Here is a 72,089-nt window from a genome sequence, read left to right as displayed (position 1 = left end):
CCCCAACTCACACACACCCGAGAGCGCACATGTGGGCCCATGTATGGAACTGGTCTGTCCAAAAGAAAACAAACAAACAACAAAAAAAAATTAGACTCTTTTTGAAACAGAACAGCTAAAGGCAGAATTATTTTCAATGACTGAGAGAGGAGAGAGAAGCAGAGACAATAAAATGCCCCAAGACTAACATATTAATTAGGTTTGTTCCTCTCACGCTTACCGATTCAATTCCACAAACGTGAGTGTCAATTACCTAAGTACAAATCACTGATTGATAACTTCAACAGCAGTTTTTGATGTGTGGGGTCCGTTGAGGATACAACAGAGAGCAAATAGGCAAGACTGCTGACCTTGAAGTGCACATGAGTTCCCATCTGTGACGTAATGGCCGTGTGGCCCATGTCAGAGAGGCAGGTTCATTCTGCATTCAAGAGACTCCTCCGAATACCTCCCTAGGAAAGCCTTGTATCTCTAACAAGCTGGATCTTTAGAATCCATTCAGCCCCCAAAGTGAAAGCTAGAGGGGTCCTTTAGGATAGGAAGGAGTAAAAAGGGGACTAGAGTCCTTCATCAGATCTGCTGCAGGGGGCTAGCTGGTCACCTCCAAGCTCCCATCTCTGTGAGCTCCATAAATATTCAGCCGTGAGACTGGGAAGCTACGCTCGGGGGCAGGGGTGTCCCTCAAACAATGTGTGCTCTTGGTGTTTAATGTTTTTAGCATCTGGTTACACTCACTATGAAAGAGACTGGGAACTGTAAGTAAACTTGACCAAGGCTTTCTGGCCAGACAATTGATATTTTCTTTATAATGTTTTCTGATATTTTAGTTTGAAATGACTGTGCACTCTCAGGAAGTCAAAAACCAGCACAGAAGTTCTGAGTCTCCTTCCCTGAACTTCATCTAGTGATGTTAATCTTATGCAACTGTAGGACGATATGAAAACCAGAAAATGGACATTAGTACAATCTGCAGACCTTGTTCAGATTTCAGCAGGACTGTATTTTCATGTGTGAGCCTGGGTGCCAGTATGTGTATCTGTGAGTATAATTGTGTGTGACTATGTATGTGTGTGAGTATATGTGTAATAGTGTATATGTGTATGTGAGTGTAGCACGAATCTTAAGTGGTCTTATTAATAAGAACAAACCCAGAGCCAGGTATTGGGGTGAATGCTGGAAGATGAGAGAAGCAGAACAAGCCACAGCTACCTCACCTTGCCAATTCCTCAGCTGATCCTGTTTCCTCAGACTGGAAGCCTCTGAGTCCTCATCCAAATGGATCTCAGCTGAACTGTTTGTTGCTCAAAAGCCTAAAAGCTTAACTAGCTTTAGTTCCTCATCCTTACGCCTTAAATACCTTTCTACTCCCTGCCATCACTTCCTGGGATTAAAGGCTCTTGTTACCATGTCTGGCTGTTCCCAGTGTGGCCTTGAACTCACAGAGATCCAGGCAGATCTCTGCCTCTGGAATGCTAGGATTAAAGGCATGTGTGCCACCATTTTCTGCCTCTATATCTAGTGGCTGTTCTGTTCTCTGACCCCAGATAAGTTTATTAGGGTGCACAATATTTGGGGGAACACGATATCACCACATGTGAGTGATCACGTATGTGTGTGAACACACATGTTTGTTAGTATGACGCCTACACAGTGCTATCATTGGCAGGTTTCTTTCACCATTACTACCACCACCACCACCTCCTCCTCCTCCTCCTCCTCCAAGATACAAGATGATTCTATAACCACAAAGATCCTGATTCCTGTTCTCCCCAATCATTAATGGAGAATAACTTCTTCATCTCTATACTTTTCTCGTTTTGAGAAACTGCATAGATAGAGACACACAATGTGTGAACTTTGGTGACTGGCTTTTTGGTTCCACATAGTTCTCCTGAGATCTGTTGAAGAAATTGTTTCAAGTGCTTTAAAAACATATATAATATACTAAGTGCCAAAGTCAATCCCTTTGCTTCTAGTCAATATGATAGTGTGGACCACAGTTAATGATTCTTAGCCAAGCAGGGTAATTGAAATTAACAAGTAACCAAAGGCTTTTATTTTGCTTTAACAAAGGCACTCTCTCCAGGATCATTAAAGAGCAGTTAAATATGTGATTTCAAGTTCATATTGTCCTTTAAAATGTCAAGCTCAAAATTTTTTTTTTACCAGCAATCATTGCAGAACTATTGATAGTCAACAAAATATAAACAGTTTCTGAGTCAACTGAAAAGCTTTTCTAAACAAATAAACAAACACAAAACAAAACAACAACAACAAAACCCCAAGTTTATGATGGAGAGGTCACTTGCTCAGTCAAGTGCTTGGCTTGTAAGTTTGAGAACCCAGAACTGTCATTAAAAAAAAAAAAAAAAAAAAGCAAAACATAAAAACAGTCAGGCATGGTGCCCACACTTGTAATCCTGTAACTGACAAGTCAGTCTTTTCAGTGATTCCAAGCCAGTGAGAGACCCCTGTGAATAGGATCTGTGGAATGAAAGCCAAGTCCTTTGGCCTCCACATGCTCTCCATGAGTGCAAGCACACACGCACACATGCACACATGCACGCCCACAGAGAGAAAGAAAGAGAGACAGAGACTCACACACATACACACATTTGTATTTATCATCTATCTATCTATCTATCTATCTATCTATCTATCTATCTATCTATCTATCTATCTATCAATCATCTATCTGAGATTTGGCTTAGCAGCAATCTTCCTTTCATGAAGTCACTGTCCAACAACATTGGAGCAGCCTCAGTTTGTAAGATCACATAAATCAGTGGCTCTTAGATTATACAACATGGTATCAGTGCTGTTTCTTAAGACGTGGCATATGTCTATCACTTTTTCAACTAAGAGAGAATCTCAGCCTTTCACTAACGACATGAGAGCTACACCCCAGATCGATTGTTACTTAAATCTGTGTAAACCACAGTTGATAAATGATATTTGGAACACAGTCTGGAGAACAAATGGAACCTCTTCATGAGACACTAGCTCCAGGCAGAGCTTTCAAATGTAAATTGCTTGTTTTTTAAAAAATTAATCTAGCTCTCCTAAAAATGTTCTTCTCAACCAAGATTCATAACCACACAGCCTCAGCTTTCATCTGACACCAGGATTAAGAAATACTATTTCATAAAGTGCATATATTTATTATCCTTAAGTAAAGTTTATATTCTCCTTGAGTTCCATCCATACTCATTATACATAAATTGGGAAGTGCACATAAGAAAAAGGAAGAAAAATTTCTGATAGCTTTAGTCTGCAAGGATAGTTTATTCCCCAGTCTGTCTTTCTCTGTTCTGTGAAATTCATTATGGAACCCTACAATAATAAACAATTTACAAAGCACATTTTCCCTGAGAAAAATAGGCACCAAGGAAACTGTTTATGCTATTTTATATTCTTAATGTATCTTTTATCCGACCCCACTTTGTAGGGAACCTCCTTAATGTGCTATTTTCCTCATTGATGTAACTCAGAGAATTAATTCTGTGTTCCTTTACAGTGATGTTCTTTTCTCTGCTTCCTTGTCTTCATCTCTTCCCAGGTGACTGCTGTGTGGTGTGTCGTGCTCTCTCTGTCTTTTTGTCTCTGTCTTTGTGGCTCAATGTGTGTGTGTGTGTGTGTGTGTGTGTGTGTGTGTGTGTGTGTGTGTGTGTGTGGTGTAGTGTATGTGTGCATGTGTGAATGTGAGTTTATACTGGGGCTAGAAGAGCGTGTTGGACCCTGTGGTGGTTTGAATAAGATTAACTTCCATAGGCTCCTGTATTTGTAGGTTTTGTATATTTGCATGCTTAGCCCCCAGTTGGTGAGCTGTCAGAGGAAGATTAAGAGGTGTGGCCTTATTGGAGGGGGTGTGCCACTAAGGATGGGCTTTGAGGTTTCAATAGCCCACACCTGGCCTAGTTTCTTCTTCTTCTTCTTCTTCTTCTTCTTCTTCTTCTTCTTCTTCTTCTTCTTCTTCTTCTTCTTCTTCTTCTTCTTCTTCTTCTTCTTCTTCTCCTCCTCCTTCTCCTCCTCCTCCTCCTCTTCCTCCTCTCTCTCTCTCTCTCTCTCTCTCTCTCTCTCTCTCTCTCTCTCTCTCTCGCTCTCTCTCGCTCTCTCTCGCTCTCTCTCTCTCTTTCTCTCTCCCCCTCTCTCTCTCTCTCCTCCACACACCCTGCCCATTTCTCTCTCTTCACACACCCTGCCCATTTGCCTGCTGCTTGTGATCATGACATAAAGCTCTCAGCTACTTGTCTAGCACTATGTCTACCTTCTCTCTGTACACTCCCCATGTGATACAACAAAAAATGGAACAACCTGCTAAACCTTCAAATAAGTTTCCAATTCAATGTTATCTTTCATAAGAGTTTCCTTGATTATAGTACCCCCTTTACAGCAATAGGACACTAATTAAGACAGACCCTTAGAGCTAGAGTTATAGGTAGTTTTGAGCTGTCCAATCTGAGTGCCAGAATGGGAACCAAAGGTCTCTTCTGGAAGAGCAGCAAGCATTCTTAATTACTGAGTCATCTCTCAAGCCCTGTGAGTACAGAGGTAGTAAGGTGAGGTTTGGCCACCTTGGAAGAGAAAGCAGGTGATTAGGGAAAGGGTGGTGGGAAGAAGATGTTTGAATATAAAATGTCCTTCATATCTTTGTGTTTGAACACTTGGTCACCAGATGATGGCACTGTTTGTGAAGGTTATGCAACCCTTAGAACGTGGGACCTTGTTGGAAGAAGTGACTCATCGGGCTTTGAGAGTTATAGCCTGACTCCACTTGCTGTTCTCTTTGCTTCCTGAGTGTGGATGCAATGAGATCAGTCAGCTTCCTGTCCTTCCGCCGTGACTTTCCTGCCTGTTGCCGTGGCTTCTCCACCATGATAGACTCCGTCTCTTTGGAACTGTAAACCACCATAAACTCTTCCTTTTTTTTTTCTTTTTTTTAGCTATTTTTTTGTCAGTGTAGTATATATCACAGGGGAAAAGCTAATATAGAAGGTTATAGATGATAAAGTCTGATGGGGGAAATAAATTTAAACAAGAAAAAGAGAAATATGTGAGTTCAGAAAGAAGAAGAGGGAAATGAGATTTAGTGTGAGCCATGGACTCTATCAGATTGTCTTCTGTGACAACAGCTCAAGGCTGTGGAGCTACAACTTGCCAGACCAAAGAAGACAGAATGTAGCTCAGGATTGTGGTGAAGAACTGAAGAAGAAAGCTGGGGTGTGATTTTGGCTAAGAGCAGGTTTGGTGTAAATAAATCATCAGAGGATCTGAGAGTATCCAGAATCGGGAGATCTGAAATACAGGGAGTTACTAATAACAGGAACAATGGGCAAAAGTAATGAACGTGACAACGTTTCATAGTCAGTCTGTTGGTTTGGGATGGAAGTCATCCTTCTCCACAGCAGGGCCTGAGTTTTATCTCCCATTGCTTACCTTGGTAAGACATCCTAGTTTAGAGCTAAGAGACCAGGGGCTAAACCAGTGCAGCACAGAGTCCATGATGAAGAGCTTGGCTGTCAGATGGACTTGGACTAACTCCAGATATTCCGATACTAGCTGAGTGACCTCCCGGAGACATCTCCTCCCCTGTGAAAGCAGTGCAATAACTCTGTCATCCTCGCCTCACTTCTCTGAGGAGATAGATTTGGGCTCCCATGATAAAAAGCTCCAAGAAAGGAGACAGAGCCAATGCCAGGAAGAGTTTTCTTTAAAAAGGCAAAATTTGCACGGTCCATGTCTGAACACTGTAGCAGGACATGCTGTCATATATATGACCTGATTCTAGGAGCCTCAGAAAATAGTACAGACACTTGAAAAGCTGTGTGAACATATGGTGACAATGTGAGCAGTGGGTGGATTGTGCTTATGACAGGAGAAATCCCGGGAAGAAATAGATGTTAAAAACAAATAGATAACTCTTCAAGAAACCTTCTGTCAGTCCTGCCTGGGGTGACATTTTACTCCAAACACTGAAGTCTAATGGAGTCACATAACGGTTCAAATGTTAGAGATACCTTCCTGTCAGTGAAGGGAGGGAAAGGTGATTAAAAATTAGGCATGGTGGCAGAGGCTGGTGAGATGGCTCAGCAGTTAAGATTCTGTACTGCTTCAGTTCCCAGTAGCCCATGGTGGGAGGTCAGAAGTAACTGTAACTCCAGCTCCAATAGATCCAACACCTTTGGCCTCCATGGACATGTGCACTCAAATGCACATACCTCCATATATATATATATATATATATATATATATATATATATATATATATATATATACATATATATAAAATTTAAAATAATAAAAATAACTCTTTAAAAATCAGTAATGCAGGTCAGTGGTGGAGGGCTTACCTAGCATGTGTAAAGACCCTGGCTTCTGTCCCTTGCTCTGAAAACTGAATCTGATTACAGAATGGGACATCTTATTAGGTACAGACAGGATATTGAAGGAGATACAATACACACTTGTGACTTAAAATTGGTGCTAAATTAAACTTGTTGACTTTTTAAATATGAAATGACACTTAGACCAAGTTTTATGTCTCTCACTAGAAAAATCTCCCTTTAATTTTTCTATTCCCCCTTTTAAAAAGTGTGTGTGTGTGTGTGTGTGTGTGTGTGTGTGTGTGTGTGTGTGCACCATGATATGCATAGAAAAGAACTTGGGGGAGGTGGTTCCCACCTTCTACCACACAGGTCCTGGGAAATAAACTCAAGTTGTCAGATCTGGCAGATAGCACCTTTACCCATGCAGATACCTCACTGGTTCCCTAAATTTTCTATTCTCCAAATGAGTTCTGATCTTGGATTTTTAAAAAACATATTCTTCCCAGGTTCCTTAATGGTGTATCTACTGAAGTTCCTTGTTTTTGAGCTGCATGGCTGAGGCTGCAGACTTACCATAAATGTGACATTTAACTAAGAAGTGGGAATCCTAGATGAGGGTGCGGATTTTCATTATGTATAAACCAGAAACTCAGTCATTAAAATTAAAGGCCTTCTCCTGCAGTAGGGATGTCTATTTGTTTGAAGTTTTAATACAGTCGTATAACATCTCAAATAACTTGCTTACTTTAAACAACAAATATTTGAAAAGGGAAATAGGATTGAAAGTCTAAATCAAGGAACAGCTTGTTAAGAAAGCAATATTCGGGGCATAAATTACTTGTTAAAAAGCAGCTATTTCATTACAGAAGCTTGCTATTTAAGGAACTTGGATGAATCCCCCCCACAAAACAAATAAAACAGCAGTTAATGAGCACATTTCCTTATTACAATTTTGCGCATCAGTCTTTCATGAAGGGTAAGCTACTAACCACAGCATATGAGCTACATTATAAAAGCCCTCAAACTTCTTAACATGTCTCACTTGCCCTCTGTGGAGCAGAGTTTTGGAAAGCAATCCTGAGTAGAACTGAAGCGTGGTATGTGTGTAGTTTTAAAAATATGAAAGTGTGAACTTGGCCAAGAGTCTTGTTTTTCTTATTGTTATAGATGGGGACATGGGGTCAGCTTAGATGTTCAATACTGGTATCCTTTTGCTTCTTAAAAAAAAACACATGTTGCTTGACTAGTCATTAGTGCCTTATCAGAAGAGACTTGAGACATTTTTGAAGAGCTTTGGGTTTACAGAAAAGCTGTATTACCTCATCCTATTTCCTCCAGGGTTGACATCTTATGTAATAAAAATCCATTTGGCATGGACTTGTTAGATGGCTGATTTACTGAAGCCTATACTTTAACTGAAGTTTTTTAGGTCTTTCCAGTGCTTTCTATACCAAGGTCACTACACTGTGTTAAGTCATCCTGTCTTCTCTGGTTAGTAACTGGTTCTCAGGTTCTATGCTTCCAATACCTTGATCATTTTGGGCATGATTCACCTAATGTTTTGTAGAAAATCCTGAGCTTGGATTACTCTGACATTTTTTTTCCTTCTGATTTTAGTGGCAATGGGGCTCTGGGGTGAGGGGACAGACACCACAGAGTAAAGTAGCATCCTCCTTGCTTCCTGTCAAGGGTATGTGCCATTAAAATGATTTGTCCCTGATGACCAAACTTTGAAAACATTTGCTGTGAAGCACTGAGTAACTCAGAGACTTGCTTAATGATTTAGTTGGTACTGACACAGGTCGTCAGAACATTCCTTGTTAGAAAACGTTCACAACCAGCTTCGCTCCTGACAAACTAAATGTTTATGACCTAGTTGCCCACAGCTGAGGTGGTTGTGAGTTTGGAAAGGATATACATTAGTGGAGGAAGGTAACAGAAAACTGGGGGCGGGGTGTAACTTATTTATGTGTTTATTTATTTATTTTGTTATTTATTATTTATTTTTGGCTATACGTGCTGTCCTCTTGTAGAGGAGAGAAGGTCGGTTCTTAGAACCCAGTGTGAGTAGTTCACAACCATGTGTAACAGCAGCTCTATGTGACCTGACACCCTCTTCTGGCCTCCATGGGTACTACATGCATGTACATATGGGCACACATAGACAGACATAATTAAAATAAATCTTCAAAAATGTGTATGTAAGCCAGGCGGTGGTGGCGCACGCCTTTAATCCCAGCACTCGGGAGGCAGAGGCAGGAGGATCTCTGTGAGTTCAAGGCTAGCCTGGGCTACCAAGTGAGTTCCAGAAAAGGCCCAAAGCTACACAGAGAAACCCTGTCTCGTAAAACCAAAAAAAAAAAAAAAAAAAAAAAAGTGTATGTAATATGTGTGTGTGTATTTATGTGAGTGTGTGCACATGAGTGTGTAGGAGCATATGCACATGTCTGTGCCTGCGCATGCATGTGGAGGCTGGTGGTCAGTGTCTTCCTCCATTTTTTTGTTTTGTTTTGTTTTGTTTTTTGTTTTTGATGAACAGTGTCTCATTGAATCTATCTGGAGCTCATCAACGGTCTAGGCTGGCTAGCTAACAAACTCAAAGGATCCTGGTGTCTCTGCCTCCTCAGCACTGGGATTACAGGCATGTTTGCCACACCTAGCTTTTAATGTGGGTGACAGAGATCTGGCCTCGGGTCCTCATGCTTGCTCAGGAAGCACTTTACCCACTGGACGATCTCTCCAGCTCACAATGAGAGTTTCCCTAACCAATCAATTTCCTGTGTTGGTCATTTTCATTTAATTGTTGGCCATATGATTGAGGAAACAAGATATGCAAAGAAACAGATTTCTATGACAAGACCTGTTGAGTTGCTACGGTTTGGCTGCATGTTTCTGGGCCAGTTGTCTTTCTGCATCACAGGATCCAACCTGTAACACTGGGAGCAGAGACTAAATGATTGAACTATGCAGCTCATTCAGATGATCTATCCAGAACATTCTGTTGTTCCATTTCTGCATTTAAGCAATAGATGTTTGGGACCAGACCCTGTATTGGGCACTAGGAGTAAAGCCACATAAAAGCACAAAGCCTTGCAGCAAGTGTTAATGAATATTTTAATCATAGCAACCCGAGAGAGTGGGACAGTAGACAGGGAAACGGGTCCTGAGCAGCAGCTCACAACACTAGCTCTCACTAATGCACCGGATCCCTCCAGCCTCTCTTTATTTGCAACACGATTCGCATTACAGTACCATTTAAATCCATCTGCCCATTTTCATGGAGATTTATTTTTATTAAAGTGTGTGTGTGTGTGTGTGTGTGTGTGTGTGTGTGAGAGAGAGAGAGAGAGAGAGAGAGAGAGAGAGAGAGAGAGAGAGAGAGAGAGAGAGAGAGAGAGAGATTCATGTAGGTGTCCATGGGGGCCAGAAGGGGATGTCAGATCCCTTGGAGCTGGAGTTACAGGGTGCTGGGAACAGAACCTGGGTACTACAGAAAAGCAGTAAGCACCCTTAACTGCTGAGTCCTCTCTCCAAGGCCTCCATTTGCTGATTTTAATCTTTGCATGGGTGAGGCAAGACAACCTAACTCAGAAACTATGTGGAACTCATTGTAATGTACTTTCTTCTTTTCCCCAAATAGAGGAACCAGAGTGGTGTATTTCCTATTCTTACAGACCTGATCAGTCTTTTGCCATTTTCCCACCTGCAGCACTTGTATATCACTTGAAAGAATTTATAAAAGTTGGGAGAGGGGTGATGAGCTATAAGAGCCTAGAGCAATCTATTAACATTATATGCCAAAACCAGAAATGCCGTTTCCATAAGACTGAATAAGAAAACTGAATGGATGTCATAAGCTAATAAACTGTGTGTTTGCAGCCAAGACTTTAATGGTCATCATTTGTAAAGACTACAGTAGACAGTTTGCTTTTAGTGAGTTACTTCTGCCAAATATGAATCATGTGCCTCTAGTTCTTTTTAAAATTTTTATTACTCAGAATGTGGTGTTTGCTTGTTTTTAGGAGTGGATATTGGACCCAGGGCTTTTAGCATGGTAGACAAGTACTCTACCACTGAGTTATGTTCCCAACCCTTGTAAAATTTTATTGAGTCAAGAATTTACTATTTCCCAACCTAACCTACAACTTGCTCTGCAGCCTAGGTGAACTTTAAGCTTGCAATCTTCCTGTCTCCATCTCCTGGGATTACAGACAATCGCCACGCCCAGCTATGCGGGGAAGTTCACAGTATGTGATTCTGGACAGTGGCTTCATATGGTATTCTTGCACAGCCCTTGTTCTGTATGATCAGGAGGGGGATCTATGACAGCCACACTTGTGGATTTGAGTGAATGAGGTTGTTAAATGCATATCAAGCCAAAGCTAAAGAGCAAGCACCAAGCCGCTGATAAAGAGCAGAACAGCCTCAAACCAGACACCCCCAAACACCAGGCAGAGACCACTGGAGTAGCCTGACTGAGAAAGCAAACAAAGGGGTGACGTCATCAAACCAGGGGCCTGCAAACATCCTACAGAAATCCACTGGGGAAGTTGAGGCAGCTGGCTGGAGTTCCCAGAGGAGACTCAGGTGCAGCCAAGTGTCCCCTCAGGTGAGGCTTCCAAGTGAAAGAGCAAATAGCAGCAGAAAGAATGGGCAGCTGGGCACATCCCGCAGAAATGACCAGGGAGGCCTTGAAAGCTGCACGGAGGTTCTCTCTGATCAGAGGTCTACGCAGAGCAGGGGCTTCCTTCACAGGGAGCTCCTGCTCTCTCTCTTCCGCAGTGGGCACTTTTACATCTTGGAATAAACAGTAGCAACCTCCACTGAAAGAGCTGACCTTCTAGCTGTTCTCAAGGGCACAGTGTTTTTATTCTTGGGCTGTTTTGTTCCTCCCTCACCCCTTCACAGAGCCAGGAGGACCAACCTGTTCCCACACAAGGGGTCTTTGAGGACACCTAAAAGAAACATGCCAGAGCCCTCCTCATGCCCTGAGTCTAGTCTCAACAGCCCCAAGCATCACAGGATAACATAATGTAAGTTGGAGAAGTCCACATTCTCTCGGTAGAAATTCATTGCAGTGTTGGAGTTTTTTTTGTTTTGTTTGTTTGTTTGTTTTTTGTTTTTTCTTTCTTTCTTTTAACGGTCAAGGCAAGGTTGGTAGCTTTATTTTCCATGGCTGGGGATTGAACCCAGAGCCTCACACATACTACAGAACTGCTCTCTGCCACGGAGCACATCGCCAGCTATCAAAACTTTCCTTGTTAAGTCTCTGGGAAGTGAAAGTGTATCATAGGAATTTACTCTTTCCTTTTAAGTAAAATAATCCCAATATTTTTTGCTCTGAGGATTGAAGTAAATGGTATGCATGTGAAAACACTTTATAAATAGTGAAAAATGGCACAAACATTTAGGTGTTCTAAGTATCTCTTGTTTAAAGCTGCATAGTTAATGAATAGCAGCCACTTGCCAGTGAAGCACATAACCTTCTCTGGCACTCCAAATCTATGGTCTGTGGGTCATCTTGGTTTTCTGGTTGCCTTTTTAAAAATCTTTATCCATTAAAGGCACTAGAAATTCCTGCAATGACTAAAACAGAACAGGGGTTTGTAAAGAAATCATTGATTGTCTTCCTTCTAGAATTCCATCTCCAGAAGAATACCACCTTATACCATGAACAGCCATGAGCTTTTCCAGGCTGTGTAAACAGGTGACTATTCCCTCCTGCTTGCCTGTTCTCCCTCTCTTCTCTCCATCCCTCCTTCCTCCTTCTTTCCCTCCCTTCTCCCTATCCCTCTCTCTTTCTCCTGTCCTCCCTCCTTCCTTTCTCCCTCCTTCCCCTCATTCTGATTTTTCTTCTTTTATTTTACAGCTTTCCTTTTTCCTTCTTCCTATTCACATTCTTCATTCTATTTTCTTCCTTAATTTTCAACATAAATCAAGGACAGCACACCACAGACTACTTACTCTAACTTTTCAGTTAGTCATATAATAGGCGTCTTTAGAAACAGAAACATAGTGGTGTGGTTCATTGAAGTCCATTCTTTTCCATAGGTGCGTTAGTTAATTTTCATCACTGTGACCAAATATCAGAGAGAACCACGATGTAAGGAAGGAAAGACTTATTCTGTCCCACGGTTTCAGAGTGTTTGATCCATGGTGGCAGGAAGGTGTGGTGGGACAGAATCATACAAATCATGACAGTGAGCAGAAATGGGGCGTGGCTGTTGTGAGACTCTCTCCTTCACCTTCTTTTATTTCATCTGGGTTCCTAGCCAATGAGATGTGCACCTCACATTCATAGCATCTTTCCCTACTAGCAGATTAGTTAATTCATTTCACTGAAAACACTCTCATAGACACATGCAAAGGTATGGTTTACTGACTTCCTACATCTGTTAACTTGATCAATTTGACAATCAAGATTAAGCACCATGGGCCTGTGTGATGGCTCAGCAGGTAAGGGTGCTTGATGCCAAGGCTGGCAACCTGAGTTTGAACCTCAGAACCCACAGGGTAGAAGGAGAGTACTGATTCATACAGATTGTCCTACGACCTCCACATGTTTACCGTGGCATGCACACACACACACACACACACACACACACACACACACACACACACACGCATGCACACAAGCATGCACGCATGTGCTACCACCACCACGAAAATTTATTTATTTATTTATTTATTTGGTTTTTTCGAGACAGGGTTTCTCTGCGTAGTTTTGCGCCTTTCCTGGAGCTCACTTGGTAGCCCAGGCTGGCCTCGAACTCACAGCGATCCGCCTGCCTCTGCCTCCCGAGTGCTGGGATTAAAGGCGTGTGCCACCACCGCCCGGCATACGAAAATTTATTTTAAAAAAATTAAAAAATATTAAGCATCAAATGGGTATACTTTGCCTAAAGAGCAAACACATTGCCATTATTTAACATTTAACCTGTTGATTAACATATGGGTTTGCATTTCTCCCTCCCTCTCTCCCTCCCTCCTTCCCTCCCTCTTTCTTTCCTCTCTACCTCCCTCTCTTTCTTCCTCCTTCCCTCCTTTTCCCTTTATTCCTTTCCTCCTTCCCTCTTTCCTTGTGGGGAGGTAATCACAATAATTTACTACAATAGATTCTCTTGTAAAACCAAAATGAGGTTTTAATGATTATTTTGAAAGCAAGAAAAAAAAAAAACCTTTAGGATTTTGTAGTAGGACTCAGATCTAGCACCTTCATGTTAGACTGCACCTAAATTAGAGACAGTGGATGGCTGTATATTAATATGCATATGGTGGCTATTATTTGAGCAGCGGGATATCTACTCTTCAGTATAATGAGATCCTTCAAGACAGGATTTTACTGTTATTATCATTATTAGTTGCCTCTTCAAATTGAACCTTATATTTTAAATTTCAGTGTAACTGTGAGGTGGACAGTGATAAAATTAATTTAGTAATAACTGTAATTATTAATGGTAGCTATTATTCATTGTTAATTATAATCACTTGCAATTTTATTATTCGGATAAATCTACTGTCTATCAGATTTTAGTGCTATCCATGTTATGTAAAGGTTTAAAATCAGCTCTATTAACTTCCAGGTAACTAAGACTCCTGCCTGCTGAATTGTCACTGAACTTGGACACATGGTCAATTTCATTATGGGAATTTGCTCCAAGTCACATCCAGAAATAAGAGTTACATATTTGCTAATATAGGTCTATTTTTCTATCATGTTTGAACTTGGTGCTTGTTACTTTTCCACTGTTTGCATTCTGTGAGTTTGCATGTATACATGTTTGTGTATGTGTGTGTACATATATGTGAGTATGATTGCATGTGTTGGAGGATTGCTCATGTGAAGATCAGGGATCAATCTCCAGTGATGTCTATTACTTTCCATGCTTTGTTTTGAAACCTGGATATGACCAGTTTGGCTCTGATGGCTGACCAGTGAGCCTTAGGGATCCTCTGTCTCTACCTCTCCAGGTCTGGGATTGCATGTGCATGCTGTCAGGCTGTTTACATAGGTATGTGGGCTTGAACTCAGCTCCACCTGCTTGTACATCAAACACTTTATAGACTGAGTCATCTCCTCAGCCTCATCCCATGTATTTCCTAGAGTATGGTTTTTCTGATCTATTGATAAGATGAACTGAGTTCTTCTAACTCAGCTCTTGGCAAGATAAAAGGTCAAAGGTCGCTCACTAGTAGACATGTCCAGAGAGGCAGGAGGCTGGCATTTCCCTTTGACTCTTTAGCTCTGACTCTCACAGGAATTGAAAATGACTGGATTGGATGGGCTGAGTGCGCCATGTTGAGGGGAAGCCCTGCACTTCAAACGTGGCATGGACAGAATTTGTATTAGCATGTGTTCCTACTCATTATGATAGATGGGACCCACATGATGGAATTTTACAATTGTCAGCATTGATCTTTCCTGTTGGCTGCTACTACTGCATCTATGTGATTTGCTCTCTTTGCTTCATGCTACTTGTGACATTCTCTTTGTCTGGTAAAACTCAATTCAAACCTCACCTCACTGAAGCTGATTCATATACTTACGTACTAGCACTGAGTGGCTACTGTGTCCACCAATGGGTACCAGACTTTGAAGCCAAACAGATACCATCCTTTCGCTAGTGTTTAAACATTTGGATGAATGTCACATCTATCTCAAGATGCCAAGTACAAATCTATTTTTATTGTAATTATTTTTAACAAAGTTAAAAAGCTGGCTTCAGGGTTTCCTACAATTGAGACTCACCAGGACAGTCTTTCCCAGGGGTACATGGTGGCATTGACTGTGGAGTCCAGACATCTGGCATGGCAGTGCTGCTCTAGGTAACCCTAGTCTACCCTCACTGGTCCATTAACACAAAAGACTCTCCACAGAGCACCTGTCAAGCAATTTTAGGGTATATTTCTAAATTAAAACATACATTTTAATTATTTTATGGTGATTCTATATGGTCTCCTGAGGGTTTTCTGGGCAATAGGATCATTTTCAGGTTAAACAAAAAATATCTTTATTTAAAATAAGATAAGACTGGAAAGATAGAGAGGATGTTTCAAGTGATTTAGGTTCACAAAAGAATCCCAGGCTAAAATGAAATCAGAAGTCAAAATCAGGGGCTGGAGAGGTGGGTCAGCCATTAAGAACACTGGCTACTCTTCCACAGTCTTCATCCCAGCATCCGCACTGGGCCTCACAATCATTATAACTCCAATTCCAGGTGATCTGAAGCCCCATTCTGACCTGGGCAGTCACTCCACACACATGGTGCACATACATACATACATGCAGGCAAAACATCCATACACATAATATATATGTCAAGCATCAGTGGGAAGCTTTTAAAGATCTGCTGAGCCCAGGCTTAGCATGGCTTTATAACATGCATGATTCCTCCCTTAGCATCTATTGACCCCAGGGTACCAACACTAGAAGCTAGTTTGAAGTATCTGCTGACTTTACAATATCTCCATTTTAATTATCCTTGAAAAGAACTATTGTATTTGAGCATACTGTCTTTACTCAGTGAAATCATTACTTTGTTGTATTAGTAATTTTTTTTTCTGTGAAAGGACACCATGACCAAGTCAACTCTTACAAAACAATTTAATTGTTGGCTGGCTTACAGTTTCAGAGGGTTCGTCATTATCAGCATGGCAGGGGCATGGCTGGAGCATGAACGCACTGGAGCAGTAGCTAAGAGCTACATCCTGATCCCTAGGCAGGAGGCTGGGGGTCTGGGCCTGGTGTGGACTTTGAGATTTCCTCCCGTGACACATTTTCTCTAACAAGGCCACACCTACTCCCACCAGGTCACACTTCCTAGTCCTTCTAATCCATTCAAACAGCTCTACTCTCCAGTGACTAAGCATTCAAATATATGACTCTATGGAGGCCATTCTTATTCAAACCACCACACAGACCTTAAGCAGAAGGTGGACTTGGACATCTTGAGGTAGGAGGCACAGGGATGCCAGGCAGGACTAGGGAAGAGTCTGGACAGATGAACGATTGTCCTCAATGTGTAGGACATCTATAAGTTCATGCACACAAGTCCTGGTTACACATTCTTAACCTCCTCATCACAAACCAACAAAGTCTGAGTAAGGAGTGACCAAGCAAACACTCCAACTGTCTGAGGTCTCCCCCAAGTCTCCCAGGAGCCTGTCCCTCTGCATCTCAGCTCATCCCATCTGATGTATGTGCTCTGAGTTTGTAAACTTTAAAAATGGTCCATTCTCCATATCTACTGGTTCTAACCTTCCGATTTTTCTAGCAGCTATCACTCAGTCTTTTGGAGTACAATCTTTAACCATGATTAAGTTTGCATACACTAACTTGCCAAAGGAATACCATTCCCATGGCCTTCCCATCTTCCCAGGGGCTCCTTTACTCCTCCATATAGTTACTGCCTCTCAAATGTCACTTCCTTGGTTGAAACAGAAAACCAGTCCTCATTCTACCTATGCTATCCTGCTTTAGTTTCCTCAAAGTACTTACCAGAACTTATCTGGGCTTGGGCAGCTCTGGTTTGCTTCTCCTCTCTCTCCTCAGATACCTAGAATGCATCCATAGACAGTTGCAGCATGGCATTATGGTTTAGCACATGCTTGGTTTCTCATGAGTTGAGTTCATATTTTCTGCTCATACAGACTAGCATTGTCCACAGAGTAACGTGAGGAACGCTGGTTTTCTTTTCTTTTTTCTTTTCTTTTCTTTTCTTTTTTTTCAAACCTGGGCCATCGCTTTTATTTCTGCAATAGAGGTATAACTGGGATGCTAGCTTCAGGTATGATAACCATGTGTAAGGCCTTGGAGGGGTAGATCACAGCAGAGTTCCAGAAAGACCCAGGCTCCATAATCCTCCTGCCTCGGTCTCTTGAGTACTTGGGTTATAGATACGTCCCATAACATCCAGTCTGCTTCCTTTCTCAAAAAACAAAAATGGGAGTAGCCAGAACAGCCCGTCTGGAAACACCTAGCTCATCTTCTTCCTCTTGGAGCGGTCTGAGGTCTGGACCTGAGGCAGGGGGACAGACAGAGTGCCCAGTCTGTGATCCTCTTCCCTGCCATCTGCCAGGGTCACCTTTCTTTTGGAGATCTTCAGCCTCATGGCCTTTGCTATCTCAATCATCCTTTTCTCACTGAGTTTCAGGTCCCTCTGCAACACTGTCAGGTTTATCTGGAAGTCATTTGTGTGCAAGGCAAGCACGATTGCATACGAAGTGATCTTGGCCTTCATAGAACTTGAAATTAAGTTCCGTAAACTGCCATTGTTGTAAGTCAGGCAGGTGAAGTGCTTCAGCAGCTTGGTGTTGATGATATGGGGGATCCCAGGTCCCAGGGCACTTTTCCCCTTTACCATTGTCTGAGCTCGAAATCTGATGAGGGCTTCTAGGAACCAGATGCTCGGGGCCTGCGGGTCTCAACCCTCCTCCTCTGATGGCAGAGACTTCAGCATTTCTGTGACGAAGGGCCAGTGGCTGTTCTCTTCAACCATCTTCAGTATGTTCTGATGTAACCTTTCTGAACACTCCGGATGGGCTCTCAAGAGCATCATACTTAGCCGGGGACAGAATGTCTTGGAATCTGTACACATCTTCAGGCTTGGTTGCATCAGCATAGCAGGGAGGGAGGTAGAGGAAATCATCCTGCAAGTCATCCTGCATGGCGTCACTGACCAGAGCTTTCACACCCTTTGTATCAATGATGTTCTCTGTGGCTTTAGTTACTGTGAGATTCAAAGATTCACTGCCAACTTGGTTCATTCTCCTGGAGTTCAGGGACTGCTTCTGCTCGGTGCTTCCAAAGACTCCAATGCAAGAGTCCAACTTTTCCCGGAAAGGCTTGGTCTGATTCTTAGAGGAGGCTCATACTCAATAGCGTCTTCAGCAAAGAGTGGCTGCATGGTGAACAACTCAGCATCATATACTTCCGTCTGGCCAGAGTTCTGATTAAGAATTCCCACAAAGTGTCTGCAAAGAGTGCTACATTTGAGGGTACCAGTCCCCAAATTGTTCCCAACATAGGAGAGCCTGTCTGTTTCAGCTGCCAGTATCTGCTGATTCTTCAGCCTGGGGTTTACCAAGTCGGTGCTGTCGTGCAAGGTGAAGCGCATGTTGCCTGGATTCTGGAGCTTCCCATCGGAGAACTGGACCAGCACAGCTTTCTGCCTGTTGTCAGGCTCCCCACAGTACAGCCACCTTGCACTCTGTTGCACCTCTGTCTCCATGTCTTCAGTCTGTCCGTCCAGCATGGCAGACGCTGGGGTAGCCTTGAACTCGCCAGCTCACACGCAGATGCACACACCAGAACACTGGTTTTCATAATTAGAATGAGTCTTGAGAGATGCCCTAGAGAGTATGTGCTTCATGAGAACTGACAATCTTGTCATAGTGACATTCCTAGAGCCTTAAAGTGTTCCCTGACACACTGTGGACATTCATTCCATGTTTGCTGAGTGAATGAATCTAGGAAAACCTCGTGTTTTTATTATTATTATTATTATTATTATTATTATTATTATTATTATTATTTAAGATCTTAAGAAATCAGTGAAAGAGACTTATTAATTAATTAATTATTAAACTAATTACGTTTTCATGCTGCTGTTTCCATGGGAGACATTTTGAGAAACCTTCAGTAAGATATCTTCTTGTCTGACTCCCATACAAGAAGGCTAAAGAGTGTTTATGCACGTCATCGTGTGTACCTATGCACCCAGAGAAGTCTGGTATGTCCATCTCGTTTTGTAAGATAGACTCACTCAGCTTAGTCCTCAGCTACTGGGTAGGGTGACTGGCAATGGGTTACGGGGATATGCTTGTCTCTACCTGCCTGCTGAGGGGTGGGGTTACAGATAGATGCCAGTATACTCAGCTTCCTATGTTATTGCTGGAGATCTGAACTCAGGTCCTCATACTTCACCTACTGAAACATCTCCCTAGCTCCGAAGCAGGTTAAGTTTTTGTTTTTTTTTTTCCTCTTAGCTGAAGCAGTTATGATGAAGAAGGAAGTGGCCTCTAGAGTCTGGGTAGTGGGTTTTTTAACACTGAGAAAGCTTCCTGCTTAGAAGATGTTGACAAGCACGGGACGGTGTATGAAGAGGCACTGGGGGATTCTTCCCGGACAGTGAATGGCACTTACAAAACAGCAATGTGATGAGCTCAGTCCAAATAATTCACAAACATATGGAATCAATTTCCCTTAAAACACACATGGTTTCAACAATTAAACACCAAAGCAATTTTCAGGGAAGAGGATACACAACGGGGATTTGATGGGGTCCATTTGAAAACTGTCTGAGGCCTTCCCTGAGCCCCACATGGAGTCACTCCCATGAAACACTCGGAGTGTGAGTTCACCAGCTGTGGGAAACACAAAGCCCCCTTCCCAACTGCAAGCTGTCAGAAACATTCACAGTAACATTCACGCAGCTCTGGGTGGGAGAAATGGCTTTGATCTCAAGGATAATAGGAGGAGTAGAATTACACATTTTTTGACTTAACACTTTCCCTGTTTGTTAGATTGGTAACATCCAAAGAGAAATAAAGTGTTTCTATGTGTATGTGCATGTGTGTTAGGATAATGCTCTCCAAGAACTCGAATCTCTCCAAATGCGTTCTCATTCACTGTTATAATGTATGCCCGTGGGGAATATGTACTTCCTCTATGTCCATGATTAGGGAGGTAAGGCAAAAAACAGACAGAGAAGGGTCCTGCCTGCAGCACACAGCTGGCCATGAATAGCCGGAAGCCATTTTCCCAGCCCTCTGATTCCTGCTTCCAGATCCATCCTGCCTCTAGATTAATAAAGCCGTGTAGCACATTACCATATATTAAGTTGAAACGTGTTCTCCTGGGGGAATACTGTTTTTTTTTTTTTTTTCCGAAGAAGCTGTAGCACTTGGCAACTGGTGAAGAAGATACAATTAATGTTTCCCCTTATGAGTCAAATGATTATCCAAACTGCCTCTGTCATCTCCAGAGCCTGATACAAGACTCGGAGTTATATATCACCTAACTTGATTCTATCATCAAAAGTGTTCACACCCAGGTGATAACCCTAAGCCCATCCTCTCCTGTGCCACCATCTTGCTTAACCTTAACCCATGTGGTGGTTTCCTAAGCACATATATGAGGAAATGTGACCCTCCCTCTTCATTTTAAGAGTATAGTAAATATATGCCTTTTATACCAACAGGGGGTAGTTGATAGGCTCTGGAATTTTGTATAACTGCTTGTGTTTCTCAAAAAATTCCCCCTCACAGAATGGCTCCTTTAACGATTATTTAGTATGATAAGTTAAACTTCATGGAAGGCCCACACCAGTGGATCTCCAACTTGGTTGAGCATTAGCTCTGGGGAGGGGGGGTATTTAATTAGTGTTTATTTGCCCTTTTAACCTTTTTAGTTAGTATACAAAAAAAACTGGGTGTCATTAGGGCTTCTCATTCATATGTGCCATTGTGCCATGTTTATAACTGGTGTGAGGGTAGCCTTTAAAGACCCAGCACACTGTAACAGTTGACATACCTGCTCTGAGCAGGACTCTGCAATGGCTATTGGTTAGTGATTGCATATCAAATGTTCATTTACAGACTAGTCTCATTATCTCTGGAAATTAACTAACCCTAGAAGCACAATCTACAAGATTCAAAGCATCATAAAACAGAAAATATTTTTAGAATAGCCCAATTCCACTCATCAGAGTGCTAAATGAAGATCACAATAATAAAACTAATAATGAAAAGCTTTTTGCTAGAGTTTTCAATTAATGCATGATTTCTGAGTTAGAAATTACTTTTTCATCTTCCTAGAGAAGTATGCGATGATAACAAATAATGATATCATATTATGGCAACCAAGGCTGACAGACAGAACTGACTGTGTTTCCTTACAACACAGTTAGGGTTTGAAACCAGACCTGACTGCTCACTCCACTCTGTCCATGCTGACTCCAAGCCATGCCGGCCTTCTGTTTTAGCTCTGGTGGAAGTGCACAGTACACAGCAGCCATAGATTGCTTACAGCGCCTAGCAGTTTGTCTCCCACTGTGTAACAGGTGAAGCTGGCATTTGTTTGATGAGCTATAAACTAGAGCTATGTGCTCTTTGCTCCTCTGCTTTGCCTGGCATTAATTAATGAGGTCTCTCAGAAGTAGCTGCTGTGGGATTCATCTGAGGCTTCTTACCATCCAAAGGAATAATGCATCCCACGGGAAGTTGGCCTCTTCTTTTCATCATCTGAAACATGCAGATGACCAATGTCTCCTGTGTGTTTGTGTCTGTGTATGCATGTTTCTGTGTGAGCACCTGTGTGCGCATGCATGTCAAAGCCAGAAGTCAGTGTGTGTTCCTCAATTGCTCATCATCTTATGTTTTGAGCCTGACCCTGGAGCTTTGTGGATTCACCTAGACTGGCTACCCAGCAAGTCCTAGGGGATATCTTTGACTTAGTTTTCACTTGTGATGAGATGACCGGGGTATGTTGCTTTAAATGGCTTTTGTATTTTTCTTTAGATTCTAGGGGAAGAAAAGCAGGTCTGCATGCTTGCATACCCAGCACTTTGCCATCTGAGCCACCTCCCCAGCCTGACCAATGCTTCTTCAAGCACTAGCCTAAGAACTGGGTTGTACACTTGATTCCTTACCAACAGGGGACCTCAGAAACAGGAAGGAACGTTCAGAGATCAGCAGGTTATAGTTTCAAAATAATGACCAGAGAAGTAACCAGGACAACAGTACACTACTAGTGTGAAAAACTCACCCACCTGATGTCAAAAGTAAGACCCAGTTACTGTTCCCACACTAGTGATCTTCACCCTATGCACAAAAAGGATGCTGTGCACACTAACTTTTCCAAGTGGAGACTTGGGATATTATTTATTTTGTGATCCTCACTAGCCCACAACACTCGGCATTGTGTAGCTAATTGCACAAGTGCTAAGCAACGCCGAGTGTTTTCTTCTAAACCGGTATTCCCTGCAGAAAAGACCCATTTTGATTAGTCTTTGGTGCTTACTGTTTCCTTTCTGCCGATAAAAGGTCTTTATCATGTGTGGGTGTCCTGCTGGGGAGATTAGCCCTCATGTTGAACTAAACCAGAGCAATTTTAGAGATGAACACTAGGATTTGCCTGTTTCTCTTTGTCCCCTGCGATAAGAGAATAGCATGTTTTAAGGACACCTTGGGGAATCCCTCTTTCTTCACAGCAGAATGAAAAGCTCTCTTTAAAATAGCCACCTACAGAGTTTTAAGAAGTTGCTGAGTTGCCTTTCTTACAAATATATTGCTAATTAGAAAGAGCAAAATGGTGATTAAACACAGTCCAAAGAGGTCTGCCGTGTTTGGAAAAGCTTACAGGATGGTGGACATTTCCTTCATTGACTCTAGGGAGGGCCACTTCCAGCACATATCCACTCCGTCTTTCTTGTCAAGATACCTTGACTCCCTGAACCCACATAGTAAGGTATTTGGCTCTTCAGTAATGCATAGAGCAATTCTAACAACCACCTCTGTTCTTCTTACACACAAACCAGAAAGAGCTGTTAAATGTATGTGGACATAAGTGACAGAAAGATGAGTTTTTGGCTCTGGGGTCTTCCTTATAGTCATTGCCTGGCTCTCAGGATGGCAGCATTTAGACACCTTTATCCCTTTCAGCCTTTTGCAAACAAAACATTTCTATCTATCATTGAGTAGGAAACATTGCTTGTAAGTCAATCCAGGGGACACTAGGGTTTTCCACACCATGGATATAGGCTGCCACTAGAAGGTGTGGCCCAGATTTAAAGGTCAATCTTCCTGTTTCAAAAGGTCTGAATTTAGGGTGGGTCTTCCTGCTTCAAATAATCCAATCAAGAAAAATTCCTACAATCGTATCTAGTCACTTGGATTTCAGTTAATTCCAGACATCGTCAAGTTGACAACCAAGAATAGCCATCACAAGTACCATGACCTCAACATGGTGCTTTTATTTATTGAGGAGGTGGGAGACTTCATATCTAAGCCATCTAGAATTCTCATCGGAAGAACCCACATGCCAGGAAGATGTAATGAGGCAGCTAATTGTTTCTTAGTCAAGACAAAACAAAGCAGACAGACTTCCTAGTCTCAAGATTGCTGTACCATTACTAAATAACCAAACACATTTCCTGTTTGTTGAAAAATTTGGAGACATACCGTTGCATTTTGAAAATATTTTACTTACATCTATTTAGTTTCTGTACATGTGTCAGTATGTGGGCACACAGGTGACTAAGGAGCAGTTTGCAGGTGTCAATTCTTTCCTTCTACTGTGTGGGTACCAGGGACTGAACACAGGTCATCAGGCTTCTTGGTCCTTGAGCCCACTGAGCCATTCCACTGGCCCTCCGCCATTATATATATATATATATGTGTGTGTGTGTGTGTGTGTGTGTGTGTGTGTGTGTGTGTACATACATATATATATTAAAGGTGTTTTTGTATACATATATATACATATATATATATATATATATATATATGGTGTTTTTTCTTTTAACATACCAACCACAGTTCCCCCTCCCACCCCTCCTTCTGCCCACCCCTCACCTTCCTCCATCCCCCCCCCCCCACACACCATCCACTTCTCAGAGAAGGTATGGCCTCCCATGGGAAGTCAACAAAGTCTGGCATATCAAGTTGAGGCAGGACCAAGCCCCTCCCCCCCTGCATCAAGGCTGAGCAAGGTATCCCTTCACAGGGAATGGGCTCCAAAAAAACAAGTGCTTGCACAAGGGATAAATCCTGGTCCCATTGCCAGTGACCCTTACAAACTGCACAAGCCACACAACTGTCACTCACATTCAAAGGACCTTGTTTGGTTCCATGCAGGTTCCTCAGCTGTCATCCAGAGTCTGTGAGCTCCAACTAGCTCTGGTCAGCTGTCTCTGTGGGTTTCCCCATCATGATCTTGACCCCTTTGCTCATATAATTCCTCCTCCCTCTGTTCAACTGGACTCCTGGAGCTTTGCCCAGTGCTTAGCTGTGGATCTCTGCATCTGCTTCCATCAGTTACTGGATGAAGGTTCTATGATGACAATTAGGGTAGTCACCAATCTGATTACAGGAGAAGGCCAGTTCAGGCACCCTCTCCACTATTGCTAGGAGTCTTAGCTGGGGTCATCTTTGTGGATTGCTGGGAATCTCCCTAGCACCAGGTTTCTCCCTATGCCCATAATGGTTCCCTCTATCAAGATATCTCTTTCCTTCCTCTCCCACTCTGTCCCTCCCCCAGCTCAACCATCTTATTCTCTCAAGTTCTCTTTCCCCCTCCCCTTATCTCTCCCACTACGTTCCCAATTTACTCCAATCTTATCTATTTCCCCTTCCTAGGGGGATCCTTTTAACATCCTGTTTTTAGAACACATTCTGCCACTAGTGTGTGTATATTGGCATGTAGTACAGTTACAGGTTGATGCTAATTTCCATTTAAATTTCAGGAGCCTTTTGGAATGTGTATTAAATGCATTTCTTTGCCTCATAAATGCATTTTATTTGGAACATCTCTTATTATATTATTAGACATAAACTTGATTGAATAGAAAAGATCCTTAATTTGGTTACATTGTTAAACCATAAATATTATCAGTTTAAAACTCATAAGCATTTTTCTAGTGATTACAACCAATAAAAAATTTCATGCAAGCCATTTATACTTTTAGTAGACTAGGAAGAAATTATAAGGCAATGTGAAACATCCTTTTGTGTCCTGGAGAAGAAATAGAAATATACCACGTGTCAAGGAGCACCTGCTCCTGCAGGAACCCCAAGTCTCTAAAGCTCTTTCTCAACTGGCCTCCACTGACCTCTCACTTACCCCATCTGAGCAGAATGTTCATCTAACCTGATCGATACACAGGAATATTGATATTGAGACTGGAACAAGAGTATCTCACTGTGCTAGTTTCACCTCTTTTGTTATGATAGAACACTCTGGACAAAAGGACCTGAGAGGAGGAAAGGATTCACGTGGCTTATTCATCCAGGGTATAGTACATCACTTAGGGAATCATTACAGGAACAGAAGACAGGAAGTTGAAAACAAGCCAACCTGCTATTCCATGAAACAATGCCTCTAACCAGAAAAGTGACTCACAGTCAAGAAGTACAGTAAAAACCATGCAGGAATTCTTCTTGATGGCTCACTCACAGGTTCATGAATAGCCAGACATCTCATACAGCCCAGGATCACCTGCCCAGGGAATGGTGCTGCTCACAGTGGGCTAGGTCCTGCTATCTCAATTAACAACTGAGGCAATACCCTATATATATGCTCACAAGCCAACCTGACCTGGGTAATCTCCCACTTGAGTCTCCCTTTTCAGGTGACTCTAAGCTGTTTCAAGTTGAAAGTTAAGGCTAAGTCGGATGCTTGCTCTCTTACAAAATTATACCCTGTATCTCCTTCTCCTCCTACTTCCTTTCTTCCTTCTTTCTCTCTCTGTCTCTGTCTCTCCACCTCTCTGCCTCTCTGTCTGTCTGTCTCTCTCCCTTTAAAATAATTAGTTCTTTGAGAATTATATTCAATGCATTTTAATCATATTCACACACATCCCCCACCTCTTCTCAGATCCAGTCTCCTTCCCTACCTACCCAACTTTGTATCCTCTTTTTTCTTTTTTAATTTTATTTTTAGTAATTAATTAATTCTCCCCAGCCCAATCACAGTTTCTCCTCACTCCTTCTTCTCTTCCGAGTCCCTCCCCACAAACTTCCCCTCTTCTCCCCCAAATCTATTACTCCTCCTTTCTCTTCAAAAAAAGGACATGCCTTTCATGTATATCAGTAAGCCATGGTATGTCAAGTTGCAGTAAGACTAGGCACCTCCTCTCCTATTCAGGCTGGGTGAGGCAATGCAGTAGGAGGAAAAGGTCCCAAAAGCAGATAACAGAGTCAGAGACACCCCCTGCTCCCAGTCTTAGGAGTCCCACAAGAAGATCAAGCTACATGACTGTAACGTGTTCAGTGGACATAGGTCAATCACATGCAAGCTCTCTGGTTGGCAGTTCAGTCTCTGTGAGTCCCTATGAGCCCAGGTTAGTTGATTCTGTGGTTTTCTTGTGGTGTCCTTGGCCCCTCTGGCTCTCACAATTCTTCCTCCTCCTCTTCCACAGGATTCTCTGGGGTCCACTTAACGTTTGGCTGTGGGTTTCTGCATCTGTTTCCATCTGTTGCTGGGTGAAGCCTCTCTGATGGCAATTGGACTAGGCAACAGTTATGAGTACAGCAGATTAACATTAGGAATCATTCCATTGACTGATTTTTTTGCCAGTCATGTTTGGTTCTATCCTAGGTTTCTAGGCTGTCCAGTCTTTGGGTCCTGGCCCACCAGTCAGTGTCAGGGATGGGCTCCCTCTCATGGTATGGGTCTCAAGCTGGACCAATCATTGGTTGGCCATTCCCACAATTTCTGCATCACCTTTGCCCTAGCATATTTTCAGGCAGGGCAAATTGTAGGTCAAAGGTTAGGTGGGTGGGTTGGGGTCCCAATCCCTCTACTCGAAGTCTTATCTGGTTACAGGAGATGGCCAGTTTAGGCTCCGTATCCCCAATTGCTAAGAATCTTAGCTAGGCTCACCCTCATAGGTTCCTGAGGGTGTCCATTGCACTAGATTTCTAGCTTGTCTCTGAGATGCCCCCCAATTCCAGTTATTTCTCCCAGTACTCTCTCCCTCCGTCCTGCCCCCAACCTGATCCCTCCTGCTCCCATGCTCACCCTCTCCAGACCCCTCCCTTGCCCACCTGTGATAGCAATTCTATTTCCCCTTCATAGTGAGTGAGATTCAGGTGCTTTCCCCTCCCCCAGCCCTCCTTGTTACTTTGCATTCATTGCCTTTGACTGAGAAAAGAAGCTTCTCTGATGAGGGTCGAGGAGTGCACTATTCTGTGGGTAGAGCAATAAGTCATTAGGAGTCAGTTTAATACTATATTCATTTAACAGTCTGTTCAACTGTCATTGAGTAGATCATCCATGTCAGACACTGAACTTGGCTCCAGGGATACTGCTGGGAATCTAGATCTTAGCTCTGAAACACTTAACATTTCACCTGAAAATTGATAACAAGGAAAGTAAATATCATAGGATGACATGTGAAAACCAGTCTCTTTTTCCTCTTCTGAGAGGTGGGGTGGAAAACCACATGTGGATAAAATATGCACCACTCAACACTCCAACGCAGGAATAACTTAAAGCACCAGTGGGGACTGATGCACGGGGGACAGAGATTATTACATTTCTTTGTTCAGAGGAAGCACAATTAGCATGATCAGTTTGGAAATTATTCATGCCAAATTCACTTTCTAAATAATGTTGTGCAAATTTTTGGCAAGTTGTTTCATGTTCATGTTTAATGAAAGCAAAAGAAAATCTTTTGCTTATATTTCAATGCCTGTTTAGCTTCATTTGGGCCATTCCTTCTGAAGTAAATGCAAATGAAGGAGGCATATGGCTATTGCATGATCTTTCTTTAATCAAGAGCACTACAAAGCACTGGGCGATGGGCGACAAAGATCATATTAACCTAATCCTGTGTTTTTCACTAAAGGACTTGGTGTTTCTATGAACCAGAATATATGCCTCACTGCTATAGGACCTGCAGTCAAACGCAGACTTTACAGAGCCAATGATGTGTTTCCTGTTGGCTGAGACGAAGATGAAGTGCTCTCTCCCACCTCATGCTGGCCTCATTGATACATGGCTGCCTTTCAAGAATTCCTGGGTTTGGAAGAGGCAGTTGGGAGCTGGCTCCCACGTATGAAATGGAAACACAAGCTCATACAACATACAAGTATAATTGTGTCTGCACTGTTTTATTGGCATATATCCTTTGACTGTAGAACTGGGTCACATAAGGACATGTTCACGCAACTCTACAATGTCTTTTGAGCATGTTCCACTTCTTATTGAGCTGCTCTTTTCCTATGATCTTTCTCCTCCTAGTACTATTTTATTCCACCACACAGTTTCACTTCTACACATGATTTTATATACATATGTATACATACATATGTCTGTATATGTATACACACCTATATATTTACATATAAATCTAGGATCCACAACTGAGAAAAAACATTATATTTGACTTTCTGAGTTTGACTTAATTCACTTAATATGATAATGTCCAGCTGCATCCATTTTTCCGTAAATAATGTAATTTTGTTCTAAAACTGAATAAAATTTTGTTTTAAATAAATACCATATATATCCACACACATATATACACATACACATAAGCATATGCACACACACACACACACACACACACACACACACACAGATCCAGATGGATTTCTGCCTCTGGAATGCTAGGATTAAAGGTGTGTGCTACCACTGCCTATCCTATATGTTTAATATTGTGGCTGTTTCTGTTCTGTGACCCCAGATAAGTTTATTAGCATGCACAATATTTCGGGGAACACAATACCACCACAGATCTCTGCTAGTTGGAGCCAGCCTGGTCTACAGATCCAGTTCCAAGACAGCCAGGGCTACACTGAGAAATTCTGTCGAAGAAGAAGGAGGAGGAGGAGGAGGAGGAGGAGGAGGAGGAGGAGGAGGAGGAGGAGGAGAAGAAGAAGAAGAAAAAGAAAGAAAGAAAGAAAGAAAGAAAGAAAGAAAGAAAGAAAGAAAGAAAGAAAGAAAGAGAAAAGGAAAAGAAATTCTCTCAAAGAATCATAATGGAATTGGAGAGATGTCTCTATGGTTAAGAATACTTGTTCTTGCTAAGAACCACGTTCAGTTCCACAGCACCCACATAATGTCTCACACTGTCCATAGCTTCAATTCTAGGAAATCTGATGCCCTTTTCTGACTTCCAGAAATATCATGTACATACATGGCACAGAGATGTGAAAAAAACATGTATATAATAAATAAATCTAAAAACATTTTTAAAAGAATCATGGTAGCTACAGGTAGAGATAACAACAGCTGATTCTTGCTAAGCCAAGACTTTCTCAATCTAATATCTAGAGTAGTAAAATTATTTTTTCTTGGTTTTTTTCGAGACAGGGTTTCTCTGTGCAGTTTTGGTGCCTGTCCTGATCTCGCTCTGTAGACCAGGCTGGCCTTGAACTCACAGAGAGCAGTCTGGCTCTGCCTCCTGAGTGCTGGGATTAAAGGCATGCACCACCACTGCCCGGTGGTAGTGAAATCCTTAATAAATATTCAGATCAATGATGAGTGTTTCAGATTCCAAATATTAAAATTGAAGTATTTTATTGAGCTGTATCCGGCTCTAACTTTACTTCCATTTGGAAACAGAGATGCACTGCTTTGCCAGGTTGGTCTTGAACTCACTCTGTAGCCCAGGTAGGTGTAGAGCTTGCTATCCCCCTGCCTTAGTCATCTAAGTAGTTGGGAGAATAGGCCTATGCCACCAGCCTTAGTGCCCAAGCTTCAGTTCTAACCACTTCTTAGCTCTGTGACTTAGGCAAAGGCATTTAGGAATGCAGAATCTCTCAGTTCCTTCAAAAATTCAACAACAAATGACATCAATAATGACTAAGGATTCCAATGTTCTCACTACAACTTTGTATAACTTATGGACTGATTGCTTCCTACTATACTCTCAGAGACCTCTATGGGCCTAATCCCCAAAATATGCAACAACAAACTCTCAATCAGCAATGGAAAGACCCCCAAGGGGGTGGTGGCGGCTCATGCCTTTAATTCCAGCACTCAGTATGCAGAGGCAGGTGGATCTCTGAGTTTGAGTCCAACTGTCCTAAGAGTGAGTTCCAGAACAGCCAGGACTACACATAGAAAAACAAGATCCCCCAAGGATCTAGTCAAGTCATGCACTATGACTTAAAACATACAGGGCACTTTTTCTCTGTGATGCATGTTTGCAGATGTGTGGATGCATTCTTTTTGGGGGAGTGTGCATGTGTGTACACGCATGTGTAGAGGTCAGAAATCGACTACAAGGCTGTTCTCTGATCTGTTTCTACCTTAGATATTGAGGTGGGTTCTCTTACGGGAACACAGAGCTTGCCAATTTGACTAGTTAGCCAGCAGCTTGCTCTGGGGATCTCTTGCTTTCCACATGCTGGGATTACAGGTGGACCGCCACACTTACCTGACATTTATGTGGGTACTGAAGATCTGATCCCCGGTCTTCATGCTTGCACAGACAATGAATCATCCCCCAGCCTCTACTTCCTTTTTCCTTGCAATGGCGTGTGTTTCTGTCTTGAAGCAAAATGTGAAACAATGCAGGAAAAGGAGACAAGGCATCACCAGTGGCCTTGAGATGAATGGGATCGTAATTGTTAGTGTAACAGAATCACCGGTGGAGGAAACAGATTCTGCACCAATCTCAGACTGGCAAAGACCAGTGCATTTTCTCAGCCACAAATGATAAATGTAAAAAAGGAGGAATGGAGGTCTGACCTGAAAAGATAATCAACCTAGAAATCCAGTAACCGAAAAACCCTGGAGAGGGATTAAGTCTACCGCCAAATCTCTTCTTAATTTTGTTAATCAGACATTTGTCAGCACGGGGCACTTTTTGCCAGTGTTGAGGAAATCAAAGCACAAGAAGGGGGCCTGAGACATATCTTATTACATCCTTCATCACTGGGGAACATTTCTCAAGTTGACTTCCTAAAAGGCATTTGGGCTTCTAGCTCATGTATGAAGATAATTATTTCTGTCATAATGAATAATTTAACCCAAATCCCACCCTCAGACCACTCGTAGCTTTCAATAAAAGAAGACACACTGCCAGGTAACATACCAGCTTCTGAGTCTTATGAACATGGCAGAAACATAATGAAAACAGACGTCTTCTCAGCCCTTCCATGCAAACCTCTTGGCTGGTATTCTTTCCCTTTGCCAGTGTAAAACCATGGGACATCAGCAGTGGGCGTTTCTTTAAATAACTTCTAGATGAGGAAAATGGAGCTGGAGCTCATTCCATCCTGCAGTCAGGGCACACAACTACTGAATACAATGGCATTTTAGACCTACACTTGCTTGTCTCTTGATGGAAGTACTTACCTTCCTCTCTCATAGCCCTCCAGGACTGTGACACTGCCATGTATTAAAAGTCAATAAAGCAAGAATTGCAGTGCCTTGATGCTGTCACACTCTGACTTGGGAATTCAAGCATCTCAGAGCTCTGTTCATGTGTAGACAGGATCTGATAACTTAATTTTTCCCTTTAATTTTGAAACAATCTCACACTTCCAGGAAAGTTGCAATTCTTTTACAGAGAACTTTTCTGAACCGCCTAAGTGAATTTCCCATCTGAAGCCAGCGTAGCACTTGTCTTACTTCCAATTCCTGCTGCTGTGACAAAAGCACCTTGAAGGAGACAAGGTTTATTTGGCTTACAGTTCCAGGATGCAGTCCATCACAGCAGGGAACCGGAGGTGGCAGGAGCTTGAAGTAGCTAGTCATTTTACATTACACAGATAAGAGCGGAGATCAGTGAACTAATGCGTGCCTACTTGTGCTCAGTCCCATAAGTATAGAGTGCAGGACCCAAACACAGGGAGTGGGGCTGCCCACAGTGGGCAGGTCTTCTCACCTCAATTAATACCATCAAGACAGTTTCCCAACAGGAGTCCTCACGGGTCAACTTAATGTAGACAATTCCGCCTGAGAATGATTTCTCTGGTTATCCTAGATTGTGTCACATTGACAGTTTAAACTGACCATCACCATGCTTTCCTGTCAGCAACTTTTCTGTTTCTGTGAGAAAGTACCGTGATCAAAGGCGACTCAGGAAAGAAAGGCTTTGTTTTGGCTTATGGTTCCGGAACAAGAAAGTCAGTCTATCATGGCTGGGAAGCCATGGCAACAGCATGGCTTATCCACACACAGGAAGCTGACAAAAAAAAAAAAAAAAAAACAGGTAGTGAGGTGAGACGCTAAACTCTTAATGCCCACCCCCAGTGACATCTTCCAGCATGGCTCCACCTCCTAAACTTTCCATAACCTCCCCAAATGGCTCCATCACCCAGGGACCAAATGTTCAAACAAATGAGTCAATGTGCAATATTTGTGCTGATTTAATTGAGAATGGCCCCTACAGGCTCATATATTTGAATGTTTAGTCCCCAGTTAGTGGAACTCATTGGTAAGCATTAGGGTTTGTGGCCTTGTTGGAGGAGGTATGTCACTGGAGGTGGATTTTGAAATTTCCACAGCCCACACCATTCCCAGTCAGCTTTCTCTGCCTCCTACTTGTGGATAAGAATTGTAAGTTCTCAGCTACTGCCCCAGAACCATGACTGCTTGCCCGCTTGCTACTATAATATTTGCCATGACCATTGTGGACTAACCTCCAGAAACTGTAAATCCCAATTAACTCTTTCTTCTATATGTTGCCTTGGTGCCCTATCACAGCAATAAAAATGTAGCTAAGACAACATCTATTTTCCAAAATGTCTTACTGTGTATGTACTACAAAGAGGGACAAAATCCACAGCACAACCTTCAAAATTGGGGGATATACAGGGATACAGGGGTCTAGTCTTATTTCACTAGATTATTTTCATTCAGGCTTTTTTTTTTTTTTTTTTTACAAAAGTAACTCACTACCAATTCTGAGTTGCCTTTACCTGTCTTGTATTATGAATGCTCATATAAATATTTTCATCAGTCTAGAGTAAGTTCCCAGGACTTTCCTTGAGGTATATGACCTTCCTTCATTTCCTTGCAGATAATAGCCAATTATATCATAGAATTGACCTCAGTTAGTGTTTTCCTGGGCATTAGTACATTGTTACAGAAGCATTGCCACACACAGGTGAGATGGTGGGTCGTGGTGGTTCTACTGTCCCTTTACTGATGCTATTAATTTTTGACATATAATTAAGGTGGTTTCTCCATAAATTCTCCAGGCTAATGACATTTTCTACATAACTGTTAGGTATTCGTCAATAACCTTTTAATTTACTCATTTATTTATATCACATGGATTGTTATTTTATTCAATGGTATATAATTATTTCCAATCATCAGATATTTTGATATTTTACTTTTATCAGATTTAGTCATGTAAGAGCCCCTTTAGCTGGCTACTGCATCTTTTTTGAATGACCTCATCTTACTATACATCCTTCCTTGCTTTTGGGTGCAAAAAAGACATTCCAGGAAATATTGTGAATCAGACATTGTGCCAAAGCATTTTGGAGATTATTAGCAGATTGTATAAGAAATTATTTAGAAATATTTAGGAATGCTATTTGATCACTAGGTGGACCTCATTGCAAAAACAACCTCACATTTACATCCATATCTATTACTATTGCTATCTCTGACAAAATAAAAAACTGGGCTGGAAAGATGGCTAAGTCAACAGAATGCTTGTCCTTGGAAAGATGTGGCTCCAACTTTGATACTAAGAACCCTTGGTGAATAAAGCAGTTACAGTGGCATGTGCTGGGGAGATAGAGACAGGTGAATCCCTGGGGCTCGTTGGCCAGTCTTCCTAGACTATGATGAGTTCCAGACCAGAGAAAGACATGGACTCAAAGCCAAGGTGGAATGCTCCTGAGTAATGGTACCCAAGGTTGTACTCTGCCTACCATATACACATGCACAAAGGTGACCATACATCCACATAAAAACCTGCACTCACATGAACATACATAATACACAAATCAAGCATACAAATATATTAAAAACCCTCTATTTGCAGTAATACCTCCAAATTTATTCTACACTGTAGCACTTAGTCTAGTTTTTTGTTTGTTTTGTTTCTTTCTCTTCTCCAATATTTGTAGATTGTCTCTCCAGTAGGAACAAAGCTGATTTCTGTGATAATGAATATACTTATGAAATTGATCACTCTACCTGTGTCATATAGAGCTCCCTTGTTACTGACCTGCCAAGATAGCCCTCCATTCTGCTAGGCATCCATACAATGCCTTGGTCATCTTTCTTAGGTGTATTCTTCCTTCATTCCAGTTCTGATATTTGCAAACACTCTGTCTTCTGCTTGGGTGCAGAAGATATATTGTATATAGTACGTATGTGTATATAATATATAGATGAAATATATAATATACTGCATGGAATACATGATGTGAAATCCATCATCACCTTGCTTGGCTTCAAAATTATGGAACACACACATCTCTCTCTGTCCCTGCTCAGACACTTTGATTGCCTAGTGGAAGGTACTTCAACTGAATTTGCCTGAAAACCTTTTTGTCTTGCCCCATTACCAGTGGCTATAAATTTTTGATGAAACCATGAGAATCGATGAAGATTTTATAAACCATGTAGAGTTTTCTCTGAGCTAAGATACTTGACTGCACCAGGATTTCTGTCTTAGACGAGGAGTGCCAACCATACTGTCTAGGTGTGACCTGAGAATTACTGTGACTGCATAGTACCACTCTACTCCCCCATTCACCATCTTGGAGCCAAAACTTTCAGACACACTCTCACATCCCCTTTCCTACTCTTGTCTCTGCACCTGTCCACTCTCATGTCTCACTCCCAGACTCTGCCACATTCATCATTTTGCTACTCCCTTCATCATAATCCTGACAGGACTTAACATTGGCTTCTTGGAGAATGGTGGGACATATACAAGTGTAGGATGTTGGCAGTGACATCCATAATATCCTTTTTGCATATTATTTCCTATAACAGAACAATATAATATGTGTAATGGATCAAGTAAATTAGCACATTTACCATTCTTGTGAAGGCCAAAATGAGTGCTCATGTTAAATAGATATGGTTATGTGAGAGGGTTGCCATGACAAGCCATAAACTAGATGACTTAAGCACCAGAAATTCATCGTCTCTGAAAGCTGTTAAGTCCTAGATCAAGATGTCAATAGGGTTGGTTCTTTCTGAGGCTGAGGAAAGGAACTGTGGCATGGCTCTCTGGATAAATAGAGGAACATCTTCTCCCTCTGTCTCCTCACACAGATTTCTCTCTATGGCTAGGTCTGTACTCAATTTCACCTTTTAAAGAATTTATTTTTATTAATTTTAATTATGTGTATGTTTAAATCTGTGTGGGGGTATGTGCATGTGAGCACATATGCCACAGAAGGCAACTTGGATCCCCCTACAACTGGAATTACAGGAAGTTGTGAGCTATCTCACATAGCTGTTGGGAACCAAACTCATTTTCTTTGTATGAACAGTACACGCCTTTAAACATTGAGCCATCTCTCCAGTGTCTCAATCTCACCTTTTAATAAGGACACCAGTTATATAAAGTTAGGATTAATGAATGCTAAAGATGTCATATCAAGTTGATTGCCACTGTAGCATCCCTATTACCAAATGAGGTAACACTAGGAGGCACCAGAAAGAGGACTTTAACATATGAGTTTGAGGAAAACAAAATTTAATCCACATCACCAGATCATTTCTAAAGGTTGAGCCAGAGACCTGTACTCCTTCCACCTTGTGGCTCCCTCATCTTTAACATAATCTTTCAAGCTTTCTATTGTTGTGCCAACTCACTAGAAGAAAAAATGAGAAGTGAATACCAAACAGTGGTAGGTATCATAGGTCCAGTCAGGAAATAACATGTCACTCATTCTATGTTGACCAGAACTCAGCTTCATGGTGAAGGACTTGGGATGGAAAGTGTAAACTAAAGAATTGTTCTAGAAAGAAATAATTGGTTTCCATGATCATTTAGCTAGCATCTCCCTAGTTTGTGCGTGAATAAATATATCTCTACAGGTGACCTGATGTACACTCTCCACCTTATTCCTTTGAGACAAGGTCTCTCACTGAATCTGGAACAAGGCTGGCAAGCAAGCTCCCCACCCCATGCCATCTTCCTGACTCCATGATCAGCTAGGTAGTCTTCATCCTGATCTATTTCTTATCACTGCCCTGTTCTAATAGCTAATGTATTCTCTGCTGAGAGAAATGGTATTTAAAAAGTGAGGTATGCTGTAGCCCAGTTGTGGCTTATACAGATGAGTACTTCAGAGATTCTGGTCTGGCTTGTACCCTAACACATTCCATTTGCATTTCCTATTTTTTGCCCATATGTTATTCAGATATGGATTAGAAGCTCCAGCATTCTGGGCCAGCAAGATTGCTCAAGGACCCTCACTGCTTACTTGCCATACAAGCCCAACAACATGAGTTCCATTCCCAGAATTCATGTAAAGGCAGACAGAACCAACTCTACAAAGTTGTCCTCTGACCTCCACCACTCCCTTCCTAATAATACTACATAAAATTTTTAATGTTTAAAAGAACTCCAGTATTCTCTAGGGAGGTCATTTTTTCCTTAGGGCTCTGTTGGCTCTATTTTATACTAATGATAACTGCAACTACCAGCCTTGCAGGCCTAAATAAAGAACATTATCTTACAAAACTGAAACTCACTGCTGGGATTTTTTTCCCTTAACACCATTATGCATAACAATATTTTTAATAGGGTGATTTCCTACCAACTAGCTCACAAAACTCCTGTCATTTTTTAAAAAGCAGAATTAAATAATATGGGGCAGCAGAGTGTGCCAGGCATAGATCACAGAAGGCAGGAGGGCAAAGGCATTGTGCAGTGAATAAGTTACAGCCTTCAATTATAAAGCTAGTATTCGAGGTAGGGGAAGGAAGGCTGAGGCTGCAGGAGAGAAGTAGCTTTGGATGACATTGAAATCTGGTCCTTGAGAGCTTAAAGTATACCTGAGAGACAGCTGTGTTGCTGACAAAGATTTTCTTGGACACAAAACATTATATAGGGGTGAAGGCACTGGCTCAGTGGGTAATCACACCTGCTGTGCAAGCAGGAGGACCTGAATTTGAATCCTCAGCACACACATAAAAAGCTAGGTGGAGTTCCATGCTTGTTTGCAACCCCAGCATTGTCAGGTTCAGAGACAGGAGGATGGTTAGGACTTGCTGGCTGCAAGGCTAGCTTCAGGCTCATTGAGAGACTCTGCCTCAAAGAATAAGGTGAAGCATGATTGAGCAGGACAACTGGTGTTTTACTCTGGGTAGATCACTCAAGGGTACTTGGCACTTAAGCCTGACAACCTGAATTAGATCTTCAGCTCTTATAGTGGAAGGAGAGGGCCAGCTCCCAAAGATTGTCCTCTGATCTTAACACACATACTGTGGCATGTATGAGTACCTGCACTCATACACACAAAAAATACATTTGAAAAAGAACAAAAACATTATTAATAGATATTTAAACTCAACCTGCCAAAAATGTTAGAGCATTTCCATCTTGGTGAGGATATGATAGAGACAGTCTCATATGTAGTTAGCAAAAGAAAAGAAAAGAAACTAAAGAATGAGACCTTCACCTTAGAGCTTGGTAAACTGTGTTAAGCCAATTGTGTCTTAAGATAAAAGGTTGCTTGCTCACTGAAATTATAAGAAATTATATCTGTTGATCTTGAAGTATACTCATAAAATTTTACTATTTTTAAAATGCACATATAAGGCTGTTCAACTTGATCCCATTTTCACTAGTGCTCAGAATAAAAGGATAGGAGATGCCGGAAGTCACTGCACAGTGCTGTCTGGATTACAGGGCCCAGTGATCTATCTTTTTCACCTATTCTTTGGTTTATCTGCAATTCCTATTTCTTACAAGTGTACATGCAGCTTAGAGTAATGATAAAAATAGGAACTATTACTATTATGTGTAGGACGAATTGCTAGATGGTCTTATTGATAAAACCTGGAGCCAGATATTGGTGTTAAAACCAGAAAGATCAGAGTAATAGGAAAAGCCACAGACAACCTCACCTCATTGACACCTAAGTCTCTAAAGAGACCTACTTCCTGTATACCCATATCTATATGCCTTTCTGTTCTTCCATCTCATTTCCTCTCTCTGCCCAGCTACATCACTACCTGTCTGTCTGTACAGACCTCCAGACCTTTATGATTAGTGCTGGGATTAAAGGTGTGTGTCACCATGCTTGACTTGTTCCTAGTGTGGTCTTGAAGTCGCAGAGATCTGGATGGATCTCTTCCTCCCGAATGCTAGGATTAAAGGTGTGGACTGCCATTGCCTGATTTCTATGTTTAATAAAGTGCCTGACTTTTTCCTCTGGTCCTCAGATAAGCTTTATTGAGGTACACAAAGAAAATATCACCACAATAATGTTCTTTTTTTAGTGTGTGTGTGTGTGTGTGTGTGTGTGTGTGTGTGTATGCATGTGGAAGCTAGCAGATGATCTTTGCTGTCATTCTCCAGAATCCATTCACTTTATTTATTTATTCATTCATTTATTTATTTATTTGGTTGGTTGGTTCCTTGATTTTAAGACATTGTCTTGGAACTGACTGGCCAGCCAGCCCCAGGGATCCACCTTTCTCCGCCTCTCCAGGGGAGTTCTGAGAATTAAACTCACATTCCAGTACTTACAAGGTAAGCATTTTTTAAAAAAGATTTATTTATTTATTATGTATACAGCATGTATGACTGCAGGCCAGAAGAAGGCATCAGATCTCATTACAGATGGTTGTGAGCCACCACGTGGTTGCTTGGAATTGAACTCAGGACCTCTGGAAGACCAATCAGTGCTCTGAGCCATCTCTCCAGCCCCTCAAGGTAAACATTTTATTAACTGAGCCTTCTCTCCAGCCAGTGGTGCTGTTCTTACATAACAAAATAAGGAATAGTGCAGAGAGGTGAAGGTATGTCTCAACTGGATGGGAAAACACCCCATTTCCTCAGTCTGTATCTGCAGACCCACACAAACCCAGGTCTAGCTTATCCCAGGCTTGCCCATCCCAGGCTCACCCATTGCCATCTGACTTCCTCCTACAATGGGTCTTGTGATGTGAATCATTGTCAATTTCCTCCAACACTCGACTCGCAGGGAGAAATCATCTTTGCAGGAACCTGTATTGAGAGAGTGTGCAACATCGATTATGGTAGTTGAAATCAGTGGGGCTGAGTTGTGTGGCACACAGTCTCTTTTACGAGGTTAAGAGCCTGACATCTTCACAGGGTCCCAGACAGTGCTTGGTTGATTTTAACATCTGCCAGTAGCAGGAATTTTAAAGTCATCACAATAGAACGTCCTTATTGGAATGCTGAATGGCCCTCCAAATGCCTCATGGCTGCATACCCATCAATATCCTTGAAATCATTTAAACACTAGAACTGAGGATTTCCTATATAAATCCTGCCCGACTGCTAACAGCTCTGGGAGGGCTCAAAAGGAAGGGTTAAATTAAAAGAATTGGGCTAATTAGCTTAGCGAGAAGGAAATTGAGGAGAAATTTAATATCTATCTTTAGGAATCTAGAAGATCATCATAAATAGATTTTTACAGCTCTTCTCAACATTCAGAGAGAGCAAAATTTTTGACGCAGCAAGAAGGAATTGAATAAGACACAGCACCAAACTTTCATTTCCGGCACTGAATTAGGCTACCCAGAAAAGGCTTATGTATTTCTGGAAATCTTTCAGAACAGTACAGACAAGCCCTGTTCAATTACCTGGACTCCTGGATCAATCGTCCTAGATCAAAGAATTCAACAAATGCCCTCTTGTCTTTCTCTCAGACTTAAGCATGTGTAATTCTAGCTTAACTCCCAGTTCAGGCTCTCAAAGACTGCCAGAGGCATACACCAAAATAGCCACTAAATGTTCAGTGTTAATTTTTCTAAATGCCATGTGTCCTAAGATGATGTTCATTGCATTTACAGAGTGTTACGATTCTGGAAATTCTGTAAGCGCTACAGTCAAAGCACTTCTTACTGTGATGACATTTGAAACAAACATAGATGTAGCACCCCGGAGAAAAGTTTTGAAGCCTCCCTACCATCTACCACCAATCATGCAAATACCGAAACTTTTGTCTAATGTCAAGCAATGAATCCGAAATTGTGCTCTCAACTCCCTGCAGTCTTTCGCAGTCCTGTACACAATTAAAATATGAAAGGAATTCATTTCTTTTCCCCCCGAACCAGTTGAAAAATGTCATTCCTTGTTTAATGCTTTTCCAAGACCGAAGGTGGTGTAATTGGACCACAGTAGTCAAAATATTAAACAAGTATACTGAAGCCAGCGAGTGGGGGTATTAACCACACCCTGGTGAAATGCCGGCTGGTGGCACATTCAATTAAAACGATCTCTGGGTTACTTAAGACTCAGCACATGAAACACTCCCCCAACACCTCAGTGATGAATGCTTTCCCTGTACGGCTTTCTGACGCGTTCCAAACCTTCCCCTTGGGCCCCAGCTGCCGTGACCGAAGGACAACAACCGAACAGACAACTCAAGGGGCTGCAGCTTCGCTGTTTACTTGCTTGTTTATTTGTTTCTCCTCTTGGAAACCCTTTTCAGGAAAGCGAGCCCTTAGCAAACTTCTGTACTTCATTCCAATTCCAGAGTCTCAGAGCGATAATTAACAATTAGCTTTGGCGCCAAAATAAAGCACCAATATCTTTTGGCTGAGAGGCAAAGACAACACAGGAGGCATTTAGCATTAGTTAATGAATAATTATTAATTAATCAATTCTCCAATACATAGCCATGTTCAGTTTTGCCAGAGATTGTTGACTTTCAAATTGTTCCCTCATTACCAGTAAAAGCCAATTTAGGGGCTACACGATGGCATCAATTTTTTTTTTAATGTCACACTGGAAAGGGAACCATAACTGAAGCGGCACACAGCTGCTAAAGGGGCTGTCTATACATGTGAAGAATGCATTTCCAGCAGATTAGAGCATTCTTCACCTCGAGTCTCAGTGTTTTAAATACAGGATGGACACAGTCAAGCAGTCATGAACTGAGCATCCTTACTTATAGCTGAAATTCTTACATAAAGCAGAAGGGACTTAGAACATCTCCTTCTACCTTACGAAGACATTTGTGCATACCAGGCTTAGTCACCAAAAATCCTAATATTCAGCAGTATTGTTAATTGTAATATGGAAACTACTCGTGTTTCTATTTGGTTTGTGGCTCTCTTTGAAAAAGATCTCTCAGTGTCCCCCCTACTTGGTCCTGGGTGAAAGGTGAATCACAAAGATTCAGTAACATTGTCTCAGCTTATTAAGGATCCAATCAGGCTGGCTTTCTTAGTGTTTTTGCTCTATTGCTGTAAAACAAAGAGATTAGGAAATAAGAGACCAGCTGAAAGAAAATCAGAGCAGGGGACACAATAAATAGATGGGCTGCATGTTTATAAAATCAATATGTGAAAATCGTGTGTGCCTTAAAGATAAATGCAAAGAACCATGCTTTTACAACTCCTCCAGAAATCCTTAAAATGACAGTTTCCTTGGAGTTCTTAAAAACCTGTTATCATATTTGCGTGTGTGTGTGTGTGTGTGTGTGTGTGTGTGTGTGTGTGTGTGTGCAGAGGTCAGAGGACAACCTGTGGGAACCAGTTTTCTCTTGTATTATATGGGTCCTGGGATGGAACTCAGGTTGTCAGGCTTGAGAGCAAGTGCCTTTAACTGCTGAGCCATCTCACCAGCCTCTTCCTTAGGACTCTTAGCTACGTGTTCAAATACTGATGTGTACCTTGATGAGCAGTAATATACATCTTTTCCAAGAGCAGGGGGAATAGTGCAAAGAGGTTGGACATGAAATCAAACAGGCCCAATTCAAGTTCCAGCTATGATTGTGAGATATGTTCTGTGACCTTCATGGCTCATCTAGAAAGTGAGTTCATCAACTGCATTTTCAGGATTACAACGTATATTAAAGCATATACAAGCTTTATAGTCAGTGGTCAACCCGAATTTAAAACGGATCTAAAATTTTACTCTTTGTGGTTGGGGGAGATGGCTCAGTTGCTAAAGCACTTCCCTGTCAAAGTGTGAGGACATGAGTTCAAGGCCCAGGAAAAAATAATCCCAAGATGAGGCATGGTGGGTCACTGAGGATCCTTCATCCACTGACCTAGACGAATGGATGAGTCTCGGGCCACTGAGAGATCCTATCCCAAAAACATAAGGTGGGTGGTGCTTGGGTTGTGACACTTAAGGTTGTCCTCTGACCTTCATATGCATGTACAGAAATGCATCTACATGTATGTGTGTACCTTCACCTTTACACATTAACATGCATACCACAGATACACAAAGACGTTTTTAACTGTAAGAAATATCATATGCAATTGACCTACTGTGGTTTGGGTGAGTGTCTCCAAAAAGTCTATGTGTTGAAGGCTTGAGTCCTCATTTGTGACATGAGAGGGGCGTGGGGAAACCTTAGATGTGAAGCTGAGCAGTGGAAGTCACATCACCGGGGCCATGGTCCCGAAGGTGATTCCAGGACCCCAGTTCTTTCTTTGCTTGCTGAAATGAACAGCTCGATCCACTGTGCACTTCACACTATGATTTGCCTCAGCACGGGCCCAAAGGTGATGGAGTCAAGTGGCTATGAGCTAAGGCCTTTGCAAGCATGAGTCAAATAAGCCTTCCTCCCTCCAAGTTGAAGGTCTTGGTAATGGAAATTGTAGTTATAATGGAAAATACAAACATCCACTGGAGATGTTACCCTTAATTTCTTAGCCTTTCTTCTCAGAGAAGGATATAATCTTATATTTAGTGCTGCATTGATAAGGCTGAAACTGAGTTCATGAAGAAAGCCCAAGTCACTTCGGCAGGTAAAGAATGGCGAAGGCAGAGCCTAGTTCATAGTCAGTTTCTTAACCTCACAGAGGTAGATAAAGCACAGGCACAGGGTGAAAGAAATGAGAAGGAGGGTAGGCTAATAAAGGAGAGAGGTGCCCAGATCTTTTCTAGGAATAGGTAGATAGTTTCTGGAATATGGGCTCTACATCTTTTGACTCAGGTGTAGTGTAAATTCTACTTGGTCTTAATAATAAAAATCCAGAGTCAGATATCAGGGTGAAAGCTAAAAGATTAGAGAAGCAGAGCAGCCAGCCACTAGAGAGACTTCTTACTTCTACCAAATCCTTGGACTGAAAGGACCCGAGCTCCTGCCTCCACCCCACCTTATCTATTCCTATCTCCTCCCAGCCATATCACTTTCTGTTTCCTCCTCCCAAGTGCTGGGATTAAAGGTGTGTGCCACCACTGCCTGGCCTCTAGTGACTAACTCTGCACTCTGATCTCTAGGCAAGCTTTATTTGTTAGAGTATAAGCAAATTATCACCACACTCATTTTATGGTTCTGTCTGGCCATGGTCATCACAATGACAATTTTTCAACTGTCATGGTATTGAAAGTGTAATCTAATGTGCAAATGGAATTATAATAGGGTTTGGGGTCTCTTAGAGGTCATTTAGATGACCATCTTGGTGCTAGATCTTTTCAAGTAGTCCATTTCCAGATCACTTTTCACTGATGATCATCTAGTTCTTTAAAATAAGCCAAGTTAGAGATAGGCAAGAGATCAGCCAAGGGATGTAGTCACTACACCAGGTAAGTATAGCTAATCTGCAAGAGATTGATTGTGGCACATTTCCCTCCTTCTACCCACAGAAGAGGGTATCATACAAAGGTGTCAAGAAAAACCTGAAAAGGCTTTTAGACCTCTTTTAGCCAAGGTCTCCTTTGTTCTCTACCATTGGACCTGATTCTTCATGTGCAATTGTCTCTCCAAAATTTCCCATTTCACCAGACTTAGCAAAACACGTCAAGCTTTCTCTCTTTCTTCAGATGTTCAGTGTGTGTGTGTGTGTGTGTGTGTGTGTGTGTGTGTGTGTGTATGTGTTCCTGTAAGTGCATGCATGTGTGTACAGGTGTGAGGTCATCCTCAGGTGTTACTTCTCAGGTGCCATCCACCTTATTTTCGGAGACATGATCTCTCACTGACCTGAACTCTCCAGGTAGGCTAGGCTGGCTGGTTAGTGAGCCCAAGGGTTTTGCCTATCTCCACCAACTCAGCCTTGGAATTACAAGAATGTACCAACCATATCCAGCTTTTCATTTTTAAATGTGGGTTTTAGGATTCAAACTTCCATCCTCTTGCTTGGAAGTCAAGCACTTTACCAAATGAGCCAACCCCCTGCCTCTAAATCATCATTTATGAAAGTGCCATGTCATGCAATAACTTTGTTAAATAAGCCTGTATGTTCCTCACTTGTTAATCTACCTTTTCTTCTGAGGGCCTCAGTCCTGAACCTCCCAGACACTAACAAGTGTCAGAAACACAAGACAAAACCCTTCCACCTGGGATAAATAAGCATCTTCTCAGCTTGCTCTGTTCTGTTACCTCCAGTCATTAGCATATGCATCATGAGGCAAAATAAGGGCAAAGCAAAACCCAAGAGGAGAACCAGGGAAAGATCTCTTCTGGGGTGGGGTGTCAGATCAGGGGTGCCCCATTTGTGTTGTGACTCCCAAAGGGCTCTGCATTAAGGAAACCTAAGCATGGTCAGTAGAAGTCCTACACTTTGAAGACTAGAACAAAGAAAGTCTTTCTTCCATCAAACAAACAAACAAAAATGTTCAGTGGTGGTGATATATTCTAAAACCAAGATGATCCTTAAAATAGCCAGAGAACCATTTGGTCTATAGTGTAATATTATGATGGTGGTAGTGGTTGGGGTGGGGTACCCAAGCACCAGGGGAGTTGGTGATTGTGAGCCTAATCTGTGTCTCCAGGTAGTGTTGCCATGGAAACCACAGATTCCCTTTCTCCATACCACACCCACTCAGTGCCTTGCTTTACCTTTCCGTTCTTCTCTGATTGTACACCCAACTGGAATAATCCATGTGATTTATTCCTAAAAGGTTGGAAGAACGGTCTTACATGACCTCTTCCTGTCAAAGGGGTCCTTGAAATCACTAGGCGGAAGTAATTCCATAAAGAAAGGAGGTGAAATGATTAAAAAAGACAGGTCAGAGGACAAAATGGAGTGAGTTGATGAGTGGAGATTTGTGGGTGGATCATCCAAGCCAGTGTTTCCATTTTTCTGTCACTGCTGTCAGGGAGCAACCGGCCCTTTGTTCATGTAAATGACAGGCTTTTAAGAGATGACCCCAGCCATTAATTTAAAACAAAACACCTCCAGTTTCTCCCTGTGGATCAGCTGCTTCCATGGAATCACAAATGAGTTGAGCTGGTTTTCCTGGGATGGCAGGGCTGTCGTTTTGTTCTCACTGCAGCAGGAAAGAGAAATTTCGCTTTAGGAAAGCAAAACTGATGAATCTCATCTCTGTGGTCTTCAAAAATGTTAATATGTAGTCCCATGCATGGAATCATCAACAGTTTTTCAGTTTCTTATCTTGGCCTTTTCCCCAGATTCGATCTGAGCCCTGACATTCGAAGCTCCCTCCCCTCCCCCCCCATGGACTCACAGCTTTTCTGCGGCCCCTAACCCAGTTCCTTTCACGTGTAGCAACGGCTCAGTCGATAAATACCATTTGCAAGGATGGCCTGAGTTCCCGGGGGCTCAGTTTCTAAGGCCATTGTCTCTTCTTCAAAGTCAACCTGTGTATATTTCCAGTGGTCTCTAAAGAACAAACAGAAGGCAAATTCGAGCCCTCCATCTGACACTTCTAGCTGGTGACAGGGTTAGGATGACAGGGTTAGCTTGGAAACTGGGAAAACTGTAGCAGCACACCACAAAAATGAGAATTCTTCCTACCCCCTCTCCCTAGAATCAGGCTTTAAAGCCCAGAGATAAACAAGCTGTAAGATGCCTGTTCAGGAGAGGTCCCCTGACCCCCTTTTCTTACAAGAGAACACTCTTATCTCTGAAAGCACAGGGACACAGAGGGAGCAGAATCTCAACAAAGTGGCCTTGCTTCCCACCCTCTGCCAGCTTCTTACCAATGGAGCTGAGCCTTTTGGCCCATTCATGTTTCTTCATGACTGAAGAAATAAGTTTTCCTGGGACTAACATAAAGACACAGATGGCTTTTTCTGTTTCTCTAGGCCTTCATTTCTTGTGTCAAATGAAATGCTTCTTAAATCAATCTGCATGGTTTCCCCTCAGTAATTTCTTGTTTGTATTTGGGTCTTTGGCTTTGGCTCTCAAAATGGCTAAGGAGAGAAGATGTTCCCTCCTTACACTGACATTGCTCATGTCTAGGGAATTGGTTTTAGCTTTTTCCCCTGTTCTTGTTGTTGTAATTCTTTTCTCTCTCTTTTTGACATTATGTAGCTCAGGCTCACCCCAAAGTAGCAATTCTTCAGCCTAATTCCCCCGAGTGCTGGCATTGTAGGCATGAACCACCACATACAGCTTCCATGTCTAGTTTACTTCTTCCTTTACAGAAAGACCAGGTTTGGGGGGAGTCCCACTCCTGAATGCAGTACTACTTCAAACTAGAAGAATTCACTTTGAGTTTGGACCTATAGTAAAAGCTGACCCGAACCGACACAAATCATGCTAAACATAGCAGGGATCAAGACAAGCTCTTAATGCCAACATCTACAGAGAGCTGGACAAGAACTAAAGCAATCCCTTACAAAGAGAAGGGATTCTCAGAAATGGATCAAAACTCCTTAGTGTTTTGATGAGCCCCTAAAGATTCATCCTCCCGTGTGTTAGCTACAGGTGACTAGACAAAGCTCAATTTGAAAGCGAGCTGTCTGGACAAGATGTGCTCACCTCTAATTTTGAAGATTTATTTTGCTTTTTATTTGTGTGTATGTGTGTGTCCATATGAGTATATGCCAATGTATTTAAGTGCCCACAGAGGCCAGAAGGGGGCATTGGATTCTTTGCAGTTGGAGTTATAGGAGTTTATGAGCCACCCAATATGGGTGCTGAGAACGGTCCTCTGAGAGAAAAGCAAGAACTCTGGTTGAGCCATCTCTCCAGCCCGTCCCCTGTAATTTTGAGAATGTAAACTAAATGGTGATTCAGAGCTCTTGAGCATTCATTTTAGAAAGTGAGAAGCTTCCAGTTGCCTCAGTTAGAGGCAACACAGCCAATGCCAGACATGAATCACCCTATAGTGTTCTTCCTCAAAACAACACAGGATTAGCCCTAAATCAGTGTATTGGAGCCAGATACTTTCATCTGTTTATAATCTCCTTTGCCTCTGGTTGCTGTAAAACCATTTTCATTTTACTCACAAGCAGACCTGCTTGGCGAAGCATATACTTCTCCTTAGCCACCCAGGCTGTCTTAAGGAAAATAAAATTAGACTCGGTACATCAACACCATGGGGAAAATGGTAATAAAAGAGTAGAGTCCGCACGACAAACACAGAATGGTGGCTGGTATTTAGACTCAGCTTTCCAATTTGCTTGAAATCCGGTCTGTCATTTACTGTGTGAGTGTCATCTGAGAAATCATTTTCCAGGCAACTTATAACCTTTGCCTCAGTTTCCTTCCCTGCAGACATAGGATTAGAAAGGATGAGGCAGGGGAATAGTAAGGATTCTTGGAAGGATGCCTGGTTTTTTGTTTCACTTTTTCCCCTCACATCTAGAAACTTTTCCACTTACAAAAAAACCCAGCTCTCTAGATTTAGTGCCCTCAGGAAGAACATTGGTGTCAAAAGAGACAAATACCAAGCCGTTCTCTGCCTCCACTAGGCAGAGTCAAACCAAAAGCAAACCACATTCATCCTGACTTTGAGCTTTTTCAGCTTTGAGGATTTTTCAAAGAAAATGAGATCTAGGGTGAAGGAAGGTCCATGGTGTTAAGCTGAGGAGGTTCTTTAGTTCTACTTGAGGTTAGCACAAAGGCAGGTTTCCACATAGGAATAGAGGAGGGCTTTCTCTCCTCACACTATTGGTGTTGGATGGTTTTTTGATTGCTGAGGGCTGTTCTGTGTGTGGTAGGAAACTTAACAGGATCTTTGGCTCCTACCTACTAGATACAAGGAAGTCATTCCTCCCTCTACCATAGTTATGACAACTCAGGATAATGTCTCTAGAGATTATCAAATGTCCCTGAGAACAATACTATCCCCACTTGAAAACCACTGGAATAAATGATAGACAGACAGACAGGGAGGCAGGCAGACAGACTAATAGAAAAAGTATAGATAGACAGTAGATGATAAATAGATGAAAGACAGATGATAAGTATAGATGTTGATATATAAGGATATAGGTAAGAATAATTGATAAATGGATCTCAGTGGATAAAAATATTAAATGTCCCATAATAAACTCACAATTACCCTTTGAACACACGGACCCAATCATGTCCATTAGATGTTTACAAGTCCTTTTTGCTTATCAAATAGAATTCAAACTCTCTAGTATTTAATGGTATCTTTCACATTTGGTCCCTTTCACTGCAGACGTGTTTCTCATGTGTCATTCTTCTCTCAACATTTACACATACTACACACACACACACACACACACACACACACACACACACACACACACACAGAGAGAGAGAGAGAGAGAGAGAGAGAGAGAGGTTTTCCAGAAAATTTCAAACATAGCTTGCATTTTTTATCTTACCCTTTCATCATTTTTGTTTAATTCTCCTACTCTATCATAACCTAATCTATAGAACAAATGCTCCAGTTTCAAGGCTAGACTACATGTTATCTGTCCTGGAGAGTCTCTTCAATATGCAATATCATCCTCAGGAGCACTTGATCAGTTATGAGCTGCAGTTCTCTGATCCTTCCTTCTGACGGCTCTGATAGCTCTCTTCATTATAGCTTATTGAGGATATACTTGCCTTCCCTGTAATTAAAGACTGCATTCTGCTCATGGCTGAGCTAACACTGTCCCTGCTGGCTCATAACAGGCATCCCGTGGAGATTTGTTGAGTCTGAGAAGATGCACTTTCTCTTGCTTTAAACTTCAAAGCCCCTCTAATTCTTGGAGTTTCCACAGACACTAATTGAACACCTGCAGTGGACACACCACCACGCAGATTCAGGCAAGGGCTGTGTAGCCCAATGGGGATAAGACCAATGTGTAAGTAGAGACAATGCCACGGTCAATGCGAAACTAGTGTTCTTTGGGAATTCAAAACAGTGTTTTCAAATTGGGAGACAGAGAACACACTTGCTTGGAAGACCAAGAACGGCTGTGGGGAAAGTAAATCAGGGATAACAGGCAACTCTAAAGAGCCAGGGATGATAGAAAATGTAGTTCAATCATGGCAAATAGCCGTGAGACCACACCGCCTGGCACTAGATCTTCAGCTCAGCCGCATGGCTTTGAACAAGTTGAAATGACTCTAACCCCTAGTTTCTTCCCTTGCTGGAGGACAGCAGTAATTTTGTTTGTTCATTTTGTTTTGCCATGCTGGGGATCGAACCTTAAGCTTTGCATTTGCTAGGAAAGTGCTTCTACAACTAAGCTGCATCCTCAGCGGGCAATATTGACTTATGGAGATAGAGATAGAGACGTAGATAGACAGATAGCATTCAAGGACACATTGATAAACAGTGGATATAGATAAGCAGATGGATAAATGGGTGATAGATAGATGTACAGATAGTTACAAATAGATTATATATATGTATTTATATATACATACCTATATACACACATATACACATGTATATATGTGTATAGTAGTGATGGAATCAATATAGATACATACATATATAAATGGTACACATACCATATATAAATGATAGATAGAGATGGATTAGATAAATGATGGATAGATAGAGACAGATCTTGATTGGAGCCATATGAACTAAGTGAAGTAGTACATAAAAACTCATCACACATAGGATTTGACATGACAATTACTCAATAAGTCATAGACATCATTACTATCACTGTCTGTGACTTTTCTGTTCCCAGGTAACCTAAACTTACAAGTGGGTTTGATTTTTTTATGCTCACTGCTCATAAAGGGTCTTTAAACTTGGTCCTTTGGTCTGTGCTAACTACCTTCTGTGCCTTTTGTCCAATATTTTGAGAGTTAGGATCTGTTTCCTCAGAAGCAATGCATGGTTAAGTACAGCCTGATAGCCTAAGCTAGGAGAAATGAATATGTGGTACACAAGGCTTCAGCCATTGACTGAGCTTTGTGTGAAACTGTAAGGCAGGACTAAGTGGTGTCTTGTTTGCAGGATGAGGAGAACGTAGCTGAGGCTGTAAGGCTCTGTGAAGGAGGTACAGCGAAGGCCTTCAGACCTAATGAAAAAGCATGAATTCCTAACTCCTACCTGCAGAACAGATACCATCTGTATTAGGCAAGGCTTTCCAGGGGAACAAAAACAGTAGAATAAAAAAGTACATATTTGCACAGTCAGAGGAGTTTATTAGATCGGTGTGTACCACTGTAGCTGAGTTATTCAATGAGGCTTTGATGCTGCACGGACTGAGAACCTTGTAGTCCCTCAGCTCACAGACCTGGATGCCTCAGCCGCTCAGCAGTCTCAGTCTGGTGCTGAAAGTGTAGAAGATTTCCTATTGAGTGACTGGTATTTAGTCCATGTAGGGAGGCAGAGGATGCTGGGTTTGGTGACTGCAGAGAATGACAACAGCCACAGCAGCAGCCAGTAAAGGAGGAGGGACAGACACACTGACCCAGAAGAAGCAGAAGCAGGCAAGCAGTAGACACTTCTTGCTCAGACTTCTCGATAACTGGGTCACCTGTTGGGAAAGTGCTCCCTTCTCTGAATGGGGAGGATCTTTCCCCCCTAGTTAGTCCTTTCTGGAAATGTCCTCACAGACACACAGGGATGTGTCTCCTAGTTATGTCCACGTCTTGTTCAAGTTCACTGTCAAGATTAGTCATTACATCATATGAACACATCATAACAGGACTTAACTGGCAAAATTGAGTATATACCAAAAATGCAATGGAATGAACACCCTATTCTTGGACTGGGGTGATGGCTCCATTACCAAAATGCTCAATTCAATCCTCCAGAACCCATATTCCAAAGCCTGGCATGGTGATACACAACTATAATCCTAGTACTACAGAAGCAAACCCTGGGGCTTGCTGGCCAAGAATCCCAATGTAATCAGTGAGCTCTAGGTTAAGTGAGAAACTCTGACTCAAGAACATAGGGTGGAGAGTGACTAACGGAGCACCTGTTGTTGGTTAGTTTAACTGTCAGCTTGACACAACCTAGAATTACTTGGGAAGGGAATCATACTGAGAAGTTATCTAAATTGGGTTGACCTGTTGGAATTTCTGTAGGGGTTGTCTTGATTGCTAATGGATGTAGGAAGAGCTGAGATGCAGTGAAATACCACCAAGGATGTATTTTGCAAACTAAAGAGATGAAATGCCAATTGTGTGCTGCTGTTATTTTTACCTATAATGGATCATTCTTAAATATGACATTATGTGATGATTGAGAAGTCACTGGACCTGGATACAGAAACCTCAAGCCTGAGGCTGTTCTTAGAAGCGCATGGAGACACAGCATATTGATCTTGAAAATGAGGCATGGGGTGAAATCATCCTGCAGGTCTTCCCAGCTCCCATATGCAAAGCTTTGTTACTGTAACTGCTTCAGATATTAAAATGAGGCAGCAAGGACTTCCTTCTTGTCTCAAATTTATACATATTTCATGTACAGGAGGTAAATATATTCTGAGAAATCCCACAGCGTAGAGCTGCATAAATGCCTATTATGGAACACTTTCAGCACCCACAATGTGTGAGGCACTAAACTTCCCATCCAAGCCTTCCTAAGCCTGTGTGGTTGAAAAGATTCTTTAACTTTGCATTATCTCATGTGGTCCTTTCAAATTGCTTGGATGAAAGTCAGGACAAAAGTACTAGGGGCATTTCACACAGAGAGACGTAAAAGGTGCTGGAACTTTATAAGCCTTGTCTACCATCCTATATCATCCAGCCAACTGGGGGTTCAGATGTGACCTTAGAACCCTTGGACTCATGGAAATGGGCCATTTGAGCTTTGTGTCATAGTCCCTGTGTTCAAGTTTTCAGAGGAACTAATATGAAGTAAATAGAAGCTTCTAGTGGGTGCTGATTTCAGCTAGAGGAACTTGTATTTTCAAGTGCATTAAAAATAAACACAGAGGCAGTGGGACCGGGTCCTGTGCTCAGTGCATGAGTTGGCTGTTTGAAATCTGGGGCTTATGCAGGGACGCTTGGCTCAGCCTGGGAGGAGGAGACTGGACCTGCCTGGACTGAGTCTACAGGGTTGATCTCAATCCTAGGAGGAGTCTTTGCCCTGAAGGAGATGTGAATGGAGGGTGGGCTGGGGGGAAGGCGGGGAGGGGGGGCGCGGGGGGAGAACAAGGGAATCTGTGGCTGATATGTAGAATTAAATTATATTGTAAAATAAAATAAAATAAATAAACATATCTTGGGTCACCAACAAATCACACTAGTCATATGATTAGATTTGATATTTATTGTCCCTTGGAGTGAAATGTTATTTCATAGACTTCATTGTGTGATTTTTGCCCTGATTTAATGGGAAGGGCTAATTTGTAGTATTTAAAGGCAGATTTCTCCCATTTATCATGGAACATACATGAAGCTAGATGAGTAGCAATGTCGGGGAGTGGGACAGGCTGCTCCTTGAAAACAGAGATACCTCAGAAAGGCAGAGCGTGTGTGTGTGTGTGTGTGTGTGTGTGTGTGTGTGTGTGTTTATATGTGTGGACATGTTGAAGAATGTCTACCAGAGACACCATGCAAGTCATTGCTTCTTTTGTTGCCTGCTGCTGGGGACATTGGAAAAAGCATTATTTAAAAGTTTCCAGATATTTTCGAAAAACGGATTCATCTGCTGTTTATGTGATATATCTGGATCCAGCATCCATTAATTTTTATTAAATAGTTGAGAACAAGATGAGCTTATGTTTGAATAGAGGGTGGGATGAGGCCAAAAATAAGCAGAAACAAACTATTTCAGTCAGAAAAAAGGGTTATGAAGGAAACAACCAAGGCAAAAACAGATAGTAGAGCTGGGGAGGAGCCCAGTCTGTGAAGTACTTGCCTTTATGTGCATGCATTTAGCATGTACAAAGCCCTGGGTTTAATCTTCAGTACCAAACAGAAGAATGCCAGCCCAGTGACCATTAGGGACAGGCTGGCAGTTGCTCAGGAAGAAACAGAGGTGCCCGTGAAGCTAAGTTGGTCCCGGCTTACAGAGAAGTCTATTGTTTGAAGCTTGGGGAAAGGAAGGAATGAAAACAAATATAATTATAGCTTATGGTGCCGAGGGGCTGAGGGTACCAGCATCCCATAGGGACGACGAGACTGGAGATGTAGGGAGAAATTCAGGAGCTGTGCTGTTGTTGTAACAGTGTTCAGTTTCAGTCACTCACTCACTATCTGGGGACACCCCAGTTATACAAATCTGGAGCATTAGGGTCAGTTTAGCATTAGAAAAAATAATCATGGAAGCCAACACACAGGGGGCATTTAAGAGACAGGATGCGGACTTTTAATTTCACAGACACAAATAAAACACAGACCTCTGAAGTGGTCACGATGTAGGAGGATAACCAGGAGAATGTGATGCTGTGGAAGACAAGGCTACTACACTGTGTGGGACTGAGAAGTTGGGTGTCGATTTTATCATTGAAGTTACTGCAAAATGTTTAAGCATTGGTAAGGAAGCTCCAAGTGTCAGCTGTGTTCAGCAAATATTTCCTGTGAACAGGAAAAGCCAGAATTGGGGTCTGGCTCTCAGTTCTGCTGTGTGCTAACTGCTTGGCCTGAGACCCTTTGGGGAAGCAACTCTGAACGCATCATCTTGGAAAATGCTTTACCCCAGCATATTAGTCAGGTTCTCGGAGAAGCCAGTACTGAGAGAAAAAGAGAGGGCGTGGTTATTATAAGGAACTGACTCACATGATAATGGAGGCTGACAATACTCAGAACCAGCGGGAGAGCTGGCCTTCTGGAGACCCCGGTTTAGCTTCAGTCAACCCCCAGCTTGAGGCTTGAGATCAAGGAAGAGCTGATGTTTCGCTTTAAATCAAAGGCAAGGAAAACCTATGTTCTAGTTTGAGGGCTGCTGGCAGAGGAGTCTGCCTTCCATTAAGAAAACCCGCAGTAAAGGAAACTATCTATGTCCCTGGTCTATTGATTTAAACGTTAGACTCATCTGGAAACAGCCCAGTGCAACGCTTCACCACACACCTGGGCCGCTTCGTTGAACCTTATATAAAACGAGCCATCACACACAGGCTTAATAATGTCTTGTTGGGAATGTTTCAGAAAAGGCTCTTATAGTTGTATTTCTTCAAAAGGCCCCTTAGCCAAGTACCCTCCATAGAGCAGGGTCCACAGACTCAAAGATAACCGACTACAAACAAGTGGAACAAACACTTTTTCAGAACTAATTTAAACATTATGTGTTTCGTGTTGGAATACTACATACAGCGAGTGTAAACAGGGGCTAAACTGACAGGCACAGCAGTGTGTAAGCCACTGGTGGGTGGGGTTGCTTTTGTTTGAGGTCCCACCCCCGCCACGGGTCCGTGAAAGATTATCTTATTTCACCTTTGAGGCAGGGGGAAAAGCCGTGCCTCGGGCTTAGAGGACTGATCGCCCTCGCCATGCCTTCTGATTGTCGGCTTCCCTTGCGTAAACTCACCATTCTTGGTATCTAATTCCTCTGGTATTTGGGTTTTCGCTTCCTCTAGACTAGACACGGGTGCCGATGCTCACACACGCCGATAGGTGGCAGCAACCTTCTGAAACAGCCGCAGAGGTAGCGCAACCTTTTACACTCGCTTCCTCGAGCGCTTCAGATTTGGGGTGCAGCCCAGGCGAGATGGGGTGTTAGCGTTCACACAAGCTGCGCGCTTTTCCTCTCCAAAGGAAAAAAGTGATGCTGCCCGGCGCCCATTAAAATATATCATTTTAAATAAAACTAACACTCACGGAACGATTCCTATCCTTTTACCTTCTGGTTCAAATGTATTCAAAAGCAAATTGTAATCTTTATGATTTTGCGTATGTCGCCTCTTATCGTTTCAGCGGCAAGCAGGAAGACAGAGCGACGCATTCCACTCTGGCTGTAATCAGTGAGATGCAGATATCCAAGTAGATGTATCGTTCCCTGAACTTTACTTAAAGGCAATTAGTGTGGAGAGATTGAAAATGGACATGTTTGCCCAATTACTGATGACTTCGCCTGGTAGGAGTGTGATGTTGCATAGGCCACCCCACATGCAGATGCTGAATATGCTCTTTTACAATAAAAACAGCTGACCCTGGGGCTGGGAAGGAGTCTCAGCTGATAATGCGCCTATCTGTAAGCATGAGGACCTGAGCTTGGAACCTCAAAACTCACTTTAAAAGCTTAGTGCTGTGGCACAGGTCTGCAAGCCCAGAGCTGGGGAATGGGCAGATAGAGCCTCAGGGCTCACCGGTCAGGCAGTCTAGACAGTAGGTGAGCTCCAGGTTGAGGGAGAGACGACGTCTCAAAAAATTGAGATGCAGAGTGACTGAGAAAGACACTGGATGCCAACCTCTGGCTTCCACTCATGCACACACTCATGCACACTCACAGGGACACTCATGCACACTCATAGGGACACTCATGCACACATACCAAACACACACAAAAAATAGTTGATACAGATGCTAAGGCATTTGTCTTTTCACATTTAACATTTCCTTCTTCCTAAGTAGCTCTATAGACTGCAGGGACTCATAGAGCATTTTAGAAACCTGAGTCTATTCTGTGGAAATAACCTGAAACTGCCCAAGATAATAGTTTAAGTATTCTACTGGCTTGGACAATCCAGAAAAATAGGATAAAGTCTTCACAGCCAGATTTCAGAATCAATCTCTCTCTCTCTCTCTCTCTCTCTCTCTCTCTCTCTCTCTCTCTCTCTCTCTCTCTCACACACACACACACACACACACACACACACACCACACATAGGGTCTTGAGTACTGATTATTAGTCTTCTTGGTCCCTTTACTCTGCTACCTTTTTGGACAGGACCAAACCACGGGGGAGAGAGAATACGGTGACAAGAGCCATGGGCACTGTTTTCTAAGTACTTTGTGTGGATATTTCTTCTAAACATCTTATATGTATTTTTGAATAGGAAATTCACAGACATGGCTTCAAATGTTTTGATTTTATTAAAAGAAATAAAATTCAGGGATTTTTTCAAGTGCCTGCTATCCACCTGCAGGTTCTTGGTGTGTCCTTCCAAGGCAGAAATAGGAGGAAGCATTTGTCCTTATTTTCTCCTTTTTTTGGGGCGGGGGGGGGTGTTTCGAGACAGGGTTTCTCTGTGTAGCTTTGCACCTTTCCTGGAACTTGCTTTGTAGATCAGGTTGGTCTCGAACTCACAGAGATCTGCCTACCTCTGCCTCCCGAGTGCTGGGATTAAAGGCGTGCGCCGCCGCCGCCGCCGCCGCCGCCGCCGCCGCCGCCACCACCACCACCACCCAGCGGTTTTATTTGGGGGCGGGGAGGGTTTTTTCTCCATTTTAAATAGGAAACTTTTGTATTTTAAAGAAGCACTATAGCTTGGAGATCATTCTAGACAGATATATGGAAAGTCCTATTATTCGGTTTTATAGATGCATGATAACCTGCTATTTGACAAATCAAAATATATCTGTATATATGTGTATATAATATAAAATAGTACATAGCATATATGTTCCATGAATAACATACATATATTATGTACATAGATATACATGTATGTTAGTTTCCAAGGCATGCATGCCAGGCTAGCCTCAGATGTGATACACAGCCAAAGGACTTTAAGCTCCTTGGTCTGCCTGTCTCTACTTCTCAAGTACTGAGATTACAGAAGTGTGCCACCATACCTTATATGTCTTGTGCAGGGGATTGAACCCAGGGCTTCATGTGTGCTAGGCAAGCACTCTACCCACTGAACTACATTTGTGCCCTACACCCCCCCCCATTTTATTGCATTCACCAGTTTCCCACTAATAAATGTTTAACTTGTTCCTATCTACAATTCTAAACAATGCTGTAAACAATCTCCAGATACACCTTTTCAACATGTCTCAGGTCATCTATGGCATTAACGGCCAGGAGTGTTATTGCTCTGTCCAAGAGTACATGTCATTTTTATCCTCTCTGGTATATATCAAAGTTTTTATGACTGAGTCTTACATATTTGACATTTATTCCTATGCATTTCATCTCTCTTCATGGGGGTCTCACTTCCATAAAATCTTCTGAAAGCATCAATTTTGATTACTAAATTTATATTTTATTACTTTAATATATGCTTAGGAGTGATTTAAAAGTAGCTAACACATGGCTGATGGTTACTCTTCGATTGTCAACTGGCCTGGATTTAGAATCACCTAGAAGACACAACTCTGTGTGTGTTTGTCAAGGAGTTACCAAAGACGCTTTACTGAGAAGAGAAGACCCTCCCGGAGTGCAATGAGCATCATCCCACAGGCAAAAGTCCTGGACTGAAGAAAAGGAGAGCGAGCTGGGCACCAGCACACATCCGATATTTTGTCAAAACAGTGACAAAAGGAGCTAAGATTTCACGGGGTTTCTAGAAGTTTCACATTTGTTGTTTTCTACTAATACCTTTTTAAACTTTCCTGTCTGTCTTTTATTTTGCCTTTTTGTGTGTGTGTGGCATTGAGGTTTAAACCCAGAACCACGTACATATTATAAGCACTCTATAGTGACCTATATGGTCCTACTCTTTTCTCTTTCTATGTGTGGGTGTTACATAAAACATATACAATATGTTTATATATTAATCAAGTTGTTTTAAGTGTTATTTTTGGATTTGCTATTTACTGGCTGCATGAGGTTAATCAAGATTTCCTCCTATAGATTTACCTCCGGTTGCTTTCTTTTGTCTCCTGTAGTTTCTGTTTTGTGACCATGCAGCATCGTTCAGAGCAGGGATGATAGGTTTTCTTGATGATGTTCACAAACCAGCACTGTGCAGTATTTTCTAAATTATGCTTATTCTCTGAACAGAATTCTTCCTTGTCTGTGTTTCTGTTTTGTTTTTCAGTCTTAGAGATTAACCCAGGGCCTTAAGCATGCTGAGTAAGTGCTTAACCCCCGAGCCACACCCTCAGATCCCCTTGTTTCTATTCCATTTTAGTTTGCCTCTACTTCTGTTGGAGTATTCATATCTTTGAAAACAAGTTGGTTTGATTCACTTTGATTGAGCATAAAGTTTTATTTAGTTTTGATCAAAATTGACACCTTTTGATATTAGTAGGTAATTCAATATCATTTATAATTGTGAATGATACAGATATATTCAGCTTAGTGGATGCTAAACAATCTATGGACTAAGTCACAACCACAGCCTACAATGTATTTCTTAAATCCTAAGCCTTGAAGATTGAAATTACACTTTGATTCACAAGCTACAGAATAGATACTGTATTATATTAATAAGCATGGGGACATTGATTTTACTGTGTATTTCTTCACTAAGACTCTTGGGTGATCAGGTACATTCTGAGTAGAAGTCATTTATTCATTTGTCATAGTTTGTATATGTGTGTGCATGTATGATATGGGGGGGCACATGCATGCCATGGTGTGTATGTGGTGGGTCAGGGTACAACTTTGTGAAGTCAGTTCTCTCCATCCACTTTTACATGGGTTCAGAACTGGACTTGGGCTATAATCGATCTTGCCAGCCCAATGAGTGGCAACATTTTAAAAGACATTTTCTTCTCTAAGCAGCAATAAAACATTCAGTGAGCCATTGAGAAACAGATGTGCTGTCATCCAGGCTTTGTTGCTCCATTTATAGGGAGAAGGCATGGTTGATTGAGTTCTGATGTTTAAAGAGTGTAAGTTTCTGGGAGTGGTAATTGCCTTCAACTTAAAGTCAATAGTTGCAAATAGCTTAAAGAAAGAGACAGCCTATCCTTTGGAGCTTTGAAGCCTGACATGGACTCCTCTCCAGCTATGCAAGTCTAGACAGCAGCTTCTTCCAGCAGAAGGCTGCTTGAGCTACAGTGGAAATGGGCCGCGTTGTGCATTCATCTTCATCATGTCCTTTCTGGATCCTCAGACTAACCACTGCAGCCTCTGCCTCAGCCTCTGCTGCACTTTGATCCTAGGACAAGCCGCTTCCCCTGAACCTTATGAGACACCCTCTGCCAGCTTCAACCTTCTACAGCTTGATCTGCCCTCCCAAGCCCCGTGGAAATGACAAAAAGAGAGCAATGGTCTGAGTTAGGCTTTGACTGAATAGTATTTTATCATTTGTTCTTCTATCCAGACCACTAGAACATTCTCCATATCAGAAATCATGCTGTTTTGCTCCCCACATCATGCACTGTGTTCGCTGTAGTATTTTATTGCTTTTCATTTCCTCCAGGAACATGGCCTTTGCATTCACAACATGGCTACCAGGCAGAGGAGGCCTAGCTCCCCACTCTCAATGTCTTCTATGCTAAGCTTCATGATTTCTAGCTTTTGATTGGAGGGAGAGCTGTGTATCTCATCCTGTCACTGGGATGTTTAGAGGTTATTGTGAGGTTATTAATTGGTCTAATTTTAGCATTATGCAAACAGCTGGTTGGCAACAGTCAGAATGCATCTTCCTACAGATTAAATTTGTTGTCTTAAGGGGTTGGAGAAATTGTTCAGTCATATGTGCAAGTATGATAACGTGAATTTTCATCATTAGCACCCACCTTAAAGCTGGCTGTGGTGGCAAATGTCTGTAATTCAGGACTTCTGGAGCAGACACAGGAAGATCCATGGGGAGGGCTGACAAGCCAATTTAGCTAATAGGTAAGCTCTGTGTTCAGTGAGAGCTCCTATCTCAAATAATAAGATGGAAAACCATTGAGGAAAACACCTGATGTTGCCCTCAGGTCTTCACAATCACACACATGCACTTGCATGCACACACACACACACTCATGTGCACACACACACACACATACATAACACATACACAAATTAAAAAATATTCTGTCTTACATGGACAGTGGAAATGGTGTCCCCAACAGTCATATTAGTGACACTAAAGATCACCCATTCCAGATCTCCACAGCTCATATAGTGATGAAAGTATTTATGTGGCCCAGAAATGCAAAAGGTGTACAGTACACACCATTGGGAAATCGGTGCAATAGATTTGACGTGAAGATTTAATTTGTGAACAATGAAGAATCTGTGAAGTGTGCTGATGCCAGCTACCCTTGAGCTTCGCTCAGTGGTAACCATCATCTTTTATCTACAGCCCAATTTCAGTTAAGACTATTAGCTCTCCTGCTGTGTAACACGGTCCTGTCAACTATGGTAATGCTTCTTTTTCCTGGCATGCGAGTTTTAAATGATTAGATTCCCAGTTGACGCATATGAAGCCATCAGCAAGCCTACTGGCCTTCTCAGGTTCCCCTTGGTGTTCTTGTAGTATGTGGTTAGCCCCGGCTAGGTGTTTCCTCTTTCTCCTCCACCCTGCCTTCCTGGCCCTCCCCCTTCTTCATGTTATTTTGCACTTAATATTTCCTGTGCTACTGTGCATCCTCTTCTCAATTGAATGTGGTTTGTTGTTACCGCAGCACAGGCTGATGAGAGATATGATCTCCGTGCTTGTGTGGTTAAACTGCCCCTTTTCACTCTACCAGGAGGGTCTGTTGACATAAACCTGTGACTCACCTTTTATCTTCTTAGGTGACTTCTAAATGTTGCTTTATAGTTGTAGACGAAATTCTAAACAGTCTTAGTAAATAAGAAACATAGAGCCAAACACAGAGGAAATAGCCAAAGAGATCAGAGCAATAGCCATGACTAACTTTAGCTTACCACCAGAAGTAGCTTTCTGTCTGACATGTCTTTTTATTGCCTTTCTTTTCTGCCTTCTCATTGGCTCTAAACCCAACCACATGACTTTCTCTTCACCACCTGTCTATACAGACCTCCAGATCTCTATGGTTGGTACTGGGATTAAAGGCTCATGTCACCATGCTTGGCTGTGTCCTTGACCATACAGAAACTCTGCCTGCCATGTGATCAGATTAAGGACGTGTGCCACCACAGCCTGATTCTGCTTATGGCTCCCTATGACCTCTGATCTCCAGGCAAACTTTATTTATTAACATACAAATAAAATCACATTTCGGCACAAATAAAATATCACCATATATAGTCTTCTGGCATTGAACATTGCTACAAAAATGTTTGTATCCACGTCTTTACTACAATATGCTTGTCTGGCTTCCTAAATATTCTTTTTCTTTTTTTTTTTTTTTTAAAGTTCTTTGCTCTTACTAGACTGTAGCTTGACCTTGGTTGCTTTGTTTGACTAGTCCCTGACTTGTAGTTTAACTGTTTACCATGCACACTTATGTATTTCAATTTAGTTAGACTTTGGCGTATTTGTTCTAATCAATTCTTCTTTGATGATTTCTATTTTATTTATACGAAGTCTATTTTGTTTGTCATTCATATCAAACATTTTCCCTCCAATGATTTTAACCATTTATTGTCTTATTTTACTCATTTTTATTTCATTTCTATCCTGGAACTCTTTTTTTTCATGCTACTGATTCTTGTGATTACTGCATTTTCTTTCCATTTCTATAACAGTTTTGATCTCTCTTCTCTCTGTTCTCCAAAGAACACATTATAGAACCTACAGCTGTCTCACTGGGTTTTTTCCCGAGTTCTCACATTTCTGTTTTATGGTATTCCTTCTTGTAAGCAATTGCTTCATTAAGACCTCTAAAATAGTGCAAACTGTTTGGTCACAATATCTTTTGCCTAGTGACACTGTTGCCATGGTAATAATCTGTATCAGTTGGAAAGCTTTTTTTTCTCAGATCATTTCCACATCTGTACTCCACAGATCTTTTAAAAATTACTTAGCATTGAGAAATTGGCTTTCATGATGCAGCTAGGAGCAGGGCAATCTATGCTGAAGAAGCAGGTTAGCATTCTAGCATTCACAACAAAGACCGCTCCATCCCCATCTCCACAGATGACGACCGCCTTCTATGAATTCTTACTCCTCTCTGTGAGGCTATATTTCCAATTATTTGGCTCTTGAGACTTCTCAGAGCCAGTCTGGCTCCATCATGTCTTCTGACACCAGAATCCCTTCTTCTAGAGCAAAACATCCATGTATCCAAAGAGAGATGCCATCTTGCACAGCCTGACCTCAATAACAGTATTTTTTCTGTGTCTCCTTGGCATTTTTTTGTGAGAATGCTATTTACTCTTCTCTGAGCTTCTCATTTTCATTGCTCACCACTGGCTTCTGCCTAACTGTGGGTGTCTGAAACTTCTCAAAGGCATTTTGAAGCCTGAAGGTAATCTAATTTCCAAATGTTATGGACAACTGAGTTAACAAGATGTTTTATTTGCTTTTCCAAGAGAAGTGGAGGAAATATTCATTTGAAGATACACTCTGATTAGGTTGACATTCCTGTTCACATTTAGGTTCAGTTTCTTCCAAGTGTTTGTTGAAACTGATTCTGTCATCCTGCTTTCTGTGTCCTCCTTTATGCCACTTCTGACCTCCATGAACCTTCTTCCTGTCATTCATTATCACAGATAATATTTCCCATGCCCCACTCTCATTTTTATGCCTTGTTACTTTCTAATTTAAAACTGTATCTCTCCCAGCCTTAGTTTATCATGAAACGTGGAAATGAATAGTATGCGCACCATGTATTAGCTCAGATATCATTGTAATTGTCTATCTATAAAGCTAATAATGATGTTTAGGCCACTGATTAATTTCCAATAATATTCATGTGACAAGGCTGAGCATATAAATGGTGATTCTTTCCAACAGCTTCTTTCCAACATCTGTAAGTTTATATCGGATAATGAATAGAGCTTACTAATAGGGTACCTTGAAGTCAGATGACTGCAATGTACCAAGTCCGCTGTTGTTTCTACCAAAGCAGGAAGACAGCAGCAGTGGACTGTACTTTCAGCTCTCTTCTGCCTGTGGGCACCCACAGGAAACACCTTCCTCTGAATCCCTCCCTCTAGTGCTGTGAAATGCCACCTGGGTATTTTCCAGTGTCCCTGCTGTGTTTGTGTTCCCTGACCCAAGAGGCTGATGTTCATTCAGCACTGTAGGGGGAAGTCCAGTCCCTACCTTAGCCCATCAGAGAACCAACCGATCAACCCCACCTACTCTCCATCCTCTCTCAGATCTTCTGAGACGCATATTGCTTACCCGTAGTTTGTTATCTGACTTCATCTATATGATTCATGCTGCCTCAAATCCATGTCTCCATTTCCAGGATAGTTTCACATTTGGCTCTAATTTCTGGAATTTGCCTAAATTCACCTTCCAGATATATCCCAATTTCCAGAACAGAAGTCCAGCTGAGTGCTCAGCTCCCCCAGGCTTCTCTGATAACACAGTCCCTCTCCAAGTGTGACTATGGCTACCCACCACCCTACACACACACACACACACACACACACACACACACACACACACACACACACACACACACGTGTCTACATATCACAAGAAATGGAAACTTGCTTCCTTCCCAGATTTGAAATAATGCTCTGAGGTTTATGTGAGGGGATGTGTACTCACTACTCAGCTCTTCCAGCCCTGAAAGTACGTGTAAATATCTACCTCCTTCCTTCTCCTCGGCATCTTGTTTTTTTAGAAACAGAGCTCAAATATGTGCAAGTGAAAACCCTCCTGGATACAACTCTCGGGGGTTAGACATCGCTCTTGTTCCCCCAAGAAAGACTTCACAGTAACAGTTTATCTCCATGACAACCATGGGAGCTAGATTTTTTTTTCTGCTGTGTTTTCTCATTTTTATTTTTAACTTCTCTTGTAAGATAATCAGTGTTTGAAGTGTACAATGATTTCACAACTAGGTATTTACTGAGCCCATATTAGGATAAAGCTCCCTCAGATTGAGACATAGGCTATGTCCACAATCTAGGACACTGAGTCTAAGAAATTTGCTGACTTTCTTTAAAATTGGCCTTGTCATTGATTGACAGAAATTTTAAGCAAATGAATTTATTGTGTCTTGTATTGAAGTTTTTTTTTTTAACATTTAAAAATTGAAGGCAGTTCTACTGTAAGAAGACCCCACATTATATGTTTTGTAATCTGGGAGTTGTGGCCCAGTAGAGCTGAACGAAACTTGATATGTGTTTCTGTTTATTCTTTTCCTTGGTAGAGTATTGGTTTGTGACTGGCTGAAACCCTCACCTCAGCATATTCCAAGGAGGAAGCATGTCACAGCATCTTGGTAAAGGCTCTCTTGTATTGGTGGCAAAGCCTCACTGTAGTGTCACAGATGGACTGTCCCACTGAGCCTGTTATTTGTGAACTACCTGCTCTCTTAAAAAGCTGCCTGCTGCTCTGTGCTGCCTTCACAAAAGAGAAATCCATTCTGTCCACAAGCAGTTGTCAAGCATAATCAAGAAAAACTGGCAGAATAATTTGGGTGGTTGCCAAGTCCAGGTTAATATCGTGTGAAAGAAAACATATGGAGCAACAATGTTTTAAGAGCAGTAGACACCTCCGTCTAGAAGACTGTGACACAGCCACCAATACACTGTTGTAGCCAGAGGGATGGAGTAGACATCATGGAGAGCTATGGGCAGACCCAGAATTCTGGGCAAAATACTCCATGAATGGAAAGCAGGGATACATCCTCAAGTGTCTAACTTCCTGCCAGTCCAATACAGCAGTCTCCATCATTCTTTAGTTTCCAAGAAAGAAAAAGTTTTAATGTGTTAGCTAGAGACTTGATGCTGAGACAAATGTATATCAAACAACGCAGTGAAAACAACCCCATTTCCCTCCAATTCCTCCTACATTTTGCTTAGTTTTGTCCCCACCATTGTCTACTCCAAGCCCAAAGTCCTCTTCCCTCTGTCTTCCATGTCTCTACAACTGAACTTTCTAAAGTATTGTATCAGTTCTCAGTCCTATTTACTTCTTTTTGTCTCTATTTCTTACATACGAAGCATTCTGTGTACATAAAAATACTCTCATTGAGAATTGTGTCTTTTTCCCATGTTGGTCTGTCTTTTGTTAACATAATTCCTAGACTATCCACAGACCCAAAGGGCAGAGGGAAAGTCTTTCTTCCTCAGTGGAAGGGAGGGAAGGAAGGAAAAGGGGAGAGAAAGTAGAAGGAGAAGAAAAAAAAGAAGAGGGGGAGAGAAGGGAAGGAGAGGGAACTATCCAAGACAAACATGGTCTACTGGCTTATTGATCATGGACCATGTTAAATTATGTCTTACAGGGACTGGAGAGAGGGTTCAGTAGAGCGACTGCTCCTCTTGCAGAGGACAAGATGTCAGCTCCCAGCAACCACACTGGATGTCTCCCAGTGGCCTGCAACCCCAGCTCAAGGCGGTCAGAACCCTTCTTTTGTCCTCCATGGTTACTCACACATGTATACAGCACACAGCGCACGTATGTACACACACACACACACACACACACACACACACACACACACACACACACACGAGAGAGAGAGAGAGAGAGAGAGAGAGAGAGAGAGAGAGAGAGAGAGAGAGGAGTTGAGGGAGGGAGGGAGGGAGGAAGGGAGGGGGAAAGCACAGTCAAAAGCACAGTGAGCAAGAGTGGAAATTTGGAGTCAGCTAGCTCAGGTTCATATGTCAGCTTTTCTACTAGGCTCTGTATCCTTAAGCTTGCTTTATAGCAACTATCAAATTGAAGAAGCAATCCTTTCCCTGTTAGTTTTGGAGGGAGGTATATAAATGAATTTGGTTAAGCAAGTATCATCCAGGCAGTACTGGTTTGGAAGGCATACAAACTGCAAAATTGAGGAAATGTTAGAGAGAAACTAAGGGTTGGGACCTTGTGGCAGGGTTAGTCTGCAGAGAGGGACTGAAAGGGGATTGGTGAAGCCTCAGCTATTGGAAACATTTTACATCCAAACCAGGGCAGCTGACAATAACATAGGACACATATCAAACACATATGCACATACACATAGCTTACATAGTTCAGGGCTCTCTGCCAAGGAAATGGTGACACCCCCAATGAACTGGGTATTCCTACATCAACTAACATCAAGACAATTTCTCATAGACATGCCCACAGACTAACTTGATCTAGAGAATTGCTCAAGTGAGGCTTTATTTGCACATGATTCCAGATTGTGTCAATCTGACAGTTACAGCTAACCAGGGTAAGTGGAGAGGTGGATTTCAATTTGAGTAGGCTATACCAATAGCAGGTGGGGAGCAGAGCTGAAGCCTCAGGTACAGCCAACAGTTCCCTTGGTGCATACATCAAGTGAAAAGATGACATGTCTCTGAGGGATGCTGCCACCACACTCTTAGAAGTCCTCCTCTTTATAGGGTCCAGGTGAGGGTGCTTAATGCTTCCCTTAGTCTGGTATGCCTGACAAGTTCTTGGACCTGATTTCCCTGATCTGATTTTAATGACTCCATGTGCTTCTATAGTCCCAATTTACCTTTATAAATTTAAAGGTTGGTATCTTTTTAATTTTAGGGATAAGTTAATTATGAGTCTGTGTCTCCTGGGTGGAGTCAGGCAGATGGTGTTGTTTATATGCTTACCATTACTCTGTCTCTATATTTGCACTCAAAATGGAGCCAAATGATAGCTCTACAATAGAGTCTCTTGGGGCAAGGCACAGCCTGAAAACAAAACAAAACACTGTTCTACCCGAGAGAGAATAACATAGAACAGGGCAATGCCTGACCTCAATAGCTACCCCTCTCACATCATCAAAACTTGACTCCTAAACACAGGGGAACTACCTAGTTGGTAAATAATTGCTATATATGCCAAATGGTGTATCTTGATTCTGCATGAATAGGCGCTCCTGTGAGCTTGGGATCCATTTAGTATATCCATCTGGCTGTTAATATAGATCCCTTAGGAGAAAATAACATTCATAAGTATAGTGTCCTTCAGATCTGTGAATTGTTCCAACAATTATCAAACATGGAGAAGTACAGAAAACTCCAAATCTGTAGTCAACTGAGCACAGTAAAGGTGGCTTGGGATACCTCATAATTGTGACTGTTATTTGATGTGTCAACAGTTTTCAGAATGACTTTGCCCCAGTATGTGAGATCTAAGTTTGGGTCATGTCAACACTGAATTGAATTGCAGGAAACTCAGTCAGAGCTGGAGAACTGCTTTCAGAATATGCTTCTAAACAATGGATTCATTGATGTCAAGTTAGTCTCTTGCAATGAGCCACATGAGAGTATAACATGGTCATGGGCAAATGTTTCAAGACAGGGCTCATCTTCCCTATGTCTCCAAGAACTGCTTGCTCAGCATTTATTGGCACACTACTATGGTGAACCAATGGCCTATACTATTCAGTGTTTGTTATCAAATAAGAAGAAGAGTTAAGAGGGCTAGAGCCTGAACATATTGGAAACTCATCCCAGTAAATCTAAGACAATGTCCAGTCTGAATTGGGACCAGTCCTCCTCTTCTACACTTCTTCTACAACACTCCCACTTTATCTTAAGTTTTGTTCAGCTCTTGCATTGATTTGAACAATGCAAAATTCTTCTTTAAAAAGAATTTGGCCGGGCGGTGGTAACACACAGCTTTAATCCCAGCACTCGGGAGGCAGAGGCAGGTGGATCTTTGTGAGTTGGAGGCCAGCCTGGTCTACAGAGCGAGCTCCAGGAAAGGCGCAAAGCTACACAGAGAAACCCTGTCTTAAAAAACAAAAACAAAAACAACAAAAAAAGAATTTGGAGCTAGAAAAATGACTCTGTTGGTAAAATTTACTTACCTCACAAGCATGAGGACCTGAGTTCAATCCTTGGCACCCATGTAAAAGCTGGGCTTGGCAAGTGTCTCTAACTAATCCCAGGATTGGGGAAGCAGAGACAAGGTCTCTAGAACTCAGTGGCCAGCTACACCATCTTAAGCAGTGCTCTCCAGTAAGAACCCTGTCTCGAAAAATATGGTGGAGAGACATTAATGAAGATACTGAAATGTTGATCTCTGGTCTACACACACACACACACACACACACACACACACACACACACACACACACACACCCTGAAAAAAAAATGAAATAAGGCAATCCTCTATCTATTAATAAGTCAGGAGAAGCTGTCTTGATGTCTTCATGCCAGCTTGTGATTGTTTTTGCATGGTTTTCCCTGTGACCTGTGTAGTTTATGTGGATATTTAATAAGTTGCAGGCCTTCTTCACATGTGAGCTTTGGTTGGACTTAAACCATCTTCTAGGAACTCTACGAGAAGGTCTTCTCCCCAGGACTCAGGAAACTCACTTGGGTGCTATGAGTTCTTCTAGATAATTAAGCCAGCAGCACAACTCCCAGCCGGAACTCTCCCTTTCCCCCATGATCCACTCTTTTAATTTTCTCCTAATTTGCTTAATATTTCTGCCTCCCTGACTTATAATTCACTTAAGAGCGTGAGCACACATTCGTTATCCCAGGGAAGCACTGTTTGAGGACCGCCTGACCCTTTTCAAATCCAGTTTTCTAGTGTTCATTTAAAATGGAGACTGGGCTATTTCCCTGCCGGTAGAAGTGAGGATTTAGTTGTATTCTTGAGGGATGCTGTTGAAATTTCTGCAATAAATTTGCAAGAACTGACTCATCCGATGTAATGAATCACATTAAGAATTTAATTAGAGCATCAAAGGTGGAGACTCAGGAATAAGAACTGACAGATATGGAGGCTTAAAACCCCAGCTCAGGGTGAAACTTCATAAAGGGATATTGTCCCCACTACACACACAAGCACTCACACAGTAATACCTTCTTGCAATTTCTCATTTTGGCCCAACCTATGCTAAAACATAATCCTTCCAGCCCATCTCTGTATTATTTTTATTTGACTTTAATGTATGCATGTATGTACGTATGTATGTATGTATGTATGTGTACATTGTGTATCTATGTCAGGTTTATGTGTTTATGCCTATGTGTGTGACAGAGTGTTCTCTTGTTTGTATACTTGCATGTGGAGGCCAGAGGTGGACATTAGGCATCTTCCTGGATTGCGCTGTAACTTGTTTTATTGAGCCAGAGTCTCTCACTCTACTCAGAGCTTGCTGTTTAGCTAGGATGGCTGGCTGGTGAGGTCCTCCTTTCCCTGACCTCAACCCAGCACTGGGATCAGAGATACATGCCTCTGTGGTTGGCTTTTTAAAAATATGAGTGCTAGGGACTTGAACTCAGGTCTTCATGCTTCCGCAGCAGGCACGTTACCAACTGATCCATCTTCCCAGTCAGGAGAACTCTTTAACCTCTATCTTTAAATTTTTCCCAATATTCAATGTATCCTGCACTCTGTTTCTTCTTCTGTGAGATATATGGCAAGACTGGGTTTGGGTTCAGTGTCAGGCATCCCTAGAAGTTTCCGTGATGAAGGAAATGTCTCATATGTGTTGTGCATCAGAGTAGCATGTGGGGAAATTTAGTATACGAAATATGACTAGTGACACGATTGATAATTCTATTCAATCCAGATTAACATGCACTTATTTAAACATGTGTAGCTAATACGTGTTATGTTGGATGACTCATCTGTTGATACACAACATAAAGATGCAAAAGACAAGATTTGCTTTGCTGAGAGTGAAGCAATAAATTACAACAGACCTTGGCTCATGAGTGGTCATCTTCTCTTTATATCTGCACTGTCTTCCCTCTGTTTATGCCTGTGTCCATGTTTCCTGTTCTTACAAGGACATCAGTTATATTCCAGTAGATGCCTGCCCAGTGACTGTATTTTCACTTACCCCTAAAAATACCTTATATCCAAATTGGTTATTGTATGAGCTTTCTGCCCCTGTGGCAGAATATCTGAGAAAACCAATTCAGAGAAGGAAAGATGAGTCTGGGCTCATGGTTTCAGAGGTCCAGTCCACAGTCACTTGGTCACATTGTTTCTGGGCCTGTGGCAAGCCAGAACACCAAGCGGAAAGAGAAGAACATGCTCACACTGTGGCAAACAGGAGGCCTTGGTGGGGACAGGCACAAAAAGCATATTTCAAGGCAAAGACGCTTCCTCTAGCCAGGTCTCCCTTTCTGACATTCCTACCACTTTCCAAGCACCATCACCTGCAAACCAAGCCTTCAGCACATGAGTTCTGGGGGATATTTAATGAACAAACCATAGCAGTCACATTTTGGGATACTGGGTGTTCAGATTTCAACACATGAGCTTCAGGGACACAGTTCAACCTCAGCCGCACCTTTGTCAACTCCCAGAGACTTCTCCAGGTCGCAGCAAAGGTGGGTGTTGTCTGTTCCACTTGTGTTAAAATGAGATTTGAAGGCCAGGTGACTTTCCATGGTTGCACTTCCTGATGGAGGCAGATTGGTGATGTTAAGACCATTGTGTTAGGCTGTTTCCTGCTTCCCCTGTCAAATGCTCCTGCAGTCAACAGCTGATCTGCAGATCTCTTACCACAACTTCCCAAGCTCCTCTCTTTCCTCTGTCATCCTCACCACTTTCATTTCTGCTCCAAGCACTTCTTCTGGAAACTTCCTTACCCTTTCCTAACCAGAGAAATACAAAGGGCACACAGAGAGCTAACTCTAGATTTAATGACTTGGTCTGAAGACAGCATTCAGGAACTTGTAAGAACCACCATATTTCATCTGTCTTCATAGTTGAGGATAGTTTACTCATACTGTACATTGAGACCTATTCAACTTGAGTCCTCTGTTGTTCCTGTCTCTCTGTGTTAAATTTGTTTACTAGAAAAATTAAAATATTGCAAAGCTCTAAAATGTATGACTTATTTAAAAAAAAAAGCACAATTGCTTTGCCTCAATGATGGCTGGGTTAGGAGAGACTAATAACATTGAAAACTATGCCATTTGGAAGAATCATAATTCCTGAAGCATTTTTAATTTCCAAGTAACATGCTTTACCAGGAGTACTCTCAGGGCACCTGTGGTATCAAGCATTTCTCTTTCAAGAGAGCAGCGTGGTTTCTACAAGGCATATTCTTTTGTATCACACATTGCCACTGTGGTTCTGTCTCTGATCCCAACATGTGTTCTTACATCGTGTTTAATTTAGGAAGATTACAATCAATGATCAGTCCTAGATCCCACCTGGACTCCTTGTCATCTGTACTGTGGGAGAAAGCCTTTGATGTGTGTGTACTTTGAATTTCTGAAGGTACTCCTGATAATCATTTATGCTTCACAGAGGCTGAGACTCCCTCCTGTCCACAAACTTCCTCTTCTCCTAAATCATCTCTAATGTTTAGGAAAATTATTTTTCAACATCTATTTCCCCCATGTCATGCTTTATAAAACTCAACTCTTCACTGTGCTCTTCCTCCACTCACCATCAGGGATTCTTAGAGTTCCCAGCTCGTGTGGGACATTTGCTCCTTTTTTTTTTTTTTTTTTTTTGCTAAATTATTTTGAACTATTTTTTTCCTGCTCCATCAAATAGAAGTTTTGCCATAAGAACCAATCAAACAAGTCTCTCCTGCCTTCGCACATCTGCAGCATTTCACATCATGGAGGACATTACACCCATACACTGCACTGTGACATTTGGTGAATAGCAGACCACAGAGGATGTTACGTACTGCATTGCGACATTTCAGTGAATGACAGCCCATATATGTGGTGTCAATGTCTATTGTATTATCTTTTATATTATATTGTATTATTACCTAGGGATGTGATAACCATGTATAAACCCACTTTGTGTGTGCATAATGTTGAAATCCTCTAATGATGCTTTATCTGAATGTATTCTGCTCCTAAATAACATGTGATCATACTCAAACACTTTATTAACACACACACACACACACACTGCACAGTAGAGAATTCGTTGAGGATCTTCAAAGAAGACAGCTGATGTCTTACTTTGGAGTTTAAGATTAAGGAGTTCAAAGAACTAAGATGATTCTTTTCTTCATTAAAATCCTGCCCTTGATCACTGTCTCCCTGCTCTACCTCCTTAGAAGAACGAGGAGAACAAAAGAAGACGCGTGTACCTGATTCATCCAGGATTGAAAGCTTTCACCCACTTAAAAAGTGAGAT

General features: G+C 42.0%; 1 pseudogene; it reads right to left on the bottom strand.

The window, feature by feature from the left end:
* Positions 1-17,162: 17,162 nt before the first annotated feature.
* On the bottom strand, positions 17,163-70,366 carry LOC102905757 (DNA-directed RNA polymerase I subunit RPA49 pseudogene; annotated as a pseudogene).
* Positions 70,367-72,089: the final 1,723 nt, after the last annotated feature.

This window comes from Peromyscus maniculatus, chromosome 5 (genome assembly GCF_049852395.1).
Source record: "Peromyscus maniculatus bairdii isolate BWxNUB_F1_BW_parent chromosome 5, HU_Pman_BW_mat_3.1, whole genome shotgun sequence".
Classification (NCBI taxonomy): domain Eukaryota; kingdom Metazoa; phylum Chordata; class Mammalia; order Rodentia; family Cricetidae; genus Peromyscus; species Peromyscus maniculatus.
The sequence above is the reverse complement of the archived record's forward strand: the minus strand, read 5'-3'. Positions and strand labels throughout refer to the sequence as shown.